The 72089-nt window shown below is 40.6% G+C and overlaps 1 protein-coding gene across 6 annotated transcripts; it reads left to right on the top strand.

Annotated features, from left to right (window-relative positions):
- Nucleotides 1-26848: 26848 nt before the first annotated feature.
- Nucleotides 26849-71887, top strand: LOC133349191 (uncharacterized protein C8orf34-like). Of its 6 annotated transcripts, XM_061562468.1 has the most exons (13): nt 26852-27099; nt 31518-31680; nt 33634-33765; nt 34336-34467; nt 38160-38188; nt 38670-38860; nt 49800-49975; nt 56499-56634; nt 61663-61733; nt 64025-64098; nt 66367-66412; nt 69825-70115; nt 70961-71887. In XM_061562468.1, exons 1-13 carry the CDS (start codon nt 27040-27042, stop codon nt 71158-71160), a joined length of 1701 nt encoding a protein of 566 aa, XP_061418452.1. In that variant the 5' UTR covers nt 26852-27039; the 3' UTR covers nt 71161-71887. The 6 variants fall into 6 exon arrangements, 4 of the variants coding, with proteins under 4 accessions (XP_061418455.1, XP_061418454.1, XP_061418452.1 ...); XR_009755901.1 differs by lacking the exon at nt 64025-64098 and having other exon boundaries at nt 26850-27099; nt 70961-71100; XM_061562470.1 differs by lacking the exon at nt 66367-66412 and having other exon boundaries at nt 26850-27099; nt 70961-71154.
- Nucleotides 71888-72089: the final 202 nt, after the last annotated feature.

Below are 72089 nucleotides of genomic sequence, written 5' to 3'. Positions count from 1 at the left end.
TTTACCGAAAGAACCAAGAAGACAGCTGGTAATGTACGGGAACAAGGATAGGTAGGCAGCTAGGAATGCATTTGGTGAGCAGAGATTTGAGGTTTAAAGAAAACGTGTATAGGTTGGAGATGATTTTAGTGATGTTATTTATGGTGACAGGCTGAGTGGGGAGATATGAGGACAGGCGACAGTGTTAAGAGAGTCAGATGCCAGAATGCCATTCCAGATTTTCTCAACCTTTTCAGATAAATAGGAGGTGTTTTTTTTCTTGGTTCTTTCGGTAAAGTCACGTAGAAGGGAAATAATAAAATAATAAAAATAAAACATAATAAAATAATATAATAAAATAAAATAATATATAATATAGAGGAGGTGTTTTATCTTGACATATTATTATTTGAGTCTTTCGGTAAAGACACGTAGATTTCACACCTGATGATGATTGCTTGTGTTGCAGTCGAAACGTCGTGAGAATTTTTATTGTTTTATATTTATATTATTTTATTATTTCCCTTCTACGTGACTTTACCGAAAGAACCAAGAATATGAATCACTGCAGTCACGAAAGCTTTAAATCAAAATTTGCACGTAGATAGGTTCAAAGAAAATAACAAAAAACTAAGACGTTTCGATCGCAACACAAGCGTTCGTCATCAGGAAGAGGGGGTTAGCTTCTAAAGTATAGGAGGTGTTTTTTTAGACTTGGCAACTTACAGTGCTATGGAGGAAGCCAGCAAGAGCAGAATACAAGTCTGTTTTGGACCTTGCAACAGCTAACTGATGTGATTCGATGTGAGTATTCCAGATCTTGCAGTGGATTTCAAGGCTGTATTTTTTTACATTTCATCTCAAGTCTACGATCAGTGATCATTGTGTTGGACGAAATCGATATTTTTACGTCAACAGATTATTCAAGTGCAATGGTCGTGTTTTCTTTTTTTGCAAGTGAATTACGTTCATTGACGTTGAAAGCGAAACTATGTCGTAACGAAGAGTATATATTTTTTGTCGTGCTTACACATGGATAGGGCAAAACGCAGTGATGTCAGTCCTAGAAAACAAAACCAATTTAACCTGGAAACCTGTCAAAGAGAATTACACATTCTGATACGTGTGCTAAGACGACTGATGTCAGATGAAAGATGTTGTGTTAACTCTGAAACAAGAATCTGTTGTCTCGAAGCTGCTTGATTACTGCTGGCCTGGCAGGTTTTTTTTGCAAATGAACCCTGTTAGTGCAAAGCACTTAACTACACATGTCAATGCCATTGTTTTGGAATAATATCTAATATATTTTTTAAGTGTGTTGTTATGTTTTATGTATGATGTAATATTCGTCAAATGGTTACAAGAAATATTGATTCTCCTTACTGTGTTATACATCGGCACGTGCTATTAATGATTGCAGCTCAATATAAATTACTTTTCAGCAAAGACATTTTTACAATGTGCTCAGTAAGCCCCCCAGTATTGACAATGTACCATGCTAATGTGTATCGAGACAAGTCGTTTTATGTGAACAATCTATTTCGTTCGAACTTTCTTTTGAGTCACATATCCTCCCCAGAGGGCCCTTTCTCCAACACACTGTGACTTTTTCGAATATCAGAATGCAAAAAAAAGTGCCTATCAATTTATTACGTTAGCTCCCTTTCTCATTACAATGGCGCAGAGGTAACGGTGATTATAACATCATGAAACTGTATCAGCCAGCAAAGATCCTCCAACAAAGCGATAATAAAATAAAATTAACAACCACCGAAGATCATTAAAAAAGAACGAGGCAATAACGTTGCAGCAGCACCCATCCTCACAAGCAGAGGCATCATTTGCCCTCACTGAATGGACATTATTACACAACAGCCTATCTGCCTTTAGAAAATGGCCAGTCGGTTTGAAAATTAAAGCCGGTGTTGTAACGAGCATATCGAACAGAGGAATTATTTTGCCAAGAGACTATTTTGTATTCCCCTTTTGCCATCGGGGTTTAATAATGCATAGAGGCAGAAATGCCGGGTGCACGGCCAAGGTGAGTTACTGCACTGTGGATAATGTCTTGGTGGTTTTTTTTTTCTTTCACAGCACACTGGGCCTTGGAATGCACACGAAATAAGAAAACACGGGCGCACGCACACAATCATATTTTTACATTTCGTGCAAAAAAAAAGTACGAGAACAAAGAAAGCCCCGTGCTCGACGACAGATTAGATTTCAACAATGCACGTCAACTTCTTGGTTCTTTCGGTAAAGTCACGTAGAAGGGAAGTAATAAAATAATAAAAATAAAACATAATAAAATAAAATATTTTATTATGTTTTATTTTTATTAATAAAATATTTTATTATCTTTTATTTTTATTATTTTATTACTTCCCTTCTACGTGACTTTACCGAAAGAACCAATAAGATGAATCCCTGCAGTCACGAAAGCTTTAAATCGAAAAATGCACGCCAATGTAGACATCACAATTCTTGAGCTCGGAGCAGATGTCCTCTTTGGTGGGGGTGGAAATGCGTCCACGATAAGTGCGCAAAATGAAGGACATATTTCACTTTAATTCGCAACGGTCCGTGCGCCGTTTAATCTCGAGGGCAGCGTTTGTGTTTCTGGCAGCGCGTGGCTCTTTCTGAGCTGGCAACTGGAAAGGGTGGGTGGGTGTGTGTGTGGGGGGTGTGTAGCAAGCGTGCGTGCGTATCATACAAAAATATCGCAAACTTGTCTCTGCAATGCAGTCAATTTCCGTTTTCTTTTCTAAGCCACGAGGCCGATGGGCCATAAAAAAACAAGTCAGGTGACCGTCAACTAACGGCGTGATTGAAGAGGGAAAAGAAAAGGATTAAAAGTACGTTTTCTTGAATGGAGAAAGGCCTCTATCTGCTTGTGTGTATGTCTATGTTGTCACCGTGTCTGTGTTTTGTCTCTCTCTCTCAAATTTAGCAATCTTTGGAAGCACGTAATCAACCAGGTGGGGTGTTGACTGTTGTGTTAGCCGACTCTCTGTGTTTGTATTGCATTCTATTACTAAGTTTACTAGGTTTGTTTTCTACCTGATGATGATTGCTTGTGTTGCAATCGAAACGTCGTATTCTATTATTACATTTATTTTCTTTCTACGTGACTTCACCGAAAGAACCAAAGAGTAATTCCTGCAGTCACGAAAGCTTCAAATCAAGTTTACTATGTTTGTTTTCTCATTAATTCTTACCTGACGACGGTTGCTTGTGTTGCAATCGAAACGTCGCATTCTATTACGATTTCATTTATTTTCTTTCTACGTGACATTACCGAAAAAAGCAAAGAGTGGTTCATAAGAAGTCTGGAAATGTTGACGGCGGGCAGAGCATTCCAAAGTCGAGCAGCGTGAAGAAAGTAGCAGCAAGAGAAGTTCTTGTAGCCTGCCGTGTGGTGGTTGAACACTGTGGACGAGACTAAATAGTCAACCCGGTAGAACAAACCTTCAAGTTGGGTGGAGGAACCAATAAGTGATGTTCATGGGGAGAAGTGACTATGATAGTAGCGATAAAATAGTGAGAATTGCTGGATGGAGGCCTTGCCACGCCAAGTTTTGTTGTGGGGGTTTGACCATATTTCACCAAAGCTGGTAAATGAGGGGCCCAGGAGCAATTAAGATTTCATTTGCCAGTGACGTGAATGAACTCAGGCTAACCACAATGCACTGCTCCTGCAGAAACAGTGGAAATGAGATAGATTTGAAGCTTTCGTGACTGCAAGGATTCATATTCTTAGGTTTTTTTTTCGGTAAAGTCACGTAGGTAAAACATTAAAATTAATAAAAATAAAAAATAAATATTATTATTTTTATTTTTATTAATTTTAATGTTTTACCAACGTGACTTTACCAGAAAAAAACCTAAGAATATGGAAATGAGATACCTTACGGTTCATATTCTTAGGTTTTTTCGGTTACGTCACGTAGGTAAAAAATTAAAATTAATTACCGAAAAAAAAAGAATATGAATCCTTGCAGTCACGAAAGCTTCAAATCTAGAATAAATACCTTACGGTATTACTTCCAAAACTAGGCAACTGTTTATCGATGGCTTTGCTCAATGTCCACATACAAAAACGAATTAACTCCTAGGAAAACCCTGGTCCGTATTAAAACGTACTTGATGAGATGAGCATTTTAACGAAAACAATTAATCTCAATGGGGGTCTTGCCTCATTCAATGGCACGTGTTCCTGATTCTTCTGTTCTAATCTCTCCGTGGATATTGCATTACAAATAGCTCATATTTACCCACAGGGCGCCACGGTGGCGAGATGTTAACTGCTTCTTCTGGTATACAGGAGGTTCGTGGGTTCGATCCCAACCCTGACGCCTCTGTGTTTGAAGCTTGCATGGTCTCCCCATGGTAGCTTGGATTGTTTTGCCTCCACATTTATAAACACGTGCTAGAGCATTTGACCGCTATACATTTCCACATGTTAAGTAACTTTGTTGAGCTATCATTTGAAGCCGGGTCGCTTCTGAAAAAGAGCTATATAGCTCAGTGGGCCTTACCTGGTCAAATAAAAATAGAATAGTTTTAGTTTAGTTCACATTTGATGTGAAATATTGACCTGCAGTAAGTATCTCCTTATAAATAATAATAATTATAATCAGCAAGCTGGCCTGCACACATGATAGTCCTTCAGAAACAAACCAAGCATTAAATTTGGATTTAAAGCTTTCGTGACTGCAGGGATTCATCTTCTTGGTTCTTTATTATATAAAAATAATAAAATATAATATAATAAAATAATATAATATAAAAATATTATAAATATTACTTTATTATATTATTTTATTATGTTTTATTTTATTATTTTTATTGTTTCCATTTGACGTGACTTTACCGAGAGAACCAAGAAGATGAAAACAAGCATTGTGCAACTTGTTCTCATTTCCTTATAGTGATGCCAAATTGGCACCGTGCGAAGTATGACAAACATACAGGATCACTGCCGGAGATGGTGCACCAATTAACCACCGCATGACTGGTTGTCTTGCAATAATTACATAAGCCTGCGCTGTCCAAATCAGCGATAATTAAACATTGTATCCTCGCGAAATCAACAGCAGCTGTGTGTACCAGAGCAACGAGCAGCGTACGTAAAGAGTTGTCTGTGTGCTCATGGTGTGACAAAAAATTAACCCGTAAAAACAAAGTTTTTCACTATAAATCCTTTATATGCGTGGCATCGGTTTTATTTTATTATTCATTTCTGTTTTTCTTGAGTAAGAGTTTCATTTTTATCACATTGGTATTTTAAATTAAATATGGAAAAAATTTTTCCTCAAAAGTGGAAAATTTTGGAAAATTTTTGTTCACGAAATTAAATTGTCACGCACAACGAATCTGTGTGCAAAATGTCAGCTCGATTGGATCACGGGAAGTGGGTTAAAAAACGACCGAAAGATTTGCACGGTCGTAAGCGCACAAGCAAGCAAGCAAGTGAACTTAATATAAAGGATTTAAAAATCTGGTGATGTTGTAGTTTAAATAATAATATTTGCAAACCTGTAGGCTAGACGAACCCACAGGGACGTGAGTTACATTAACAGTGCTGCAGTCCTTGATCTGAGGGTGCAGTGATGATGAAGAGGAACTGGAGCGCTATGAATCTCGTGGCCGGAGTTTTATTCCCCAATGACGGTGAACCGGTACTGTTCACCAGCCCCTTCTGTTCAACTTTCACCTGTGGTGCAGTATGGCCAAACAACCCCCAACACCCACGCAATGTGAGGAGGAGACATTCATCCAGAAGTGAACTGAATTAGGGCTCTATAAATGAGTCTGTTATTATTGTGATAGAGATTATGCTTTTCAACAACTATCGTTTAAATCAATACACGCTGTTGCAAAGGTGACATATTTATCTTCTTGGTTCTTTCGGTAAAGTCACGTAGAAGGGAAATAATAAAATAATAAAACCAAAACATAATAAGATACAATTCTCACGACGTTCCGGCCACAACGCAAGCAGCCGTCCTCCCCCCCCCTCCTCGTCACACGGCGTCACGTGACTTTACCGAAAGAACCAAGAAGATGAATCCCTGCAGTCACGACAGCTTTAAATTGAAAAGGTGACGTATTTGTTCACTACATTTGATGACAAAACGGAGAAAGAAAACATTAACCTGAATTGTCATTGGCCAAATGAATGTAATGGCAAGTGTAATTAGCATGTTATACAATCATTACGGCCATTAATGGACATTGGAGTCGTTTGGCCCAGATAGTCTATTATGGTCAAACCTATTATGGTCTAATCAATTACCGCGGAAGCTTAACCCGTACAGCAGGCAGTAATTCATATACTGTTATTTGTTTAAGGGGCCGTCCATAAATGACGTCACGCGATTTTGGACGATTTTTGACTCCCCCCCCCTCGTCACACGGCGTCACAAAAAGTCAGACCCCCCCCTCAAATATGACGTCACAAAGCTCTGCCCCCCCCCCCCAACCATAAACATGCTTCAAATCATCTTCTTGGTTCTTTAGGTAAAGTCACGTAGAATGGAAATAATAATATAATAAAAATAAAACATTATAAAATAATAAAAATTAAACATAATAATGTTTTATTTTTATTATTTTATTACTTCCCTTCTACGTGACTTTACCGAAAGAACCAAGAAGATGAATCCCTGCAGTCACGAAAGCTTTAAATCGAAATTTATGCTTCAAATCGCTTTAAACTATTGTCATTGTAGTGCGTATTTAATGTGGCGCTGCACTCTGATGTTGTAGGAGAAAACATTTATTAAAAAGTCTATTTAATTAAGTAGAACGTGTTGTCCATATTTATTTAAAGTTGCGCATTTTGATATGACGTCACATTTCTCACCCCCCCTCTCGTAACACATCGTCACAAATGTCTGACCCCCACCCCCAGACGCGTGACGTCATTTATGGACGGCCCCCTAGGCAGAAATCGAGATGTGGCTCATTGGATATTGCTGCGTGCTCTGAGTGCCGATGACTTCACCTTCACCGATGGTCCCCGCAGAATCATCTCAGTCGTGTTATTGTGCCTAGTGAATCTGGAAGAACAGACCGTCGATTTGGGTGGAGGAACCAATAAATGATGTTCATGGGGAGAAGTAGCTATGATAGTAGCGATAAAATAGTGAGAATTGCTGGATGGAGGCCTTGCCACGCCAAGTTTTGTTGTGGGGGTTTGACCATACTTCACCAAAGTTGGTAAATGGGGTGCCCAAGACCAATTAAGATTTGACTTTGTGCCGAGGAAGATGGTAACACTTGCCAACACGCGTTTGTCCTCGAAGTTTTACTTTTTTGTTAGAAGCTGTAACAAGGCCGTAGCCATGGAGTCAACATTGGGGGGGACCAAATCGAAATTTGAAAACTCCCCCAGAAAAAAAAAAAAATCTAAATTTTAAAACTCATTTCCTGCCATTTTCTGCCTAGAATATAAAAAAATTCGCTAAAACATGGATTTTTTTTACAATAATGTCTAATAGTGTATTGTATTATATTGCTGTTTTTTTCTTTTTTACATTTTCTTGTTTCATTGTATGTAATGTCAGAGATTAGGGATTCATAAAGTACAACCATAACCACAATCATATCAACAGCAATCTATGCATTGTTATATGAAGACAAGTCCAGATATTGTGGCCAAGGTTTAGCAAATTGTTATTTTTATTTACATAGCATCGCAATTTTTATTTAAAAAAATATTTTTACAGTAATATATTGGGGGGGGGGGGCATTTTGAGCATATTTTTGAGCATATTCGACATATTATATATATTATAATTACGACCTTGAGCTATAATATCGGCTTTGCTCACGCCAGCCCCAGGAAGCGGTACATAATTCGCGCGCCACTTCGCGACAATGGAGTTCGTTTACGCGATCTAACCCCCCAAAAAAACCTATATTATCGATGATATCGGTCGCGAACGCCTACTTGTTAAACCAATGGAGTTCGTGTGGTGGCTGCAAGGGAGAGCGTGGGGACAAAAACACCCTTTTGATTAACTTGCCAGTAAGTTCCTACTCGCAAACACAACCTCGCACTTATGTGTCCTTCCTATTGGGTCGTCTTCACGAGAAGATTTATGTTGGATTACCATTACAGACAGGCACAGGGATGGACGGACGGACGGATGCATTTCTGGGTTCAATCTTTTGTTATATGCATCAATGAGCACTTTATTTTCTTGGTTCTTTCGGTAAGGTCACGTAGAAGGGAAATAATAAAATAATAAATAAAAACACAAATATCTTATGTATTTCATTTCTTATTTTATTATTTCCCTTCTACGTGACTTTACCGAAAAAACCAAGAATATGAATCGATGCAGTCACGAAAGCTTTAAATAATAAAAAAAAATGGGCACTTTGTTTTCTCAGAGAGGAACTTAGCCAATGAATTAAAATGGTCAAATAAGCAACCATATTTCTTGTTTGTTTGCGATCATTATTGGCTACAAAGCTAATACGATGATTTGAATGAGGTACATCATGTGAAGCGATACAATAATAATACTCACATCTAAATAGCGATTTTCATCAAGGATCTCAAAGCGCTGTACGTAACACAGCAGCGGCGGACACTCAGCATCAACTGAATATTATAAATACATTTTCATTATCCTTTACTAATCTAACTAACAGTTTCATAAGCGCCAGCGTATTCATAGGTTTAATGGCGCATTTTAAACCCTCTGAGATCCTGATATCTCGTGGAAGAGATGTGGTTTACATCGTTTGCCTTGGCTGCAGTCACCAATACACAATTCTCATTGGGAAAATTGTCGCGTGAACTCTGCAGGGTGCAGCAACCAAAGATATTGATGGTTTACAATGATTAATTTATTGCAGGAACCTCTAATAATGAGATGTAGAGTGCGTAAAAATGTGGTATTTAAAGTTGAATGCCAACAACCCAAATGACTTGAGGGTTTTTTAAGTCCCATATTTAGATTCATAGGGTGGCCCAAAATATAGAACACATAGGGTTAGATATATATTTGGAAATCACACGTGGTTATTTCATTTACTTTAACACAGGTTCAAACTGACTGCCATTAACATTCATGCATGCGTGCTTGCGTGCGTGAATTCAATTTCAAAATTAATTTCGGACTTTTGAAAGATTGCGGGTGTAACCTTGAACATACATTCATCAATTATGTTTCGTCTCAATTCATTCACAGGGTTCTTGGCTCGAGTTTTGTCAACGATGGATTTGAGGTGACCCCAAAGAAAATTTAAACATAGACACTAATCACGATAAGAGATAAAATATTAACTTAAATAATAAATGAAAATATTTTTCTGTGTATGTATTAAAGTGAGTAAAAAAAAACCCCTATGTGTCCTGACTTTTGGGCCACTCGTGTTGTCAATAATTGTGGTTGTTTAACCATACTTCACCAATCTGGTCAGTGTAGGTTGGCGAGGGAGGGTGGGTGGGTGGGTCGGGTGGGGGTTGGGGAAACTAGGACCGACTCAGATATTACTCACCAATCCTGTTGCAGTGGCTGGAAATCGAACTCGGGTTCCTGAATTCATAGCAGAGTTGTGCATCTATTTTAAATCCTTTATATTAAGTTCGCTTGCTTGCTTGCGTGCTTGCTTGCTTGCATGCAAATTTTTCGGTCGTTTTTTAACCCACTTCCCGTGATCCAATCGAGCTGACATTTTGCACACAGACTCGTTGTGCGTGACAATTAATTTTCGTGAAATTTTTACCAATTGTTTAATGCTGGCAGACAATCATCTGACCCATAGGTGGCAGCCATTTCAAGCCAGAGGACGAGAGGACTCTAGCCGCCACACATATAAAGGATTTAGAGTGAAAAACTTTGTTTTTACGGGTTAATTTTTTCTGATTTCCCATGTACGGGCTATCAATAACAAAATTCTTAAGAAATAAAAGCTGATGATAATAATATATTTATACGTACTGCATTTGTTTGATGTCCTTATACAGTATAAAAAACGTGAGTAAACGCACTATGATAATAGTTTTCTAACCCTTTTATCTGGCAACAAAACTGACACCTTTTTTTACAAGGAGTTATGTTTGCATTGACCACAATATCTGTGGTCGGAATGCAAAAAAAGACAACTCTGATAATGTTGATTGGTCCACATTCTGAGACAGCTTTTCTTAGAGCCTAGTCTCCACTGGTGTTGGACCAGATGACGCCAAAAGCACCTTTTGGCGTCTTTTTGTTTGCATTCCGACCGCAGGTATTGTGGTCAATGGAAACATGACTCCTTGTAAATAAGGTGTCAGTTTTGTTGCCAGATAAAAGGGTAAAAAAACAATTATCATATTTTGCTACTGGCAAAGGAGATTCCAATGGTGTAAATGCACTATGTTTAATACAAATTTTTTATATATCTCATTCACTAAATATTTAATCACTCTCTGGCATGTGATTCTGTACTGGCAGACAGGAGTTGGAGCAGTAGCGCCTGGGTTAGTGCACTGCACTCGAAACCCGGTGGCCTGAGTTCAAATCTCAGAATCTCAGCCTTGGCGAACATGAGTGGAAAGTTCTAGATTTGAAGTTTTCGTGACTGCAGAGAGAGATATTTGTGACAAGCGATTATATAGGGTAAGAGGGGGGGGGGAGCCAGGAAGGAGGGATGCGGGGGGGCGTCACAAATAGCTCTCTCTACTCACTATAGTAATTTTGCTGTGGTTGTTCCACCTGATGACGGAAGCTTGTGTTGCCTCCGAAACGTCGTGATTTTTGATTTTTGATTTTAATTTTTAATTTTTAATTTTTAATTTTTAATTTTTAATTTTTTATTATTATTTTAATTTTTCATCTACGTGACTTTACCGAAAGAACCAAAGAGTATGAGTGGAAAGTGACATCTGAGCTGGTCGTGTCCCCACCTCCAACGCCGTTCACCAACTCACACCGACCAGCAAGCAATCCTCAAGACTTATATGCTGCGGGGAGGATTTCATCCAGCAGTGGATTGGCAAAGGGCTGTATCTTATTATTATGGTGAAGGTGTATGCTTATCTATATTTAATTGATTTCAAAATGAAATCTCTTTCTTTGACGCTCACTTTCACGAGGCCTTTGAATGTTTTTAAAAAAAGGCATATTCGTTGCAATGTGTTTAATATATTAATCAATGAACTTATAGTGTTCAATCAATAGTAATGATGCACTTGTGTTTATATTAAACGACTTCATAACTTATTCATAAACACAGCAGAATGTGAATGAATTCACATTGATCTCCACAAGGACGTCAACCGAGGCACTCCTTAAGGAGCATGAACCATCACACAAACTCCGGTCATCCTCGCAGCAGATGCGCTTCTGCGGCCGTCTGGAACGCTCTTGCTTCCGATATCAGGAAGCCACTGGAGCTATGCACTTTGAAATCAAAATTGAAAGCAACAACATTTTCATAATTGCTTTTGTGTTTAGTTCATTGCCCTTCCCCCGCACCTCTGATTTAGCACGGTTGGCTACATACGGTGCGAAAGAAGTTCAACATGCATAGATACATACAAGCATGCATACATTGCTTTGAAAAGACGTTCAAGAAAGAAGAGGAAATTCTAGCCATCTGCAAAGCGAACATAATCTGACGTCTTATGACCTAATTCTTTCGGCGTAATTGCTGTTTCTTCTTACATAAAGCAAAGGCTCAAGAATACATTTTAGAGGTGGGGAATCTGCAGATAAAGCAATATATTGAAAACAAATAATCGTACGTGCGCTCACTCGTAATTGTATGTGAGAGCAGAATGGAAATCCAAATCGAGCATGGGATGGAGGTCGCCAGGCAACATGCACTTATCAATAACGAAGTTGAATAATTTGTGAATCATAAATGACATCGTTGGATAAAAAAAAATATTATTCGATTTAAAGTTTTCGTGACTGCAGGGATTCATCTTCTTGGTTCTTTCGGTAAAGTCGCCACGTAGAAGGGAAATAATAAAATAACAGGGCTGTCGGAAAGACGGCGTCTGAATAAGGAGTCGAGGTGAATGTTTAGGATGCTGTCTTTCCGACAGCCCTGTTCTTCACCTGAGAACGGCTGCTTGCGTTGTGGCCGAAACGTCGTGAGAATTATTTTATTATGTTTTATTTTTATTATTTTTTTATTTCCCTTCTACGTGGTGACTTTACCGAAAGAACCAAGAAGAAGAATATTCTTCGATGTGCATTAATGTTATCTTTTTCAAAGTTATTTGCTTAGTATGTATGCACGTTGTCGGAAATGGATGGGATTTTATGATGTAGCAACATTGATAATAATGGTCATCGTGAATTGTGCGAAGATATTCTCATCGCAAACGCTGAATGATATCTTGTACTATAAAATTACAGGAAAACATTTTCTTAAATAAATATCACGGAGGTTATGACGGCAATAATTTCGACGGTAGTGCATGCTTTTTTTTATAACCCTGCAACATTTGCTCCCGTGAAGATTAAAAATACTTGGCGGGCAGCAATCTCTTATTGAAATAAACTTTGGACATAGCCGCACATTTGACATTCTGTACATGTTCTGCCAAGGCAAATGGCACAAAGGAAAGTCCCAGCTGGATAGCCAATGGGCATTAACCTCTCTTCACACAAACAATCCATAACAGTGTTATATTTTTTTATTTTATTGAAATACTCCAGTGTTTTTTCCCCACTTGAGCTGTGAAACGAGGTTACGGCTTCATTAAATATAATTTGAGTACCGTGCGGTTGTTACTTGTCCTTTGATTTTGTTTTACTTCAACATTTTTATATTTAGCACAGGGGTGAACAAGCCAATCTAATGCTTCATTAGAACTTAAAGCAATGTGCCAGCAAGCATCAATATATTGACTCGGGAGATGAATGTATCATTATAAGTGTTTTTTGCTGTTTTGTGTGTAAATGTACTATGTGATACCACTGATTAAAACATCAAGTTCCACCTACGTATAAAAGCACACATTTATACCAGAAACAATGACTGCTACTCTATGGTTCTTTATTATTATTTATTATTTTCACCAACATGACTTTACCGAAAGAACCAAAGATTGTGGATCCTTGCAGTCACGAAAACTTCAAATCTAGAACAATGACCCCTGTACAATTGTACACGCAGGAGACATTTGCAGATGTCTGTGGTAATAACAAAATACTTTCTTTCATATCAATGGCAATTTTCAAGATTGAAAGCTCGCCTGGATGTGCAAGTGTATGACAGTTTGAATGCCATCGGCTTGATCCCCTGCTTATTATGTTATTTTTTTAAAAGTGAGAACCACATTTTTGCAAGATAGCTTTGTAAGTATGTTGAACTTATTTTGCACCGTTCAAGTTCATTTCATTTCAAGTTCATTTATTAGGTATAGCCCTGTGAGCCATTCGGCTCTTGAATCGGGTGCAACCGCAACAAACAAAAAACAAAAACATGAACAAAGAAACATCTTAAACTGAATATGTGACTGAGTGCAAACAGCTAAATATTGCAGAAAAAAACACCGTACACCCACGCCGTCTGCAAAAATCCCAGTGGGATGCAAGTCAAACAACCAACAACAACCACAAGACAACCGTACGTAGCAATATCGCTAAAGGATGGTGCGGGAGAAGGACAACAAACTAAACTGAATGTGCATGTAAGCATTGCGACCATGCGTCGAATTGCTTTCAGGGCTTGAATACCCAGGCTTAAAAGGAGTCTCACTTCAACGCTCTACATTACCAGATTCGTTGATGCATCCATCTCTTCTGGCACTGCTCCTCCAGCCCTCAAGACTGCTGCCCATCCTGAAAAATGTATTCCTTAGAGAAATCCGATGGAAAATTATCATGTCCAAATTGTATAAATCCTTTTCCTGCACCCCCCGCCCCCCGCGCCCCCCCAATCCATGGTCTTAACAACTCGATCCATGCGGTTGTTTCCACAAATACCATCCCAAAGAGACTGCCATCCTCTCTGTGTGCGATCAATGAGCTCCGCCTTTATTCAGGTGAAACGCTGCTCTTGAAACTTCCATTCGACCTGCGCTGACGACAAATTTGAGGTCACTTCTTCCCTGCAGCTGCCCATGTTGTTTGAAGTGCCCCTTAGGTTGGCCATCAACACTGCAGAGACACTATGAGATCTCTTTTACCAGTGGCAAAATATAGTAGTAGGTTTTTACCCTTTTAAACTGGTACAAAACTGACACCTTTATTCAAGGCATCATGTTTGCAATAACCACAACACAAGTAGTCAAAAAAGCAAACAAAAAGAAGCAACTCTGATAATGATAATAATATGCACTGTCCTTGAAGTTGATTGGTCCACACCCGAAATGGCTTTCTTTAGAGCCTAGTCCCCATTGGTGTTGGACCAGATGACACCAGAAGGCGTATAACTTAAAGACAGCGCACTATCAGAGTATTGAGAGCTCGGGGTAAGCATTTACACTATGAGACATCTCCTTTACCAGTGGCAAAATATAGTAATAGGTTTTTACCCTTTAAACTGGTACAATCAACTTCAAGGAAAGTGCATATTATTATCATTATCAGAGTTGCTTCTTTTTGTTTGCTTTTTTGACTACTTGTGTTGTGGTCATTGCAAACATGATGCCTTGAATAAAGGTGTCAGTTTTGTACCAGTTTAAAAGGGTAAAACCCTACTACTGCAGAGACACTTCATCTATTCAAGAACGAGGTCAAGATCGTCGTCGTCTTCTTCTCTGCCAATGAGTGGCTCCCCCCTTCTTCATGAAGTATCTTCATGTGCACCGAATAGCACACTTGGCTACGTACGGCGGGAGAAAAAGTTCGGCATACATAATACCATTCCTCTCGTTTTACATCTCCATACTGAAGACCCCTACTACTTCACGTGCATTTCATCTTCAAAGTCCCCGTGATGTGCATGCCCTGGGAAGTGCCAGCTGAGATGTTGCAGTTGGGCACTGGATGTAGTGGTTGGTGGTGTATGACAAGACCATCTGTTGGACAGGGAGAGGGGAGTGGTGGGATGGGGTGGGTGGGGGTAATGGTGGGTCTGACTTTAGTAAGACAGGGCCACTGCTTTGTACTGATGGTTTGTGCATGAGAATCCGGTTAAAGCTACTGCCCAGGCTCGGGGCTAGGTGTGCTACTGCTCGAGGTGACATTCCACGAGCCCTCTGAATTTCAATATCTATACCCCACGCCCTGTCCACCGTCCCTAACCAGATATATATTTCACCATCGGCAACCGCCTATGCTGCCTACCACTAACATCGCTACTGGGTACCAACACAGTCACCATGTTGCTTGCTATTAAATCCATCCATCTAATTTCATCATCATCATCATTATGTTATTGGAAAATATTCCGTACATACTCAAGTAAACCAACTAGGAACGTTAATAAGTGGTACATTGTCTTTGAGTTGTGCGCCTTTTGGCATCATCTGGTCCAACACCAATGGAGATGAGGCTCTAAGAAAATCTGTCTCGGGTGTGGACCAATCAACTTCAAGGACAGTGCATATCATTATCATCATCAGAGTTGTTTCTATTTGTTTGCATTTTGACTGCTTGTGTTGTGGTAATTGCAAACATGATGCCTTGTATAAAGGTGTCAGTTTTTGTACCAGTTGAAAGGGTAAAAACCTATTACTATAAGTGGCACATTATCTGCATCGCGTTAAGAATAATGGCAAACCTTAAAAATACCATACTGTATTAGTTGCGGGTTTGTTTTATTTATACATTTGACAACATTTCTAGAAAACCAATAACAGCCAAAAGGCCTTGGTTTGGTGTTTTGTAGAGGCCAGAGTGTATGTGACTAAAGTCAGGTTAAGGTTAAATGGATTTCAGTGGGTCTCATCCTTGTGTGCAAAGGTGATGGAAAGGCTGCTTAAACGCTGGCCGATTCTTATGGGACTTTTGTGCTTTCAAGGGGTTTGCATTTGCATAGAGAATGCTGTGCGTCTCTGTGTAATACTTTCTTGCAATTGAGACGAGAGTATGAGACAATGGTATTCATTTGAACCATCCTCAACTCTCCATTGAGCAGAGCACCTCGATGCTAACTCTGCAACCACTTTACCAGCGCACTAATGCGTACCGTGACCACGATTTCAATTGACAATTACATTTGTGGTTGCAGGTGGAAGTGCGTCATTTTGTTTTTGTGCAATTGCTCATCATACTATCCCCGGGTATCGTGTGTTTTTTCTTTTTTTACCAAATGGTTAACACAGTGGAGTTGGCATTTTTGACGGTAAGAAAAATATACCAGACGGACACAGTATAATGAGAACTTAAACGTTGCACTGTTTGTTGTTGAAAATTGAAACTGCGGCATTTAAATAAAAAAGGGGAAATGTGATAATCACTTATCCAAATATTGAGCTTCGATAATTAAAGGACCCAGCATCCTGATTCAAGTCACGTCATTTTATGTGAAATAATTGCTCGCGTTTACCGAGTTAAAAGAAGAAAAAAATAAAGACTCGCGACTGCATTTACAGCCCGAGTGTGCCGCACGTATTTCACGTCCGACAGCCTCACCTGTAATTTACTCGCGCGCTCCGCAATAATTCAACTGGATGTGCTCAAGCTAGGCTCTCCAATCAATGGGTTACAACCTATATACGGCTCGCCAGCACTTTTGTACAGCACTCCAATGCCCGCTGCAATAAATCACACGGCTCGGTTGCGCGCGTGTGGTAGCAAGGGTAATATGGCTTTCCAGTAATATGATATGAATTGGAATGGGACGCCGGGAGTGAAAGGTTGAATACCTCTGCTCTGGAGTAATTAAGGCGAAGAAAAGCTGCACTCTGTATTACTGATGAAGTGAGATCGTAAATTCCACACTCAGTGATTTTTGGTGCAATCAATGCGACCGTGTAACGCCGATTCTAGGACCCGTTCGACAGCAGTCAATTGAGGACTCACGTGTGCACGGGAATCCGAATCAGAAAGGGTTTTATTCGCAATGAAAGTTCGCACAGACAAGGAATTTATTTTGGCCGGAAGGTGCATACATTCAACATTTAGGAATCTTAAATCTTAAATAAGTGGTTTACAAGTCTAACTATACTAAAGGTACAAGTCTATCTTCTTGGTTCTTTCGGTAAAGTCACGTAGAATGGAAATAATAAAATAATAAAAATAAAACATAATAACCAAGAAGATGAATCCCTGCAGTCACGAAAGCTTTAAATCGAAATAGGTACAAGTCTAACTAATACTAAGGAGCTAAAGTATGTAAAAATTGAATAAAATAAAATCTAAAATATACAATAGCTATAATATACAATATAAAATTATAAAAATGCAAATAGGGTAACACAGTGCAAATATGGCAGAGTGTCATTGTGCAGATATTGTGTTAAAGTCAGTTTGAGCCCCTGGCCTTTGTTGAAGAGGCCAGCAGTGGATGGGAAGAAACTGAATGTGTGTACAATATGCTAAAAATACTTTCAACAACATTTTTTTGCCAGTTCCTCGTCATTATGTGCCGAGTCATAACATCCGCCTTTTTGTCCTCTTACTCGACTGCCTGTTGCGGTGTGACGTGGCATTTTTGATGACTTTTGGAAACAACCTTTGGGAAACATCTCTCCGCGTGTTTTTTTTTACGTAAAATAATGCCAACAACACGTCAGATCAAATTAATTGAAATATTGGTTATACATTTCCCAAACTGACATGAATTCATAGATTTGGGGGGGGGAGGGTCAGTGGTTTTGAATGCAAATGAGTTAACGATCGTATGCCTTCAGTGTCATCGGCAGCTATGGTCACTCCACTGCTGCATGAAAGTCTACCCCGAGCCATTTCCATCTCTCAGTCATGTGAGGCAACAATCCACCTAGCACTGGCACACGAAGCGATTTCATTGCTCCATCTCCATGGTAGAACATCTCCTCGGCTGGATTCCCCTCATTTGGCTAGGACACCGTTACAGCAGCATATCGTGCCCAAAACCCACCGACTTTAAACAACACTCACTGTGACGTCTCAAACTTTGCATGTTCTGTAATCCACGTGTTCATTTTTTCCGTCTCTCAATTTATCAAGCATGCACCTCTCCATGCTTATTCGTCCTATTTTGAGCTGTTATTTTTGTTTCTCTATCTTTGTTAATGTCCTTGATTCTGATCCGGATGGTGTAGGAAGTAATGTGCATGAATAACACACTTTATTGTTCAATCATCATTACAAAAACCACGTTTTTGCATACATCTAATTTGCAGAAGTATGTAAGGAATTAAGGCAAAACAAGAACGCGAATAAATAAATGACAAAAATAATAATCCGACACCAAACGGTGGAAATGCTAAGCTTGCAAAGGGATACGTTTGTAATCCTGCGAATGAGCGGACTGCATATGACAAAAACACAACAACAACACACTGACAAAAAAACAACAACAACACACTGACAAAAACACAACAACAACACACTGACAAAAACACAAGAACAATACACTGACAAAAACACAACAACAACACACTGACAAAAACACAAGAACAATACACTGACAAAAACACAACAACAATACACTGACAAACACAACAACACACTGATAAACGTAACTGCGTGGTCGCCTGTCCTTTAAAATATATATAAAAATTAACCCGTAAAAACTAAGTTTTTCACTATAAATCCTTTATATGCGTGGCGGCTTGAGTCCTCTCGTCCTCTAGCTTGAGATGGCTGCCACCTATGGGTCAGATGATTGCCTGCCACCATTAAGCAATTGGTAATTAAATATAAAAAAAAATTACCTAAAAAGTGTAAAATTTTGGAAAAAAAATTTCACGAAAAGAAATTGTTACGCACAACGAGTCTGTGTGCAAAATGTCAGCTCGATTGGATCACGGGAAGTGGGTTAAAAAACGACCGAAAGATTTGCACCGTGCGCAAGCAAGCAAGCAAGTGAACTTAAAATTAAGGATTTAATTACTTCACTGCTGATTACAATGAGAGAATAATTAAACTGAAGAGTTGTACATTTAATAGGAATTGCTGGGTTCCAAAGGGGAAGCTGCAGTGGTATAGGACGAGGCTGAACGGACCACATTCGACAGATTTTAAAAAGCCAATTTCATCACAGCTGCCTGCGGTGACGATGTGAAATGTGGTGGATTGTGTTATGGTGGTAATGTGAAGCTGTATTTTAGTGTATGCCTAGTATCCCATAACACTACGCGATGTACAAGTAATTGCAAATCGTTGTCATGTCCTCATGAAAAAGATTGTTGATTTTAAAAATAAAATCTTACTATTTGATGTTCATCAACAGAGTAATGCAAATATACTGTGTACATAATTCTGAAAGCAATTAAATACGTGTTACACTTAACAATAGATTAATTAATCATTGCCATGGCTCTAGTGCTTTTATCTTCAACACAAAAGGTGGCTAAGCAATTACTATGATGGTATACAATACAATATACAGCACATGCATACCCAGGCCTGCACACATCAATGAAACAATAGCTGTGAATTGCTATTATTCGGTTCTGTGAGGTATGTTGTCAGAAGCCATGCTATATGCAGAATTTTAAATAATGTTGTTTAAATTGTGTAAATTTGGTTAAGGTTTCAAGAATGGGTGGCATTTTTTTAATGAGTGTTCAATGAAAGGGACAAGGTACTAATTCGGCCAGTTGTGTTGTCACTTAGATTGCCTTTCGATGTGTGATTTACACAGTCACCTAATACAATAAAAATGAAAATTGGTTTGCATATTTGAATGATGTCAAACAATTGAAATGGCTATTACGACGATTCTTTCTGGCATAGTCGTCAACGAGACGAAAACTAATTGAACAAAAGAAACCTCTAACAGCAAGGGACGTCCTTTATATTTTATTTGCGACATGAATCGTTTGAAATCTACATTCAAGCACGAGCTGAATAATTGTTGCGATCGTTTTATATATTTTTTTCGAAGCCCTCATCACAACAAACGAAACAGAGAGGCGATCTTCGGAGGGAAAGTAATTCATTGCACCTAAATATTTGTATCTCATTCGCTGCCAAGGACGAGGAGAAACAATAACACCATTTTCCAATGTTCCCGCGGCTCAATTCCTTTCTAACGATCAGCTTCAGAGTTTAACGCTTCCTCCCAGATTAAATAGACGCTCCAAGCATGGTGCTGTTTCATTCAGACGCTGTCTCCCCGACAGACCTGGTCTTCACCTGAGGACGGCTGCTTGCGTTGTGGCCGAAACGTCGTGAGAATTATTTGATTATGTTTTATTTGTATTATTTTATTATTTTCCTTCTATGTGACTTTACCGAAAGAACCAAGAAGATGCTTCCTCACTCGTACATCACGTTGACTAATAACAAGATGCAGCACGGGGCTTGAGAGGTGAGTGAACGCGGAACACGGTATAATTTCTAGAGAAAGTTCAGTTTTCTACGAGTGTTTGTTGCTAAATAACCAATTTAAGACAGCATATGGCTAATCGCAAGCGTACGTTTAAATTGCTGCATAATTGAATGTTGGTTCATCTTCTTGGTTTTTTCGGTAAAGTCACGTAGAAGGGAAGTAATAAAATAATAAAAATAAACATTAATAAAATAATTCTCACGACGTTTCGGCCGCAACACAAGCAGCCGTCCTCAGGTGAAGAAACAGAGCTGTCGGAAAGACAGCGTCCCAACAGATCCTCAAAGGACTCACGCTTATACATCACGCTGTCTTTCCGACAGTTCTGTTTCTTCACCTGAGGACGGCTGCTTGCGTTGTGGCCGAAACGTCGTGATAATTTTCATTTTATTATGTTTTATTTTTATTATTGTATTATTTCCCTTCTACGTGACTTTACCGAAAGAACCAAGAAGATGAATCCCTGCAGTCACGAAAGCTTTAAATCGAAATTTAACCGCCTCTACGGGGAGGGATTCCACATAACTTTGAGATCCTTCAACAAACTCCCAGATAAGAAGGCTCAGCTAATCGAGTAAGAAAAAAAGTAATAAAAAAGTGAGAATTTTATTTTATAATGTTTTATTTTTAATATTTTATTATCTCCCTTCTACGTGACTTTACCGAAAAAACCAAGAAGATGAATCCCTGCAGTCACGAAAGCTTTAAATCGAGTGCATAAATTGCTGAGACATCAAACAACCCCATTTTAATTGTCATCATCGGCCATTATCTATCCACTGCTTGGTGAAGGTCTCACCAGATGTCTGTGATCTTTCGCATTTCTGGATAGCCACGATCCATCTTGCTCCTGCACGTGAGTTGATCTCATCACTCCATCTCCATAGTGGTCGTCCTCTCAGGCATGTTATCTCCTGTATTGGTTTAGCCATGTTTGTTTGTTGTAGCACAGAGTTAGACTGATGGCCTTAATCTAAGTTGTCTTATGGTTGTTGTTGTTGTTGTTTGACTTGCATCCCACTGGGATTTTTGCACACAGCGTTGGTGTACGGTGATTTTTTTCTGCAACATTTTGCTGTCTTTTCTTGGATTTTCTGTTTGCACTTAGTCACATATTCACTTTAAGATGTTTTTTTTTTTCATGTTTTTGTTTTTTGTTTGTTGCGGTTGCACCCGATTCAAGAGCCGAATGGCTCACAGGGCTACACCTAATAAATGAAACTTGAACTTGTAGCTGCCACTCGTTCACCAGTCCCATCTTATAGGTATTTATCCTCTTTAACAATGTGTTCTGTCCGAAACCCTTTATTTTCTTAACAGTGAATATGATATCTCCAACTCATACTCTTAGTTCTTTCGGTAAAGTCACGTAGGTAAAAATTGAAATTAAAATTAATAAAAATAAAAAATAAAAACAATAAAATTACGACGTTTCGGAGGCAACACAAGCTTCCGTCTTCATGTGAAACTGTCACAGTTTCATTTTTTACCTACGTGACTTTACCGAAAGAACTAAGAGTATGAATCCTTGCAGTCACGAAAGCTTCAAATCTAGAATCTCCAACTCATGTTCTATGATCTGGTTGTTTCTTTATGTCTTTTATTGTACGTCCAAGCATGTACCTATCCATATTTTTTACTCCTTTAAACGTTTGTGCCAATATGTTTGTCAGCATACGTGTTTCTCATCCCTTCATCGTGGAGGGTAATGCACACTGATTGAAAATTTTCTTCATTATCTATAAAACATTTCCAAAAGTACCACATATTGACCTGGCCGTAGTTCATAATTACAACCTTTCCACCATAAATAATTGCCCTAAATAGAAGGTTACATTTTCTGACTCGATATTCTACAGAACATTGCTCGGCTGCCTTGTAGTAGAAGATTATCGGTGGAAGGCACTACCACCATTTCTAGATTTGAAGCTTTCGTGACTGCAAGGATTCATACTCTTAGGTTTTTTCGGTAAAGTCACGTAGGTAATAAGTATAACCCGTAAAAACAAAGTTTTTCACTATAAATCCTTTATATGCGTGGCAGCGAACTTAATATAAAGGATTTAAAAATATATTCGCCTGTGGAGGACGCGGGGATCGATCGTGCGACCTTTGGCATGGGAAGCGAGGGCGCTACCAACTGCGCTACTCCGCCACGGCCTGTGGAGGGGTTACGCTCTGGGCTCCTACACTGTGACGTTCAGCCAAAGCCAAGAATGAGTTCTTTTGAATATATGTAAAATATTTTTTTTTTGCCTAAAAAGTGTAAAATTTTGGGAATTTTTTTTCACGAATAATAATTGTCTGGCACAACGAGTCTGTGTGGAAAATGTCAGCTCGATTGGATCACGAGAAGTGGGTTAAAAAACGACCGAAAGATTTGCACGGTCGTAAGCAAGCACGCAAGCAAGCAAGCGAACTTAATATTAAGGATTTAAAAAGATGGAGACTTGTGTTGCCTCCGAAACGTCGTGATTTAATTGAGTAATTTTAATTTATTATTATTTTATTTTATTATAATTTTTTAAATTACCTACGTGACTTTACCGAAAAAAACCGAAGAGTACACTACCACTATAAAATAAGGTACGCGTATCCATTATCCTATAATATTCTACCATACATTCCTATAATCCCATGAACAGACTACAGACAACACGAGGCATGATGGATGTGGCGTGTCAAAATAATTCCTTGGAGCAGCATTCCGGAATGTTCCGGCTGAAATTAGGCACTGCCTAAGTACGTATACTCTTTTGTGGTTTTCCTATTCGTGTCCATCCATTTATTTATTTTGTTGTGTTCAGGGAACTTGTTGAACATCAGAATCGGAATATTTATTTATTCTGGAGGAATCCGATGAGCTTTAAATATTTCTTTATTCTCCCCACAAGCATCCTGTATCTTGAAGCAACATCTTGAAGCAGCGAAACCAGCGGAAGAAGCAAAGTCAAGCAGCGATTGCACTCGTGCTGGGAGGTTCTTTTAAGATTATCGCCCACAGCATCGCCAAGCTTAGCACGTTGACTCGCCTTTCAATTTAAACATCCATTCGTTTTAACGGGCACATTCCTTGACATGTGGTCAGAGTGTAACGTCACTGTCTGCAGATATTAGATGCTGGTATGATTAATTTGACGTTTAATGGTTGCAAGGGTTGGCTCCGTACGGTGCAAAAGAAGTTCTACACACAGTAGATAATCGATTATAATCGATAATCTACACACAGTAGATAATCGATTATCCGGCGGCTTCGGGGGGTAGGGAGCGTCGGATTTAAAAAAATCGTCAGATAATCACCAATCATCATTATTTTAAACATCTTATTTTTGCATATTCTTGCATGACATTATGTTTTTAGGTGTTGTTATATGTTTTTTTAGTGTTTTAAATGTGTTTACTATGTGCAATTGGCATAAATAAACATACTATAAGTAAATATCCTACTTTAAAAAGTTACTGTACCGTACTTGCAGCTCATATATCGAAGACTGCGTGGGGTGATATACGTATATGCGTGCAGTTTTTTTATGCTGTAAGTTGTATGTAGTGTATAATGTACTGTACATAAAATATTTAACACTGAAATCAAGCAGAGATACTTTTTTTCGTCGATCGCCAGACTGATTGCAGCATTTGGAGTGGCTTTGCCGAATCGAACCACTGGATAATTTTGGGAATCGAATAATCGCGTGCTGGATAATTATCGATGATCAACAGTACACACATGAATTATCACCGATGATTGCATACACACCTCGTGTTTGCACGATTTTTGGGGAGCTGCTTTCTGCGCTGTAGGCTAACATCCTCCACAGACGCATCCTCTTAATATCATTGGCAGGATTATTGATCAATTACTTGTCACATATTTCCAGTCCCGAGGACATCTTCTCAGCTTGCGGCCGATAGGTTTGGTTCAAGGACTTCAAGGGCTTGAGTCTCATGATTTCAAACTGGTCACGTGTCATTTGTCACAACGATAACCTTCATAAAATGTCTAAATAGTGATCGATTGCTAATTTTTATTGGTGAAAAAAAAATATGTTTTCCCAAAATATACATTTTTTTCTCCTCAAATTCAATTAGATGTAAGTTATCCATTTATTTCAGAGTGTTTCACACTTTTCATAATGCAATATGAGCTTTTATCACTGTAACTAATCAGCCAGCCAAGGTGACCCTGCATTGATTGGCTTTGGCACATGCCTCTATCCACACAAGCTTCCTCGCCTTGGCCTCATGACTCTTGGCATTGGCCTCTTGGGACCTGGTTTCGAATCCAAGACTGCGTATTCCAGAGCTCTGTACGTTTTACAACAATACACCGTACCTGCTACTGTGTAGCTTGTCACAGCCGTGCTGCATCCCTCTCTGATGTGTTTTCTGACTGTGACCACGTGCTGTTCAGCACAATGTCCGATATTGAGTATTTGCTTACTAGAGAATCTGCGAGCATGCGGAGTGAAACGTTGGACGTCGTGCCGATCAACACCGACAACACTTCAGATCACAATGTACCCTTGCGTGTGTTTGTTCTTAGGCATATCGCAATTCTGGGAGGGTTGCACATTTAATATGTTATGTTCTGCAGCCTCCAGACTTTCTTGTTTTCATTTGAATCTGCCTCGACATTGAATATAGTCCCCACATAAAATGTACATCAAAGCAGTAGTATTCTTGGTTCTTTCGGTAAAGTCACGTAGAAGGGAAATAATAAAATAATATAAATATTAAACAATAAAAATTCTCACGACGAAACGTCTCACGACGGAACGTCGTGAGAATTAGTATTGTTTTATTTTTATATTATTTTATTACTTCCCTTCTACGTGACTTTACCGAAAGAACCAAGAAGATGAATACCTGCAGTCACGAAAGCTTTAAATCAAAATTCAAAGCAGTAGTGTTACATATTTCGACATTCGTGTGAGACACTTGCAATTTCCATCCGTGTCTGAAATAGCTTCCTCGCCGTAGCACCGGTACCCTTTTGTCACTCCTTGAAATCCACTCCGGGTGTGATGTGATAGCCGTCTGTAAGGTCAGCTTCTCTTTTAAAACAGTGCTGTCCGTTGCTTTGATTCATGCAAATAATCTCAGAAGACTTGCCACTCGCCCACCCCACCCCCGTACCCCCTTAAAAAAAATGTAAGTCCTTCTCTCTCGTCTTGAATGTTCCATTTCATTTCAGTTTGGCACGTGGCCACAGAAGCGTCATCATCATCGGGTAAAGTGCACGCAGCGTCGGATGCGCAGTCGTATTGGCAAAACCACTGACGGTGGTTGTTTCAAGAGCTCCGGTGTCAGGAAGAAGGGGAAAAATATAAGGATCGAAGCCCCTATTTCCGTCCGTAATTACTATCCTTATGGGCTTGTGAGACCAAATTTGAAATAAATTGGGCCTCTGAGCAAAAACCATCACCCCATTACCAAGGTGCAATCTTGTTTTTATCATCCCAGGGCTATTGAGTAATGCCGAGTTTGCACCTCCTGCTGTTTCCTGTTTGTTAACTCTGTCACACCAGAACCCACACACAGTGGGAAATCAATGCATTTGTCAACAATACTTAGAATACTCACTGTGCTTATCTGCTATGTTTACAATTCCGTAGTTTTTTTTATAGATCAAGAGTTGCATCGAAAAAATCTCTGCAAAATGAATCGTTCATTATATATTTGACTTGTGTCATTACACATTCAATGTATATTCGCGCAGTGAAGCAGCGAGTGCCTGGGAATATGGGCTGTATCTCTAGCGGGCTGCAATACGTCAGGTTATTTATAGATTTGTATTCTTCCAGCAGCAAGCACGATCTACAGAAGTCGAAGGAAGTGCTTCATTTGTATGACACTTTTGTCTTATTATTTTGGCCCCAAAAAAATACACTTGTATATGTACAGATATATATATATACACATATATACGATGATAAAGACGTTTTTTTGGTCAAATATAATAATAGTGTGACAGCCAAGGAATGAAACGTGGGGATGCCCGCTGTGCAAGCTACAGAAATTAAATAGTTTTGTGTTCAGGCGCCATGTGGATTAGTGCATCGTAGGATCATGCAAGGCAGCGGTGTCTCGGGCAATTCTTCATACAGCAGTGCTTTGACCATCGCTAATATTATTGATAATAACAATGATGACGATGGCAACGACAAAATATGTCCACGTGCAACATCAATGTCAAAATCGCATACGCCCAACGGATGTCACATAGCCCTATGCACTCGTCTAATGAATAATAAATGAATAAAACATAAACATATTCTTGAGCAGTGGAACACATTGCTCATAGGAAATTGTATTGGCATCTGGATAAATGATGTTCTTCTAAGCGTAGCATGCTTGATGAGCAGATCACCTAAAGGTACCCCCCCCACCCCCTCCTCTCTCCTCTCCCTTCAATAGTCCAGCAGCTGCAATCTTCATTACCCGCTCTGCCCAAGCGGGGCGTCTGTGCGCGCGCGTGTGTGTGCGCGTGTGTGGGGCTGTGCACGCGGTCCTGTTTGCATCTCTTAGGATGAACGCGCAGGAGGAACGGCAGCAGCAGTAGCCGATGCTTTTGTGTGTTTGAGTCCCAGTGCTTCCGCACCCTCTACCCACCCACCACCCACCCACCCCCCTATCAAATGCAGGTGATCGCGAGAGTTGTCGGAAGAGATGTCACAGGAAAGGTTGCAGGCGTACTTGCAAAGGCACAGGATCGGATCGCTGTTTGAGGTATGTTCGCACAATCCGTCTGGTTTACCGGCGCAGCATCGCATCCTACTGTGACTGTGTGCGCGTGTCTGTTTCGTTATTATATTGAATTATTATTGTCAAATAATTAATGGGGTTTTTTTGGTGGCATATATTCTCTGTATTATTGCTGATCTGTACAAGACACACAGAGATGTACACTGTGTTGCTCGCAGGTATGATTGCAGAGTGTTTAACTATTCAAAGCAGTTTTTTTCTCTTTGTGATATTTTTTAAAAATTTGCGACTTATCAAATGCAACTTTTGCTTCTGTTTTAGTTTTAATTTGAATGTGTTGTGAGGCCTTATTTGAATTAAAGGAAAAACTGGCTACGTTTTAAATGCTTGCCTCCTTAAAAAGATGAATAAATTCGTCGTTTTTTCCTCCTAAAAACCACTATAAATAATGAACCATTGTTTGAAAGGCGCTTGCCTTATGCATAACATTAAGGCAACACGGTTGTGCCAAACGCCATTGCATTCGGTTTCGTGTACATTACGCATTAATTTAAGCGTGCGGTTTTGTGTTTTCAAGAGTCGAGGTGAATGTTTAGGACGCTGTCTTTCTGATAGCCCTGTTCTTCACCTGAGGACGGCTGCTTGCGTTGTGGCCGAAACGTCGTGAGAATTTAATCTTTTTATGTTTTATTTTTTATTATTTTATGATTTCCCTTCTACGTGACTTTACCGAAAGAACCAAGAATATAGTCGAGGTGAACATTACAAATACTGCGAAATTGAGATGATCGATGGGTGGCATGTCACGTTTCAAATGGCCATAACATCCTCCCATTCAGCAGCGCGGACTTGAGTTTTTCCACTGTCACTTTGGGTCGGCCGTCGCTTGCACATCGCGCACACTTTTTAACACGGGCATCTCGCGGTCAACAGCTGGGTACGATTTAAATTTCGATTTAAAGCTTTCGTGACTGCAGGGATTCATCTTCTTGGTTCTTTCGGTAAAGTCACGCAGAAGGGAAATAATAAAATAATGAAAATAAAACATAATAAAATAAATCTCACGACGTTTCGGCCACAACGCAAGCAGCCGTCCTCAGGTGAAGAACAGGTCTGTCGGAAAGACAGCGTCTGAATGAAACACCACCAGGCTTGGCAGCGTATATTTAAGCTGGGTTGGAGGGGGAAGAGCGCCTTGCGTTGTGGCCGAAACGTCGTGAGAATTATTTTATTATGTTTTATTTTTATTATTTTATTATTTCCCTTCTGCGTGACTTTACCGAAAGAACCAAGAAGATGAATCCCTGCAGTCACGAAAGCTTTAAATCGAAATTTAAATCGTACCCAGCTGTTGACCGCGAGATGCCCGTGCCACAAAGTGTGCGAGAGGGCGGTGTGCAAAAGAACTGGATACGAAGTGGCAGAAGGTGATGCTCCGGCAAGACGGACATTGTCCGAAGTGGCGAGGGCATTTTAATGCCACGTGCAACAGAATTGGGATGTGTCACTCACGTGGAGGTGCGATGAGTGTTTGTGTATTTTGTTGTAAAATGTTTCTGCGCGGCTATTGCCACAGTTGCGTTTCGAGGTGGCCGTGCAATTAGGAACGATATCAATTACACGGTCGTTTAAAGAGATTCTCAACGTGACAAGGTTCTCATTCGAGGTTAAAATCTGTCGATCTGTGTCATTGATTAACTATCCGTTTCACCAAATTACAACTTTACCAATAGATAATTACGCCGTTTTATGTATGAACCCCCCCCCCCCCCTCCGACAAACCCCCCCCCCCCATCATTATTCAAATGTATCTGGAAGCATTTTATGAGAAAGGTCAAATGTTGACCTTGGAAATTTTTTTTTGAAATAATTGAGCTTTCGTAATTTCGAAGAAAAACGTGCAGGGTGTGCTCATAGCACACATGAAACCAATGAAAGTTAAAATGTAACTAAATAAATCCACATACACTTATAATTCGTTCAAGTTATTTTGTTTGTGCATACTAATCATTTACGGCACTTTGTCAATTCACTGCTGGATGAAGGCCCTCGCCATGCCATATTGGGCATGGCGGTCCTTCAAGCAAACTTCACCCAGCTGGTCGGTACGATTTGGTGAAGGAAGGGGGTTCAGATGCCCAACCCCCCACGTGCGCCTCCCCCCCCCCCCCACGTGCGCCTCCCCCCCACCCCCCTACAAACTACCCTTCCACCGATCCACACCATTAAAAATATTTTAAAATGCCACATCCTTCATTGAGTTGCGTTGCATTACAATCCGATGTCAACTCGTGATGTCCACAAACGGCAAATAATGCTTTACTTTTCCAAAATATTTCATATCATATAATTGTGTATTACTTTGTAGAATTTATTGCAAAAGATGACTATAAAATACAAGCTTTGCTTTCGCAAGCGCTTTTCATCTTCGTCGCATTTTCCTAAATGCAATTACCCTCACCTAACGGTGAATTTATCAAGATAAATGTCTAAATTTTAAAATACTGCTCCACCAAATACCAAAGCAGCTTCATACCGAGCGAAGTCTAAATTGCAACGGCATGGGTTGTGTTTTTTTATTTCTGCTCGGGTTGACTCCGGGATTTGCGGAATTTTGAATGTTGAGCGAAACATCGGTGTATCGTTGCATGTCGAAGACCAGTGCCTGTCCACTGAAATGTAAAATTAATGCGGATTTTTCGACCAACGGTGTGTGAATGCTAATGTCCCACAAGGATACCGCAGATTTCACAACGATAAGCAGAATGTGAGACAGACTAAACACGTTTCAGCATTATTTAAAAGATGCCCTTTGTTGAAACTGAGATGGCAGCATTGAACTGGGCTACACGTCTTTGCCCAAGTGCAGCAAGACAAATGTTGACACTCAGTTCCGATGATTCCATTCTTCCTCTAGAGTCGTTGTCTATAGAAATATAAATGCATTGTGTGTGGTGTGTGTCCTAGCCAAAGGTAAACTTAAAAGTCTGCACAGCGCAACACTAATAATTCATCTGCGTGAATACTATGTATCTTTGGAGCTTTGAAGTTATCTGCATATTGGGTTTTCCTTTAAGCGTTAAATATTTTCTCAGAAAACGTATATGGCCATCCTTGATAATATAGTTGTAAAGTAGACTTAGATTTGTGCATTTCTTATTCATATAAATATTACGCATTATTCTAATACTGCACATTTGTGTGTGTGCAGGTGTGTTTATGTCTTGACAATATCATCACATGTACCATTTATTATATAGATACACATGTTTATCAACTATATATTTATATTCATAGGAAAATATCATATTTCCATTACTTCCTTGTATGTAAAGCACGTTTTAACAATATGGCTTAAATTTCGATTTCAAGCTTTCGTGACTGCAGGGATTCATCTTCTTGGTTCTTTCGGTAAAGTCACGTAGAAGGGAAATAATAAAATAATACAAATAAAACATAATAAAATAATTCTCACGACGTTTCGGCCACAACGCAAGCAGCCGTCTTCACGTGAAGAACAGGTCTGTCAGAAAGACAGTGTCTGACACTGTTCTTCACCTGAGGACGGCTGCTTGCGTTGTGGCCGAAACGTCGTGAGAATTATTTTATTATGTTTTATTTGTATTATTTTATTATTTCCCTTCTACGTGACTTTACCGAAAGAACCAAGAAAATGTGTGGCCTTTTTTGTGGTTCTGAACAATTTTTTTTTACCCAATGGTATTCGCCTAAAATGTTCTCACGTGTGAGAAAATCGGTGCAGTATATTTTATTGATTGCTTCAAAGCCATTCAAATAGAAATATACACTCGCTTATTACACACAATGGTCCGTTCCACAACGTGCCTTGTGACTTTTTCATCCCAAGGTGATGGCTCGTAACAGAAAGTGGAACGTCTATGAATAATTTGTACGATTGTCAAACTGCACATTTTCTCCCGGGAACGTATGCTTGTTGCGTTCAGGCTATTTCTGTGTGTCCGAAGAAGACTTGTGAAAACCATTCCCTGGCTTTATTTGGACATTGGCCAGAGCATGTATAATTTAGTTGTTAGCCAGTATATGGCATGCACACTGCCTGCGAAATCCGACTTAAGATGTAATAGAACCCTCTTTGGACATTTTACAACAGCTTCCTGGCGATGTTATTATTTTCGAAAGAAAAAAACCCACTTAAAATTATTTTGGCCAAATCATTTATAACAATATTACGTAAAAAAGTGGCTTTATTTTGAAACCAAAAATAGTCTTTAGTTTTTTCGGTAAAGTCACGTAGATGAAAAAATAAAAAATAATAATAAAACCAAAAATAGCTTGGGGTTTGTTTATGGATGGTTGGGGGGGCGGGGGGGCGTTAGAATTGGACCAGACAGATGTTCTGTATTGATGGAACAGCTGGCGAGAATAACTCCGACTGACTCCCAAAACATCTGCGCTTGCAGGACATGATGACGATGTTGATCACGGAGACTCCGGACGAGCCCATCCCGTTCCTGATCGAGCATTTGGAAGGCAGGCAACACAAGAGGACGTTCACAGAGGGGTCTCCACGCCGAGACCTGGCTGGATTTGCTGCTCTCTGGGCCGAAAGCAGCCACCTGCCAGGCAATCACTGCTTATCATATCACTTCTCTGTGCAGTAGCCGTACAGATGGATTCACGTAATTTACCACTTAGAGGTGAGCTCTTCAATGGCTTGCTCACACCATTGGCTGGTGGTATGGCCTCCGCTAGAAGGAACTCATAGTTTGGCCTACTCTTCCACCCTGTGGCCAGATGCCTCGGAAGATGTGATGCGAGATGTTAACTCCCTCGCCTGGCATGCAGGAGGTACGTGGGTTCATATTCTTAGGTTTTTTTCGGTAAAGTCACGTAGGTAAAAAATTAAAATTAATAAAAGTAAAATAAAAATAAAATAAAAATCACGACGTTTCGGAGGCAACACAAGCCTCCGTCTTCAGGTGGAACCGTCACAGCACGATAGCTGTATCAAGTGAAAGAAATTCCAAGAGACCCGTCCTTGTATATATACTGGTTGAGGGTGGGAGGAGTCAAGGCAGGCACCTGGATAGGAGTTTTGTATTATTATTATTGTGAGGTTGGTGCGGCTGAAGCCGCTGCTAGGAATGAGTCTTTGTTGTGTAGACCGGTTGAACTGGGAGGTACCAGAGTTATTAAGGTGCGGCTGCTGTAAAGGTGCGGCTGCTGTAAATGGGACTGGGTGTTTGATCCCGACCCTGACGCCTGCTGTATATTTGGAGTTTGCATGTCTCCCTCCCCGTGGTCACGTGGATTTTTCTCCTGGTCCTCGTGTTTTTTTCCCCCATCCACATTTAGAAATATTCGTTTCATGAAGAGTAATTTGGCTGCCATCAATTTGCACGTGATAAGCCACGTCGTTGAGCTATCGTTTGTGGCCAGGACTCTTCTGAGATGCAAACTTGTTAGTTAGTAACAAAAACATACTAATATTTAATTTCTCCCCTTCGTAAAGTCCTGCCGTGCCGAATTCAAGATGCTTTTGGCGGCGCTTCTCTCCCCCTCCGTTTGCGATTGGTACATTGTACCGGGCTCGCGTGCAAGACAAAAACACTTTAAAAAAAAACTGCCACGGCAAGAGATCAAAACAGCAACCTCTGCATTGCAGGTCCAGTGTTCTCACCGTTACACAATGGTAGTGCTAGCTATAATGCCCAAACATAATCGTGTATCACCACTTTATTGTGCTATAATGAATTGTCTGTATCCTTCTGCTTTCAAAAATAAGCAATTAAAGGTTCACAAAACCTCGCATGTTGCCCGGGTCAAGCTAACATTTAATTACTTTAAAAAAATGGAAAAAACGTTGCATAAGTCACGTGCGCGTTAATATTTCATCGGCACCGTTATTATTATGCAGACATCAAACACCCCATGGTGCTTGCTATGAACGAGCAGAGGGGCATGAACTCCAGAGGCAGTCATAAGCTCTCGTTTGCCTTGCAAAAGGTTCCTTCCTGTGTCTTCCTGCTTTTGGAGTGAATTTTTGAGAACCAAAAAAATATTTAAAAATAAGTAGCGTTGAGCCGTAATTTGTATTGAGGATGCCAAAATAATTCTAAAACGTAAAAATTTCATTGGCAAATCTGGTTAGTTGTCTTTTTGTATATTTTTCAAGAAAAAAAGCCACTGTTTTCTCTGCTCACACGAGCATGGGGGCAGAGATCATCTCTCGTTTACAGCCCTGAGCCAGTGGTGGAAATTCCACGTTACCCCAGCGCAATGTGGCTCCTAATGTTTTCGTATCAACACCTGCTGAATAATGTGCCGTGGTCGATCCCCAATCGCAAACCCCTCCCGTTACCGCTCAAACACGTGGCCTGGTGTGTTTGTCTGCCTGATAATGAATTAAACGTCTTGATGGAAAGACGAGAAACGAAAAACCGTTATCTTAGCCTGAATTCGCACACTGATTTGCAGCACGTAGTAAGAAATATTTGTTTTTAATCGGAGATAATTCAAGTGGACGTGATTGAAGGTGTTGAAATATTTACTCCAATTACTTTTTTTTTCTTTCAGAGAGCAGCCCGAAAGGAAATCCGTTCAGAACGTACGTGACGCTGTGTGTGGACCACACGAAGAAACCCAGGAAGTCCAAGAGCGAACTGGCCGTATCTTGCCTAAGTCCTGCCTCTTCAGAAGCCAGACCAAGTCAGCACATTCTGTTTCATATCTGATGGTTTTTGCTGTAATTTACCCTAATAAAGTACACGATCCTTGTATGCCAGATTTTCAAATCGCTGACAAATTGCGTAAATGGGTAAAAACACATGATAATACCACCCCCGTGCCGAAACTCTTGCCGAATATGCGCGCCGGTGAAATATAGTGGCTATTGATAGCCTTTTCCCGATAAGAATTGCACGATTACCAAATGTACTCATGTTATACTTATCTTTGATCTCTCGGCTGTAAAGCAGGCCATTACGTGAGACGTCATTTATTATGTCTTTTATTCCTCTTCATGGCAGAGTGTATAGTTGCATTCGTGCTGGTGCACGAATGGCCAACTGCAGTATCACAATAAGAAAAAAGAACCGGCCAAAAACATTGTCTCTTTTTGGTCTAATTCCCGTTCACACATTTAATGATGCGCGTGCTTGCGTGGGTATGTGTGCGTGTGTGTGTGCGTGTGTGTGTGCGTGTGTGCGTGTGTGCGTGTGTGTGTGTGCGCGTGTGTGTGTGTGCGTGTGTGCGTGTGCGTGTGCTCCTCATCCGTAGTGTCCCAGTCTCTGGAGCCTTCGTCCCGGGATTGCAGCGCTGCAAAGGAAGGGGACATGGCCTTCACTGAGCTGCAACGTCTTCTGAGAGAGTGCCAGTGGCTGGACAAGACCCTCCGAGAGCACACTTCAGGTCAGCGGCAGCATTGACCCTATTAAAAGGAGGCGGGGGGGGGTCCGTACACACACACTTGGGGGGGAGGGGTGGTCACGACACAGTCATTGTCAACAAACATACGAGAGCACACCTGTGATCAGCGTCAGCATGAACAACGAAATGTTACAGTGTCAAATCTACATTGTGCATCACACTATGTAGATAATGTGGAATCCTGATTATCCCTGGCACACTGCATCTGGACATGTACGCATGTATGTTGAATTTCGTTCGCACCGTATGTAGCCAAACGTGATAATCGGAGGTGCGGGGGAAAGACAACAAAATAAACATAAAAAAATCAGTTCTAAAGAAATGAGTTTTCAGTTTCGATTATTTGAAAGTGCGTAGCTCCAGTGGCTTCCTAATATGGAACGGAAGAGCGTTCCAGACGGCCGCAAACGAAGGGGGGTGAGGGGGAGGGTTGCTGCTTCTTGGATGCTGCTTTCCTGAGCTGGAACTCGTAATCACTTGAACGTCGTGCAGTTGACACTGTTGTGGTTTAGGTCCAGACTGAAGACGTACTTGCTCTATCAGGCCAGGGACACCGAGGAGTTGGCAAAAGGAGTCGTTAGCTCTGAATCTCACACAAAAGTAAGGTCCCACGCAAGCGGTATTCTTTCCCGGGCCTCCAACTCCACCAACCCTCTGGGCGGCCCTGTCGAATAACTATATCCACTGATTAATTTCACGCGCCGTGAGCACCGCGTTTGTGCACAATTGATTCGTCTTCTCAAATTTTCCTTGCATTGTAAAGCTTACGGATAATACGGAGATGCGGCTGCATATGGATGCTATATATATAAACAATAGAGATGAGTAACGATGTGGTCTGCTTTGGGCTATCGGGAATTCTGGTTTGCTGAACTGCTGAGCTTTGAAAACGAGCTAGCAAATGGTGTTAAATGTTATCCCGTATTTTTTGTTCACGTTCACAATTAGAAATTGTAAGGGGGTCCATCATGGGACCTCCTTTGCCAGTGCCAACATATACTAATAGGGGTTTTCCCCTCTTTTCTGGCAACAAAACTGACACCCTTTGCAAGGAATCATGCTTACATTAACCACAATACTTGCAGTCAAATGCAAACAAAAAACAATACTCTGATAATTCATGCATTGTCTTTGAAACGGATTGGTCCACACCAGAGACAGCTTTCTTTAGAGCCTAGTCTCATATGGTGTTCGACCAGATGACGCCATTTGACTGCAAGTATTGTGGTTAATGTAAGCATGATTCCTTGCAAAAGGTGTCAGTTTTGTTGCCAGAAAAAAGGGGAAAAACCCTATTAGTATTGTAAGGGGGTGTTGAGCCTTCGGAAGGGGTGGGGGGCTGGGGGGCAGGCAGTCAGAGTACCTTTCTGCATCATGAATAAATGCAAAACTCCATGGGGCAGGGGAGAGCAGGTTTATTAAATGAGAGCAGACCGGAGGCATGAGAGGACACGTGCTTTGAACGACCGTAGGTTGTACTTTTGCAGGGCTCGCATATACGCCATTAAATAATCAATACGTACACATTATTTATAAGCAGGTGAGCCTCTGTTGGTATGCATTATTTACTTGGCAATTTTGATTATGCATGCAATGAAGGGGCAATTACGTAATGCATGGAATGTGCCCACGATGCCAATATTTCGCTTTGACAATGTTTAGATTGCTCTTCACTTTATCGCTGACAGTACGTGTCGGTAATGCCTCAAAAGTGTAGCGCTCGGAAATGAGTATGACTTGAAATGCTATGAAGTATATCAATTTTAATTGGAATCTACAGTATTTTAAACATATTTCCAAGGTTTGCAATATTGTGCTTTGTGGCAATTTCAAACGTACTTTTTTCACACGTGATAGAAATTAATGCGCTCTAAATGTTCCTATTTTACCATTACCATGGGGCGCATTTATTTCTTGAATAACCACACACACACATATATAAAACGTACGACCTCCGTGTGGACAAGCTGTCCCCAGCGAGAATGATGTATGACTGCAAGAAATGTGGAGTATTATTTTGTGTGTGTGCTAGTATTGTTTAAATATGATGTAAAGCCCTTTGAAGTACAGCAACTGCCATGGAATATACCCCGAAGGAAAGCGTGTGTGCTTTATCTATAAACTCCTAGAAATATTGCATTATTTCAATCTTTATAGCTTACGGTGGCATCTGATTAATAAATCACGCTGCACACAACGACTCGCTTCACGTTTGCAAACAACACACACACACACACAAATTATGCGTGTCTCGCGAAACCCCCCCCCCCCCAAAAACGAGGGGACTTTTCTCCAAATACGTTGTTAATCATATTTGAGCATATATTTTCGGGGTGGATGGGGTTATTGGGCAAGAATACCTGGTGCTCTGTGTACATATTTCCCCGGCATCGGAACGCAAAACTCGAGTGTGGGAATGCAGTGTCGTGGTTATTACTTTAAAGTGTGAAATATTAGCGGTCGGAATTCGCACGGGGTTCACGATAAGTGAAGATGCCACGAATTTAAACAGCCCCTTGGCAGTTTAAATAGACCGCTTGCTTTTATTTTAAGTAAATTAATATTGCACACACTATGGTCTACCTCTTCCAGTCCCTGGGCATCATTTGCCATTAAACCATGACCATTGCCTTTACACCGGCACCTATTAAACTAAACTATCATGAACATGGGACCTCCTTTGCCAGTACCAAAATATGATAATAGGTTTTCGCCCTTTTTTCTAGCAACAAAACAGGTGTTAAGATGTTAAAACACCAAACTAAAACCTTTTTTTACAAGGAATCATGTCTGCATTAACCACAATGCTTGTGGTCAGAATGCAAACAAAAAACATACTCTGATAATACATGCATATGCGTTGTGTTTGAAACTGATTGGTCCACACCAGAGACAGCTTTCTCTTGAGCCTCGTCTCGGTGTTGGACCAAAGGAGGCCGTTTGAGACGAGGCTCTAAAGAAAGCTGTCTCTGGTGTGGACCAATCAGTTTCCAGGACAATGCATATATTTTTAGAGTACGTTTTTTTCCCATTTTGACCACAAGCATTGTGGTTAATGCAGACATGATTCCTCGTTAAATGTTTCAGTTTGGTGTTATAACATCTTCACACCTGTTTTGTTGCCTGAAAAAAGGGGGTAAACCTATTATAAACTATATTTATTTTTCTATTTAAAGCTTTCGTGACTGCAGGGATCCATCTTCTTGGTTCTTTCGGTAAAGTCACGTAGAAGGGAAATAATAAAATAATAAAAATAAAACATAATAAAATAATCTTTATTTTACCAGGTAAGGTCCACTGAGCTATGCAGTTCTTTTATCAGAAGCAACATGGCAAAATGATAGCTCAATAAAGTGCATTATTGTGTGGAAATTTATAGAAGCCAAATAATAGCATAGCAGTGCTCCGACCCATCTCCCTCTGTCTGACACTGTCTTCCAACCCGTGCAGTGTTTGACGTTTGACATCCAGTCACATTGTGGTCATCATCGTCATCATTTCAAAATAATTTGCATAACCTCATGCGACATACCCATGTTGTCATGTAACATTGGCACAATATGCATTCATATTATGGATACGTTTTACATGAAACTGTTTTTTTTTTCTCTCTCAGACATCGTGAAGATATCATAGCCTAGAAAATATAATTATGAAGTGTTTATATTTTACAGGAATTATTGCAGATGACACCCTTGGAAAGGTACGCGTTCCATATCAATTTCCTGCAATTATCTTAAAAGATTACAACTTGCACAAACTGGCTCTTATTCTAAAAAAAGAACAATTAACGAGATTGCTGATTTCGATTTAAAGCTTTCGTGACTGCAGGGATTCATCTTCTTGGTTCTTTCCGTAAAGTCACGTAGAAGGGAAGTAATAAACTAATAAAAATAAAACATAATAAAATAATTCTCACGACGTTTGGGCCACAACGTGACTTTACCGAAAGAACCAAGAAGAGATTGCTGATGTGCTGTTAAAGAAGCAAGCAAAGTGTTCGGGAAAAAAAAATTACTTGAAATACTCCGTCGCAATGTGCACACCGGATGCTGCTTGACTCCTGCAAGCGCGCGCGCCTCACAGCGTGGGCGATATTGATCGTAGCCTCGACTCTCATTCTGTCCCCATGCGCTCGCACCGCCCAGCCACTTAAAGATCTCTCTCTCTGTTCGGGGTGTCAGGTGTCTGATAATGGAGAGAGGATGACAGCCGAGCAGCGGCCGAGGGTGGCACGGGCTCGCCTACCCCACAGGCGAGGGCGAGTGCAGGACGAGGTTGGAGCAGACCTGCTCGCTGCTGAAGTGCTGCTCCTGCCGACGATCAAGCCGCAGCGAGGTCTCGGGGCGTCCGACGCGCAAGCCGCCAACACGGGGTGAGGTCCGGGTTGTTGCCCGTGAGTTAGGCTTTCGGCGCGAAGTTCGACGTTTCACAGCCTCTCAACCGCGTTGTTTGGGAGCTCCTCTCTGTGCGCTTTACTCTCTGTCTGAAGTGATTTTCCCGATGAGGCTCGCAGCACGTTCGGCGAAACGTCGGATGTCATGGCAAACAACAACAACAACACGTGGTATAACTTCTTTGGTTCTTTCGGTAAAGTCACGTATAAAGATAAAATAATAAATTAAATAATAGCATACTACGACGTTTCATGCTCTCTCTCTGTGTATCTTTGTGATATCTGTCTGCTTATATGTCTGTCTATAGTTTTCTGGTTAGATTTTTGTTGCTATTTCTTTTATACCTGATGATGATTGCTTGTGTTGCAATCGAAACGTCGTAGTATGCTATTATTTAATTTATTATTTTATCTTTATACGTGACTTTACCGAAAGAACCAAAGAATAATTCCTGCAGTCACGAAAGCTCCAAAATTAAGACGTGGTATAATACTTGGAATTGCATTTTATGTATATCCTCATCTGTTTATATTTGAGTACTAGTCAAACGATTGCCTTTAATTTTCGATTTAAAGCTTTTGTGACTGCAGGGATTCATCTTCTTGGTTCTTTCGGTAAAGTCACGTAGAAGGGAAATAACAAAATAATAAAAATAACACATTATTTTATTTTATTATGTTGTATTTTTATTATTTTATTATTTCCCTTCTACGTGACTTTACCGAAAGAACCAAGAAGATTAACCGATTGCCTGTTTAATATGTAATTGTTCCATAGTTTAGCTTTGTAGTTTGTGTGGTAGTTCATCTTGAGTTAATTTATCCATATAAATTGAATAATTCAAGAAAAATCTTAATTATTATAGTTGCTATTCGATGCACGTATCATGAGTCAATTCCGTTTTAGGGAAGTTGAGAAATAGGCTTGGCGAAGATAATATGCTACAGTGCTGATTTGTCTAAAATATTAAATTAAGGATAATTCTAGACATATTCCCACACAATGTACAAAGCTTCTTGAATACATTCTGCTAAAGTAAATGGAGAAAAGGGGATTTAATGCAAACAAAGATTTTAAAAAAATGCTAGGATACACACAAAGGAAAAAAGGAGATGCCTGTTTGACATGTTCAATGGCTATAAATGATAACAATGGACAAATGAAATCCTTGCAACTGCTGAGACCCAAGCCTTTGTGTCCCCACCAAGATATCTGCATCAAAAGAAATGCGGATTAGCTTTCCAGTATAATGGAAATATACATAGTAAAAATAAGGCTCAAGGTTCAGCCCTGCAAATTATTTCTCATCCCATTGCAAAGAGGTTATTTTGTCTACTGTTGCAAGCTGTGCAGACGTCTTAGAAGTGGGAGGCACCCACACTTTACCCCACCGTGTCCGATGTGCTGATTGACTAACTCTGGTTTACCCATTCGCACTGCGGCGTGAAAGACAGGTTGAAGGATTTGACCAAAAAACAAAAAAAGCCACCGTTTCAATTACTACACTCAGACGAAAACAATTCCCCTCCCTCCCCACACAAAAAATAAAAACAATTTCAACACTTTTGCTCAAGATAAGCTTCACATAGCGCATGAATTGGCTTGAGGGAAGCAATTACCACGTGGTCCCCACACCAAACCCCCCTTTGGGAGCCCTGACCATGATTGACAGCGCTGACTCCGTCGCTTGCGCTCACGAGTCTCTGAACGACGTAAAACCGCGCATGTGCAGAGCTGCTTCGCCGAAGCTGGCGACGAAGCAGGCGAAGCGTGCCGGCTAGCGCTTGATTGGATTGGTGTTGTTATTGGTGTTAGTTTAAGGATCTGGCCAAGAGGTCGCAAACGGGTTTTGATTCCTTACCCGTACCCGGCCGCACCAGGGTCGCAAACGGGTATCGGGTACCTGATTGCGACCTCTGGGATAAAGCCATGTTGCAGGCGCGGGTGGGTTGATTCTAGGAACTTGAATTGTGAGAAGAGACAAGACGTTGGGAAATGAGTGACAAACGGTTACTCACCAGTGATTCACGGTCTACCCGTACCCGGCCGCACCAGGGTCGCAAACGGGTATCGGGTACCTGATTGCGACCTCTGGGATAAAGCCATGTTGCAGGCGCGGGTGGGTTGATTCTAGGAACTTGAATTGTGAGAAGAGACAAGACGTTGGGAAATGAGTGACAAACAGTTACTCACCAGTGACTCACGGTCTACCCGTACCCGGCCGCACCGGGTACGGGTAGCCGGGTACGGGTAGCCGGGTATCGGGTAGGGTACGGGTATCGGGTACCCGGTTGCGACCTCTGATTCTGGCCCCCAACAACCAGCGATGGGCTGGGACTAAAATTCGGAGCAGGCATTTGTAAACACACAGGGCCCAAATTTGCTGTGCGATCTCATTGGTACCATTTGGGATGGTCCAAAAAAAAAAAAAATGGGCCGGTGAGGATGAATCTTTGGGGCTGCCGAAAGTGGGGACTTTAATGCCAACCGAGAGATTATATAAGCAATGAAGCGTGCACATCAGAGGTAATACAATATTTTTTATTTTTTACTTTAATCACATTTGGAATTGCCCGGACTGCTGCCCCAGAGCCAGTCTTGCCTGACCACAACCATTCCAAGCGACACGGATAGCGACACACCACGTACATAGTACATGCTTTGACATCGGCTGTCTACCAAGGGTGGCACAGTCGGGTTTTTTACAATCGGGTTTAATTGTCTTTTTATATTAAACCCGATCATCTGAGATTGGGATAAATCCGGTTTAATTGGTTCTAATTGCAGAACCGCACTTCTCAACGATGGGCTTCATCCATTCCAAGCTAAGGAACTCACTGGCGCCCACGATTGTGGAGGAGAAGCTCGTGTTCATCAAGACCAACCTGCCCGCCGCATTCTACGACTACTCCGTGCCCGACGGCCCCCCGAGTACGATAGCAGCACCGACGAGGAAGCAGCCTAAGCCTTGGATCAGAGTTTCGTATTCATTAAACCAGGTTTTAATTCCCCGAAATCGGGTTTAATTGTATTAAATAAAAAAACCCGATGCCTGTCGCTGGAAAAATTGAGTTTTTTCCACCCATGCTATCAACGTGGTTGGATATGTACGTCTCGATGGAAGTTCAGCACACAAACATACAAATGGGTATCCATCAAATTGAATACATTTATCAACTTCTGGTAGATTCATTTTTTTAAAGAGGGAGGGGGGGGTCGGTCTAACGTCGTTCGCTTCTCATTGCAGGAATAAAACATCTTTCGGTAAAGTCACGTAGAATGGAAAAGAAAATAAAGAACCAAGAAGATGAATCCCTGCAGTCACGAAAGCTTTAAATCGGAATAAAACATCGTTACTCTTTGGTTCTTTCGGCAAAGTCACATCAGGTGGGAAAGCACCTGATGACGGACGCTTGTGTTGCGCCCGAAACGTCGTGATTTATTTTATTTTCTACCTACGTGACTTGACCGAAAGAACCAAAAAGTATGGATTCCTGCAGTCACGAAAGCTTCTAATTAAGATGAAACATCGTTAGTTAGTCCGTCCGTCCGTCCGTCCATCTGTTTGTCCGTCCGCTTGTTGTCTGGAAGTCGTTATCGACCTTCAGTGATTCTTGTGGCAGATTGCATTCCCTGGTCTCATGCTCTTGGCTTTCCTCCTTCAATCTTGTCCCGTTTTCCCCAGGTAAGCTTCTCTACTCCATCATCCAGTCACTATCTAGCTTCAGAGTCACCTAAAGCTCATTTCCATTCAATTATTCCTCGCATGACCAATTTCTCCAGGTTCTCTGTGACTCTTCTAGTTACATGCAAAAACAGTTACTGAAATTGATTACATTTCATACGCACTCTGCGTTTTCTACTTGCCGCACCAGTTTGCGTTCAGGTTTCATCTCCTATCAGTCCAATAACTCCAAAGTAAATGCCTCCAGGAGCACAAATCAAATAATTCGTATTTTTACAATTCTCTTTTAATAAGTGACCAGGGTCTCACTAACCTGCGTATTCCGCGTGAAGCCTTTGACCAAATCACCCATGACGTTGCCCAATCTCACGAGATCTGGGAAGCTAAGCAGGTGTTAATCTGGATAGCGCCTGGGTAGTGCTTTGATGACCCATCTCCCTGCATGAAACAAGCGCTGTCGGCTGCTGTGAGGACTTATTGTCAACAGAGTATAGTGCAGCAAATTACATTGTTGTACTATACTATGCTCCGCCGTCGAAGATCCTGTGTTCGCCAAGCTAAAATGACCAGAGTGGTGAAGTATGGTCAAATCAATCCCCAAACAACAGGCCCTCATCCAGTAGTGGCCAGAGAAAGACCTGAATGTGATTCATTTCACGATCAGTAATAAGCACCTCGCGTATACATTCGCTGTATGTTAGCTTCTAGTGTTGCAGCAGTAGCAGCAATTCATATCAATGCTGTTTTATGTGCGTGTGTGTGTTGAAGGAGAAAGAACAGCGAGTTAAGTGCGTGTGTGGGAGCGGGATGAATTGTGGCATTGTAGGGCCATGAGAGATGATGACGGTGAACATTCCTTCATCCAGAAGTAGATAGACAATGGCTGACAATGACGACGATGCACATAAATTAAATTAATATATAAACGCACATCACGTTTATGCACAGGAAAAAACATTGCGTAAGTAATCGTGGGAAGAAATTCCTCTGAATCATGCATAAATCATTGTATGCTATTTAAAGAAGAAATGCACTTCATCGTTGTGGATACTTCTCATATCAAATTAATACATTTTAGAATTTCTGCTTTAATAATTACGTAACCTACTTTAAGCACATTTTACTGTACAGTATTTGCTAAATTATAGATTCAATAAGTATTTTTTTAGGTTGCATACATGCTGCTCTTAATATTTTGTCCCGTAACTATTTTATCTCTTTTTTATTCCTGATTTCTTAGGCCCGTCAGATTGATTCAAATTTGTACTGTATTTTGTGCTGCAAATGTCAATGTTACACAAACCCTTGTTTTAACTTTTGTATCATTATTATCAACGAACAGTGGTGCCTACAAAGCAGTGAAGTTCTTGCTGTCACGTAAGCGTGTTGGCAGCTTCTCAGAACATGTGTTTTGTAGGGGCAATTTGCTTTGCCACTGCATCACCCACCGAACAGACATTTTTTTTGCGCATTCTAGTGTAGCCTTGCAAACATTGTCTACGTAACACTTAACCAGATGCTACAATCGTTTGGAATATTAATGTACATCACTGGCATAGGCTGTCCACGAGTTTTTAGTCCGGCCATGTAAAACCCCCACCAAAGAAAAAATTAACACGTAAAAACAAAGTTTTTCACTATAAATCCTTTATATGCGTGGCGGCTAGAGTCCTCTCGTCCTCTGGCTTGAGATGGCTGCCACCTATGGGTCAGATGATTGCTTGCCACCATTAAGCAATTGGTAATTACATATAAAACATTTTCCCTAAAAAGTGTAACATTTTTGAAAAAAAAAAATTCACGAAAATTAATTGTCACGCACAACGAGTCTGTGTGCAAAATGTCAGCTCGATTGGATCACGGGAAGTGGGTTAAAAAACGACCGAAAGATTTGCACGGTCGTAAGCGCGCAAGCAAGCAAGCAAGTGAACTTAATATAAAGGATTTAAAAATAATGATGTACAACCCTTTGTTGAACTACTGCTGGATGAAGGCATCTCACTGCCGTGTCAGGCATGGGGGTTGCTTGACCATACAAGCTTGTCGGTGCGAGTTGTGGTGAGGCAGGGAGGGCACCAGTTCAGATATCACTAAAATTTGACGTGGTCAGGGGTTGAACTCATGTTATCAAGCTCGTGCTCATGTAATGCTGGGCAATGTCGCTCCAAAACAGGTGCTGGATGTGGGACTCTTCACCTTTTTCAATTCCTTTATATTAAGTTCACTCGCTTGCGTGCTTGCTTAGGACCGTGCAAATCTTTCGGTCGTTTCTTAACCCACTTCCCGTGATCCAATCGAGCTGACATTTTGCACACAGACTCGTTGTGCGTGACAATTGATTTTCGTGAAAATTTTTGTTGCAAAATTTTCCACTTTTTAAGGAAAAAAAATTTCACTAACACAATCATATATTTTTCCTAAACACAGAAAATTATTCAAGAAAACAACAAAAATGTACAATATAAACAATCATACAAAAACTGAAAACCTTATAATCCTTATATACGACTTTCCTTATATTTAATTAAAAATACCAATGTGATAAAAATAAAACTCTTACTCAAGAAAAACAGAAATGAATAATAAAATAAAACCGATGCCACGCATATAAAGGATTTATAGTGAAAAACTTTTACGGGTTAATTTTTAGTCGGCACGAAGCATTTACAACCTTGATCGCACAAAAGCAAAAAATAAATCCTCAACAACAAAAACATAACAGGAATCCCAGCATGCTTTGCATGCTAAGATTAGATCCTACGAAGTGTTTATTCAGTGGGTGGATTTACACTTCTTTCATTCCCAAAGGATGGATGAAAGCCTCTTTAATCTAACATAGTTTTTATTCCACACCCCACCTTTAACATTATCAGATGCTAAAACCTTCCCCCCCCCCCCCATTTAACTTTTATATCACACACACGATGTACCGAATTGAGTATCAGAGATGAACACTGACGGCAGTTGGTTTAAAAAAACAAAACATCGCATTTTCCATTTCAAACTGTACATTAATTACAGCCGTAAAAAGAAGCTCTCTGTTACTAATATGGGCTCTTAAAAATGTTAGGTTTCCATTACCCCAAAAAAGGCTCTAACACTGCCACATTGGCTGCAAAATGTTTGCCCTTAACATGGATCTCAAGGATCATTCATCAGGCTCCCGCTGTGCAGTGGACATGTGCTGATATCGGCATGATGAACGGCAAGGGATTGGTATACTCTTAGTTCTTTCGGTAAAGTCACGTAGGTAAAAAAATGATATTAAAATTAATAAAAAATAAAAACAATAAAACCACGACGTTTCGGAGGCAACACAAGCTTCCGTCTTCAGGTGAAACTGTCACAGCAAAAAAAATCTGTATCAAGTGGAGAGGAAGTCCCAATTGGTCAACAGAAGCGCTCATTCCCATGTATGGCGATGATTAACAGCAGCTAAGGCACGTGACCCAAATGATAATGCATACCGTTGTAAATTGAATCCAGTGCACTGAACTTGCATAATATATATACCCCACTCATCAGCGCATTATAAATGTGTACGGTTGTCCCTTGGAAACTGCTGTGAGGTGTGCAGAAAATGTCGAGTGGTTAACGCGTGAAGTTTCAACAACGCCCTCTTCATAATCAGCGTTTTTGGGTTTAGATCGCGTTATTTATAAATGTGTCGTAACCCTCCACCACCAGACATGGCCAATCAGTAAAAAAGTGTCACGTTGACAAAAGACAAATAGTGCACTGCTTTAGCCCACCGGTGTGTTGAAGCGTGAAACCACAACATTAATAAAATTTTGAGTACGACGTTTCGCTCGTAATTGCATCCAGCATCATCGGGCAATTCGCCAGAATGGTGAGGCTCTGCTCTGTCTCTCTATGAATAATATTGGTTGCGAAAGCCTACGTTTTGCAATGCCCTCTTGTTTAGGAGTGTAACGATTTGACCATGAATATCGATTCTCAAGATCAAGATGGTCAACATCTGAGTGAGTTCTTTCTCAAATAGGCAGCGAGGCGATGCTCATCATCTCCTCGTTACCACCCTGGGCTCGTTGTAGGACATTCCACATTTCTGTGTCGAGGACGGGTCTATTAATATGGACAATCCCGCACAATGCGGTACTTATTTAATTGACCCCAGAGGGATGGTGAGCCAAACTCTTAGTTTTTTCGGTAAAGTCACGTAGGTTAAAAAAAAGCTGATACAGCAAATCTAGCTGTGACGGTCCCACCTGATGACGGAGACTTGTGTTGCCTCCGAAACGTCGTGAATTTTATTTTATTATTTTATTTATATTATTACTTTTATTAATTTTAATTTCATTTTTTACCTACGTGACTTTACCGAAAAAACTAAGAGTATGAATCCTTGCAGTCACGAAAGCTTCAAATCTTGAATGTATTCTTAGGTTTTTTCGGTAAAGTCACGTAGGTAAAACATCAAAATTAATAAAAATAAAATAAAACAAAAATCACGACGTTTCGGAGGCAACACAAGTCTCCGAAACATCGTGATTTTTGTTTTATTTTATTTTTTATAAATTTTGATGTTTTACCTACGTGACTTTACCTAAAAAACCTAAGAATATGAATCATTGCAGTCACGAAAGCTTCAAATCTAGAATTAAATCTTGAATGGTTAGCCAAGTCAAGCCCCCCCCCCCCCTCCAAGTATTAGTTTGAACTCGCAACATTTTTACGAGCCAACTACACTTTACCGTATGCATCAAGCTGAAGGGCACGCATGTGTTCGCCAGTTAAAGAGCCGATGTTGTTAACTTCTCACGAGGTTGCACACCGTGCACATTCACCACAGTGCGAAACAAAATAATGAAATCGAAAGGCGACAGAATTTCGCACAGTCATCCCGCACCACTCGCGTTATTAAGCCTCCGTGTCAGGCCAAGGTTCGCGATGTGAATACAACTTGGAGGTGTTACTGCTGCACACGAAAGGATTATGGTAGTTGTGATGCCCGGTGCAGTATTTGCTTTTTAAGCCTTAAGTTCAAAACGACAACATTCGGTCGTATTCGCAGTCTGCTATAATCCCACAACAACATCAACATCTACTAATAGGGGTTTTCCCTTTTTTCTGGCAACAAAACTGATTCCTTTTGCAAGGAATCATGTTTACATTAACCACAATACTTGCAGTCAAATGCAAACAAGAAACAATACTCTGATAATTTATGCATTGTCTTTGAAACTGATTGGTCCACACCAGAGACATCTTTCTTTAGAGCCTAGTCTCATATGGTGTTCGACCAGATGACGCCAAAAGGCGCACAGTTCAAAGACAACGCACTACCAGAGTAATGAGAGCTTGGGGTGAGCAGCTACATCATGGGACCTCCTTTGCCAGTACCAAAATATACTAATAGGGTTTTTCCCTTTTTTTTCTGGCAACAAAACTTTGTTTGCATTTGACTGCAAGTATTGTGGTTAATGTAAGCATGATTCCTTGCAAAAGGTATCAGTTTTGTTGCCAGAAAAAAGGGAAAAAACCCTATTAGTTTATTTTGGTACTGGCAAAGGAGGTCCCATGATGAAACACCAACATCAGCAACAAAAATGAAGTCATTTACATGCAACGTTGTCGGGGGGTTTACGTAAATGTCTCTATTTAATCTTGACTTAAAGCTTTCGTGACTGCAGGAATTCATATTATGTGGGTGTTTCGGTAAAGTCACGTAGATAGGTTCAAAGAAAATAACAAAAAACGACGACGTTTCGATCGCAACACAAACGATCGTCATCAGGAGGAAAGACGCTCGCTTGTGTTGTGATCGAAACGTCGTAGTTTTTGGTTATTTTCTTTGAACTATCTACGTGACTTTAATGAAAGACTTCCGTGACTGCAGAAATTCATACTCGTTGGTTCTTTCGTTAAAGTGACAGAGACGACGTTTCGGGCGCAACACAAGCGTCTTTCATCAGCTGCTTTCCCACCTGATGTGACTTTACCGGAAGTATCGATGCTTTATTCCTGCAATGAAAAGGGAACGACGTTTCACCGACCCCCACTCCCTCCTTAAAACATGAATCTACCAGAAGTTGACAAATGTATTCAATTTGATGGATACCCATTTGTATGTATGTGTGCTGAACTTCCATCGAGCCGTACGTATCCAACCACGTAGATAGCATGGGTGGAAAAAACCCGATTTTTCCAGCGACAGGCATCGGGTTTTTTTATTTAATACAATTAAACTCGATTTCGGGGAATTAAAACCTGGTTTAATGAATACGAAACTCTGATCCAAGGCTTAGGCTGCTTCCTCGTCGGTGCTGCTATCGTACTCGGGGGGCCGTCGGGCACGGGGTAGTCGTAGAATGCGGTGGGCAGGTTGGTCGTGATGAACACGAGGAGCTTCTCCTCCACAATCGTGGGCGCCAGTGAGTTGCTTAGCTTGGAATGGACGAAGCCCATCGTTGAGAAGTGCGGTTCTGCAATTAGAACCAATTAAACCGGATTTCTCCCAATCTCAGATGATCGGGTTTAATATAAAAAGACAATTAAACCCGATTGTAAAAAACCCGACTGTGCCACCCTTGGTAGATCGTCGGCTATGTACGTGGTGTGTCGCTATCCGTGTCACTTGGAATGGTTGTGAGCAGGCCTGAACTGGCTCTAGGGCAGGAGTCTGGGCAATTGCAAATGTGATTAAAGTAAAAATGTAAATATTGTATTACCTCTGATGTGCACGCTTCATTGCTTATTTACTCTCTCGGTTGGCATTAAAGTAGTTTGTTTCTTGCTCTGGTTGTCCCACCTGATGACGATTGCTTTTTGTGTTGCGATCGAAACGGCGTGATCTATTGTTTTTCTACCTACGTGATTTTACCGAAAGAACCAAAAAATATCGATATCTATATTTAAATTTCGATTTAAAGCTTTCGTGACTGCAGAGATTGATCTTCTTGGTTCTTTCGGTAAAGTCACGTTGAATGGAAATAATAAAATAATGAAAATTAAACATAATAAAATACAATTCTCACGACGTTTCGGCCACAACGCAACCGTCCTCAGGTGAAGAACAGGTCTGTCGGGAAGACAGCGTCTGAATGAAACACCACCAGGCTTGGAAGCGTATATATTTCAGCTGGGTTGGAGGGGGGGGGAAGAGCGCCTTGACAAAGAAATTTGCACATCAAGAAGAATTTAGCATATTTATATTTAGTTAATTTTTCTCTCCCTCCTTTCTTTCCGCCACGTGCTTCCGATGCACACAGGCAGCGGAGAGCGAACACGTGGGCTCAGCGCGAACAACACAAACTGCGTCTGGCGGCCATGTTGACCCCTCCCCGCGGCCACCGCACGCGGCGAGACGGGGACCCTCACGACGACGACGACGATGAGGAGGTGGAGGAGGTGACCGAGCACCTGGACGAGGCTGTGGAGTTGCTCGGTACGAACATTTGAACCTCGTGGCGGGTAAGGGGCCGTCCGTAAAGGACGTCACGCGATTTTGGATGATTTTTGTCACAAAAAGTCAGACCCCCCCCCTCTCAAATATGACGTCACAAAGCTCTCCCCTCCATCCCAGCTTAAATAGACGCTCCAAGCCTGGGGTGTGTCATTCAGACTCTGTCTTCTCGACAGACCTGTTTTTCACCTGAGGACGGCTGCTTGCGTTGTGGCCGAAACGTCGTGAGAATTATTTTTTTTTTATTTCCCTTCTACGTGACTTTACTGAAAGAACCAAGAAGTTGCTTCAAATCGCTTTCAACTATTGTCACTGGAGTGCGTATTCAATGTGGCGCTGCACTCTGATGTTGTAGGAGAAAACATTTATTAAAAAGTCTATTTGATTAAGTAGAACGTGTTGTCTATATTAATTTAAAGTTGCGCATTTTGATGCGACGTCACATTTCTCAAACCCCCCCCCCCTCGTCACACATCATCACAAATGTCTGAATTCTTCCATTACTCGTACGGTACATTTCATTAAAGCGTGTTAAATATTCTTAAAATATTACTTATTAAATCCTTTATATTAAGTGCGCTTGCTTGCGTGCTTGCTTACGACCGTGCAAATCTTTCGGTCGTTTTTTAACCCAATTCCCGTGATCCGATCGAGCTGACATTTTGCACACAGACTCGTTGTGTGTGACAATTAATGTTTGTGAACATTTTTTTTCCAAAGTTTTACACTGTTTAGGGAAAACAAATTAAATATTTAATTACCAATTGCTTAATGGGGGCAGGCAATCATCTGACCCATAGGTGGCAGCCATCTCAAGCCAGAAGACGAGAGGACTCTAGCCGCCACGCATATAAAGGATTTATAGTAAAAAACTTTGTTTTTACGGGTTATACTTATTTTTAGTCTGTTGATGGTCGGCGATGCGGCAATCGACTCATCTCGACGAGCTGTGCATGATGCACCACCACGGTGCGTACGAGCGCTCAGGGTTTCAGCGCTATCGTCCTCACTGCGTTTCGTCATCGCGAAGTAGCACCACCGATTTCGGATTGATTGGTACCCCCAGTCGCGAAGAGTTAAGTACATCCCTGGCAAAAAATTTTGCCCCAGAAATGGTGTCCCAGAAATAAAATATTTCGTATTATTTGGTACCCCAGGGTACCGCCACAAAGAACATTTTAGCGAGCCACCCCAAACCAACCCAGTTTCCGTGCCGGGTGGGGGGAGTTGGGGGTGAGGGGGGTTATGCGAGACGTTAACTCACGAGTTTGGCAACCAAAGTCACGAGAAGAGACGTATTTTTTTCTAATTTGGTGATAAAATAAAGTCAAGAGCCGCGACGCACTGCGACTAACGGCGCGAAGCGGCTCGGTTTGCCGGCGGCGTGCTCAGAACAAGCAAATCGAGCAAAAGCATCACGAGGTGCAGGGCAGCACAGGGGTTGTGAAGAAGATCGGTACGCATCAAAGAACACGAATTGTAATGCGCAAGACAGCACAGGCCGCCTTTGCAAAGCCACTGGTGGAAGATCAAAAAAACTCCCTGGCCAACCCAGCCGCTGCCCCATGTTGTTTCAATCGTAAGGAGGGGGGTGTTTGACCATATTCTTAGGTTTTTTTTTCTTCCGGTAAAGTCACGTAGGTAAAAAATGTAAATTAATAAAAGGGAAAAAAGAAGCAAATAAATAAATAATAAACAATCCCGACGTTTCGGAGGCAACACAAGCTTCCGTCTTCAGGTGGAACTGTCACAGCACGATAGCTGTATTAAGTGAGATAAATTCAAAGAACACAGTATTTGTATATATACTGGTTTAGGGTGACCATACTTCACCAAAGCTGCTTCGTGCGGCCTGGTGTAAAGCTGCCTCCCTAGCACCCATTTATTTTACGTATCGTATGGAAGCGTTTGCAGTATATCAGACGTTGGCCAAGAATCAAACTTAGCCAGTTCGTAGCCACGACACGACGGCCGCTTCCAATTCCAAATATAGCTATTTTAAATCACAAATAAATCAGGAATAATACGAAGAAAGCAATTGATGGCATATCTATTTTCTTTGAATCTCGCTTTCATATCACACTACTACATCTCTGCTTTTTTATACGTTTCTTTAATCTTACTATCTATTGTCTATATTTTTTTCATATCATCTCACTATTGAAGTAGGTCCCACATTTTTTTTGCTGAGAGCTTCCATACGGGCCCAACACCACCACCGGACATAACTCAACCAAAGCAATGCAGAAAACGTGTTCTGGCTAGGTGGGGTGAGATCTGAGGGCTTTATAAATAATTGATTAAGCCAGTGCTGACTGTATAGTTGTGAGTAATTCGGCATAGAGAAAACGTTTGGGAAAAATAATTTAAAAAAATATCCATGTTTTTGCCGGAGGAAACCACCTGTCAAATTCTTCAGCGGTAAATATATTGGCATTGAGATTTGTGTTTCGGGGCACTTCAGTGACTTATATCAGCAAGCCCCTGCAAGTAAAGCGGTGGTGGGTGTGTGCCATCCAACGTACCGCAGTGTAGGGTGACAGTTAACATGATTGATTTGCGATCTTATCCCTCAAGCAACCATAAACGCTTCTCTACATCAGAGTCATCATTGGCCACGGTCAATCCTCTGCTGGATGAAGGCTTCCCTAAGGTGCCACCACCTCTCATCATCACCTCGCAATGCTACAATGCATCCCGCAAGTTAACTGATTTAATCAGTCGCTCTCCTCGGTGGACGTCTTGTCCGATACAATTCGTTCCTTAGCTGCTACTCTTATTATTTGTGACCACCGTTTATTGTTCCTTCCACCGACGTGTCCTGCCAAAGACCACTGCATTTGGTGAATAGTTTTAATTATGTTGTTACCTTGCATACGCTCTCGAATCCATGTGTTCCTCTTTTTAAATCCTTTATATTAAGTGCACTTGCTTGCTTGCTTGCGCGCTTACGACCGTGCAAATCTTTCGGTCGTTTTTTAACTCACTTCCCGTGATCCAATCGAGCTGACATTTTGCACACAGACTCGTTGTGCGTGACAATTTATTTTCGTGAATTTTTTTTCCCATAACTTTACACTTTTGAGGAAAATAATAATAATATTTAATTACCAATTGCTTAATGGTGGCAGACAATCATCTGACGCATAGGTGGCAGCCATCTCAAGCCAGAGGACGAGAGGACTCTAGCCGCCACGCATATTAAGGATTTATAGTGAAACACTTTGTTTTTACGGGTTAATTTTTTCTAAATGTGGGGTGCCAACATAGAGTGATGTTAACTACCTCGCTTGGTATACAGGAGGTTGTAGGTTCGATCCCGACTCCTGACGCCTGATGCTGTATATTTGAAGTTTGCATGTTCTCCCCGTGGTCACGTGGATATCTTTCTCTGGGTCCTCCGGTTTTTCCCTTCACATTTAGAAACATGCGTTTTAGAGTATTTACATTTCTACGTGACGATAAGCCTTTTTGTTGAGCTATCATTTGTGCAGATCGCTTCGGAAAAAGAACCATAGGGCTCAGTGGGCCTTACCTGCTAAATTAAACTATAGAGTTCAAGCATTAATCGCTCTGTGTTTTTTTGTGAAATTTTCAGTTTTGTTAAATATGTTTCGTTCATGATCATGTCGCTCAACCATATGTCCTAGCAGGTAGTTTGCCCTGATTTAAAATTGTTCTTAAAGCACATTGCTGTGATTGTATTATCAAGTTCAGCTGTTCAAAAATAACCCCAACATGCTCTTATCCACCGTTCCAGGTACACAAACTGTTTTTCCGTTTTGTCTCTTGATACATATCCCCAATCCGTGTAGGCACGTGCTTGTATGTGACCTTTATTTTGCTGTTTTTTATGCTTCCCTGTAACACCTAAAAAAGAAAAAAGATAATGCTCCCAGACCATATGAAATATTTCTAAAGATCGTCAAAGAAGTGGCACCTGCTGTTGGAACAAGATACAGTGAGCCTATTCACTGAATGTTTTGCTTGGAAATGCATTGAGAGGCAGAACGAGTTGGAGAAATATTTTGACTGTTGGGAAAAGTAAAGTTGATTTAGGCCGGACACTGCTAGAAGGAAAGATGGCCGGTGGTCAAGACTGAGAATGGAGTTGCAGCCAATAGGAGGATACGATGATGATGATGATGAAGAATGTTTCAAACGCCTTTTAAAAATGTACGATTAACAAAAATGCTATTATATCCATTGTCAATGAATGGCATAATTTCAAACTACATATCCTTCTTGCAACTATCGTCTGTAAGCCACGTGGCGTTTATTTTGTATCTGGAGAGTTACATGTGCCCGTGTGTTTATGTTGCTTTTTATGGTACGTCTTAAAACGTGAAATACAAGCGTCTAACCTCGTTTTATTCCCACACCAGACAACGAGAGTATTTCGTCAGCTTTTGCCCACGTTTTTCTGCCCGTCATTGTCAAGCCCCTTAAGTGTTAAAAGTTGCACGACCTTTAAGAAACGTAACCGCAAGAAAATAAATTTTCACACGAAAAATGTCCAACAGTTTTACGGCAAATGATGCCAGAAATACACCACACTCACAGTTTCAATGTTAAGGATTTCAATTTACTTCTTTTAAGATGTATCCATTGTGCACTCGTGTGTATGTGTGTGTAGCAGTAGTGTGCCGCGCGATGAACCCATCGACCTGACTTCACAACCCCTAGGTCGACTCAGCCTCAAATGAGTCCGGTGTGTTAACAAACATAATCCCTAGGAAGACAAAGGCGGCCGGGCATGGTTGCTATCCACCTACTCCATCGTGCCGTGTTTTCCTAAGTGATCACGTGCCCAAACCGCCTGTTGGAGTGGTGGCGCAGTGGTTGACTCACTGTGCCACGAACTCAGTCAACTGAGTTTCATTCCTGGCCCACAGCGAATATCGGTGGCGAGTGATCTTAGAATCGATTCTGGGGGGCGGGGAGGGGGCACCCATCCCTAAGTCCACTCAGCCTCAATAAACGTGCGGAGCAGTAATGTAAACGTCAGCACTGGGGAGACAAAGGTGGTCGAGTGTTGCATGAGTCACACCCCAACCCCTCGTGTGTGCTGTCTCTTACCCCTGCTCTGGTATACCAAAGCCCTGAGCCATTTGAAGATTTTCAACAAGTGTCCCTCACCAACAACAATAACAGATCATCTTCTTGGTTCGTTCGGTAAAGTCACGTAGAATGGAAATAATAAAATAATAAAAATATGTTGTATTTTTCTTATTTTATTATTTCACTTCTTCGTGACTTTACCGAAAGAACCAAGAAGATGAATCCCTGCAGTCACGAAAGCTTCAAATCGAAAAATAACAGATAATTTTAGGGTGGAGGATGCACAGCTGCTACTACGCGCACAAAGTGTAAAACACATCCGTGGAGCATTTCATAGCTTTGACAATAACACATTGTAAAATGCTGTATTTGAAGATTCAGTTTTCATGCAAAATCCATTTGCAGTATAAAGCATTACAACGTTGAATTCACGGTTGCTTATACATAAACACATACAATATATATATCCACACCATTGCACACATTATGTATTTCCCAAGCAGCCATTATTAATATAGACGGCGGAAGACGCACATAAGTACAGCCTTTGAGAGTAATGTTAGGAGGTGTGCTTATATGCGACATGCGCTTGTTTCAGAAATTGACCTTTGCATTCTCCCCACCAGTGCACTATAAGCATGTGTTGCTTATATCAGAACTGAGCTTAAAAAGCTATGCTTATATCTGGCGTCTACAGTATATTATGTATGTAAAAGTGTCCATCGACGTTCATAAGATAAGTAGGCGTTACACTGGACGAGCAATTCTAAAGGTCCGAAATCACGCTGGGCCCTGTCCAGTCGTGAATATAAATCGGTGCATCACACTAAGTGGGTTGCCAGGCCGCATGTGGTGTGATAAAGTTCTGGTGTTCCCACTGTCTTCCAAGATGTCTGGCGAGCGTGGAAGAGTAGGCCAAAAACACCACCTGGAGTGGCTCTCTAGAGCTTCCTCTGGCGGAGGCCCTGCCAGGTGTGGCATAGCAAGAAATTGCAGCGCTGCGCCTTGACCTTTGCTACCTACACGATGCTACTTATTTGACTCGTATACACATTTGAGGGCCTTTCTGTTACGATTGATATCCTGCATTATCGTGGTGTGGCCTTGGATTCTTGTTGTTGTTGTTTTGCTGCATTGCCCAAGCTTGCATTTGTTGTTGACAGATCGGCAGAAATTCACGTACGAGTGAAATGTGTACTTGTATACTTCAAATCAAGATTCTATGCTTTATATTTGTTTAGTGATATGGTTGACTTGCTTAAAATGTCTCTCTCTCTCTCTTGCCCCTTACTGAACGTCTGTGAAAAAGAGTTTTGAAGCCCATCGGATTCGTCCAGTCTGAATAAAGACTGTGATTCTGACAAGAAAGCGTTCACTGGCACGCATTTACAGTCTACAATCAGATTTTGTGAAATCTCTCCTCTGCAATTCATCTCTTTGACAGAGGATGAGGAGGATCTGAGAAGGGAAGGAGTGTTTGCTCCACGGAGATCAGGCTTCAGAATCAGCAGGGGTCGCATGCCTTGCTCAGCGGAACCACAAGCCAAGGTCAGACTCAACATCTGCTCGCATTGTGCCAGGTATAGTATGCATCTGTGCGTGTGCAAACTCACTCGGCGTTTACACCATTGGAACCTCATTTGCCAGTAAAAAATATGAGAATTGTTTTTTTTTACCCTTCTATCTGGCAACAAAACTGACACCTTTTTTTTACAAGGAGTCATGTTTGCATAGACCACAATACCTGCAGTCATAATGCAAAAAAAACACAACTCTGATAATGTATGCACTGTCCTTGAAGTTGATGGTGCATTGTCTTTGAGTTGTGCGCCTTTTGGCGTCATATGGTCCAACCCATGTGAGACTAGGCTCTAAGGAAAGCTGTCTCGGGTGTGGACCAATCAACTTCAAGTACAGTGCATATCATTGTCACCAGTTTAAAGGGTGAAAACCTACTACTAAATAAATGTCTGTTTATATGTTTGTGGTTATGGTTGTACTTTATTAATCCCTAATATCTGCAATTACATACAATGAAACAAGAAAAGGTAAAAAAGAAAAAAACAGAGGAATGTAATACAATACACTATTAGACATTATTGCTAAAAAAATAAATAAAAAGTCCATCCTATGTGTTAGTGAATTTTTTTAATATTTTAGGAAGGAAATGGCAGGAAATTCGTTTTCAAATTTAGATTTTTTTTCTGGGGGGCTGGAAGATTTGGTCCCCCCCAATGTTGACTCCATGGCTGCGGCCTTGCTCCCTACATATACTTGTTTACAGCTAACAAAAACATCACAACCCTACAGCCTTCATTCTCAGGAAGTGCTCTCTTTAATAACCAGGCTACAGTCTACATTATACACTGCCAGTACACTCACCCAGCTTAATAACCAGGCTACAGTCTACATTATAGACTGCCAGTACACTCACCCAGCTTAATAACCATTGCTACAGTCTACATTATAGACTGCCAGTACACTCACCCAGCTTAATAACCAGGCTACAGTCTACATTATAGACTGCCAGTACACTCACGCAACTTAATAACCATTGCTACAGTCTACATTATAGACTGCCAGTACACTCACCCAGCTTAATAACCATTGCTACAGTCTACATTATAGACTGCCAGTACACTCACCCAGCTTAATAACCAGGCTACAGTCTACATTATAGACTGCCAGTACACTCACCCAGCTTAATAACCAGGCTACAGTCTACATTCTAGACTGCCAGTACACCCATTCAGATTAATAACCAGGCTACAGCCTACATTAGTGTTTTTGTTTTATTATTATTTTATTTTTATTATTTTTATTTTTTATTAACTTTTTTTTAAATGAATCTACGTGACTTTACCGAAAGAACCAAAGAATATAAATTCCTGCAGTCGCGAAAGTTTTAATTCAAAATTTAATCATGAGCGGGTCATTATTTTCGATTGAATATTTAAGATTAACTGCTATCTTGTACTATTTGGTATTGTTTGTGTGTGTGTGTATGTGTGTGTATGTGTTTGTGTATGTGTGTGTGTATGTATGTGTGTATGTGTGTGTATATGTGTGTGTATGTGTGTGTATGTGTGTATGTGTGTGTGTGTATGTGTGTGTGTATGTATGTGTGTATGTGTGTGTATGTGTGTGTGTGTATGTGTGTGTATGTATGTGTGACGGGCGTGGTGCTGGCCACCCACCCCCTCGTGTACCGTTCCGGCCTTCATAGGTGCTCGCTAACAGCACTTGCCCCTACAGTCTGTTAAGGCTAAACGGGGGATCTTTATTATGTATGTGTGTATGTGTGTGTAGTGGGGAGCGGTGGTGTAGCGGTTAGCGCGCTGCGCTATGAACCTGGCGACCCGGGTTCGATTCCTGCTCACGGCTAACACCAGTGACGATTATCTGAACCGGTCCTGGGCCTCCCCTAGGTCGACTCAGCCTTAAATGAGTACCTGGTGCGGTGTGTAAACATCGTCACTAGGGAGACAAAGGCGGTCGGGCGTGGTGCTGGCCACCCACCCCCTTGTGTACCGTTCCGGCCTTCATAGGTGCTCGCTAACAGCACTTGCCCCTACAGTATGTTAAGGCTATACGGGGGATCTTTTTTTGTATGTGTGTGCGGTGATTTTTTTTTCTGACTTCTTGCCAGGCCCCCCTAGCAAAATAGGCTTTTAAACCTCAAGATAGTTTTTTTTTACCTAGTTAAATAAAGGTGAAATAAAATTGTTTTTTTTACGTTTAATTTTGAAGCCAACTTGTTTAAATGTTTACATGGTTGGCAGGATGTGCATTACTTGAATGTGTTGCTTTTCGCGTGTTTTAATTAAAATGGTAATATAATACGAGATCACCATTTTAAAAATACGTTGCATTTTCTTAACGTCAAAAAAAATTACGGCTAAAAATCAATATCCTCTCCTTTTGACACGCTAAATATCAAAATGCTACAATAAAAGCCTCCGAAGAAGCTTTTTTATTATAAAAGTACCCACGCTCGGATGCATGTTTTGCATCTATTTTCAGTCAACATTGTCATTTTGGGGCAAATAAAATAACTTTAAGAAGATTACTCGAAACACCAAAATTGCATTAGAGTCCTTTGATGAAGGCTTAACCGTGTAACCTCACAGCGCTCGCGTGAATTTGCAGGTAGCGAAATGTAATGCGGAATGTCATGAATCCAATTGCATTTCTGGGTCAATTCCCACATGGATTCACGGATATGTTTGCTTGCTTCTTTGACGTTATTCTCCATCGATAATTCAGCAACGTTTATAAATTAGTGATTGTGTCCAGGTCACATTGGTAATTCCTTACTTTATTTTTTTTCACTAAACCGCTGTGTTAAAATCACTGGGAATTCTATTTGCATAGGTTAGACAATGTTTGGAATTCTTACATTTTTGGCTATTTTCACATCTTGATGTGACGAGCTGCATTCGAGTTGTGTAAACACGTTACGCATACAGAGTCGACAACAAAACTAAATGTACATTTATATTCTTGGTTCTTTCGATAAAGTCACGTATTTTATTATTTCCCTTCTACGTGACTTTACCGAAAGAACCAAGAATATGAATCCCTGCAGTCACGAAAGCTTTAAATCGAAATTTAAATATAGATATCGATATTTTTTGGTTCTTTCGGTAAAGTCAAGGCGCTCTTCCCCCTCCAACCCAGCTTTAATATACGCTTCAAAGCCTGGTGGTGTTCATTCAGACACTGTCTTTCCGACAGAACTGTTCTTCACCTGAGGACGGCTGCTTGCGTTGTGGCCGAAACGTCGTGAGAATTGTATTTTATAATGTTTGATTTTTATTATTTTATTATTTCCCTTCTACGTGACTGTACCGAAAGAACCAAGAAGATGAATCCATGCAGTCACGAAAGCTTTAAATCGAAATTTTAATGTAAATTTGTTTTCGTAAATTTTAATCAAGCAAAGGCGCAAACCTGCAATTGCTTGCTCACGCCACTGTTGTTAGAAGGGCCTCCACTCGACTGAGCTCTAGACAGCTCCCTATAGAGGGTATTTCGCCTCCTCTCACACACTGGCCAGACTTCTTGCAAGAGGCGGGAGTAACCCACCCTTGACCCCACTACACGCAACCTTACGATGGACTAACTGGTGTATCCATTTCGATTTAAAGCTTTCGTGACTACAGGGATTCATATTCTTGGTTCTTTCGGTAAAGTCACGTAGAAGGGAAATAATAAAATAAAAAAATTCTCATGACGTTTCGATTGCAACACAAGCAATCATCATCAGGTGTGAAAACCACAGCAATAAATTTTTGTTCAAATTTTTCATTTTTTTTCACATTTTCTTGCTGAAAGAACCAAGAATATGGTGTATCCATCTTCATGGTATATCCATTTTTACTGCTGGATGGACGGAGGCAGTGGGGCTGGGGGGTTTAAGAAACCTGCCGCATTATGTTAACTGCCTCACCGGGTGATCAAATCGAGTTTAGTGTACTAACCATGACACCATGGCAGCATCCCTCATCTCACCGCATGGGTAACCTGAAAGTTATCTTCATGGCAGAGTTTAGCAGAGATTAAAATGGATACACGTTACACAATGGGGCTTGGTAAGAGCTGATGAGGCCTACATTAACAAATATCGTGTGGCTGAGTGAACACTTGAGGGGTAAATGGAAACTATGTTGGTAAAGGACATGCATGGAAAATAAAATGTAGAGTGAATTGTTTAGAATGATTACCCATAAATACCATGCACTGTCATGAAACTAGGAAGACATTTAATCTTGAAGAGATTCATGCGTATTTATCTTCCTACCATCCGGTTTAAACCAAACGTGTTTTCAACCAACCAGTTTATTTCAATTTGCAGTCAAATTGTGGACGTTTATTCTCGGTTATTTTTAAAGTAATGTGGCCATTTATCTTAGTGGACTCCTGATGTATCAAACGATTGCGGTTTATTTTGTTTACAAAAGAGCTGGCAACCATAGATATAACATGCATGGGCATCTTAGTCCATTAATAGTGAAAAAGAGTTTACACTCTACACTGAGAATGGCAGCAATAAATAAAGCCCATAAAAACCCAGCATTGCTCTACCTTATATAGAGCTGAGATTCATAATGACGATAAGAATGCCATGATGAAAAATAAAAGCAATGGATGGAACATCTTCATAAATTTTAAGACAAATTGTGGATAACGTTTATTAATAACATTTCAGTGTTGTTATTTTAATATGTATCTCAACCTAATAGCATGAGTAAAGCAACACTGATCAATTTCGTTATCTGTAAAACGTTTCCATTCTAAAATGCTTTTATACAATTTGGATGGCCCTACTACAGCGATTGGTATATACAGGTAGTCGATATTCATTTAAAATATTACTGTGCACTCAATACTCATGTACAAAAGCACTATAAAATTTCAAATTTGGTTTTCACGGATTACGGCTGCAAAAACTGACGTGTTACATTACCATACTTGCTTGCGAGTTTAAAGAGTGCAGTGATACGTTGCAGCAATTGTATGGATGTGCATATTTGAAAATCATAGCTTGGATATGTATTTTACATTATGGTCCTGTTCTGTCTTCGGAATATATATTTTGCGGTCAGGCTACAGGGAGTGGATGACCTAAGAGAAGACGCAGAAACCTCTATTCCAGGTCCTGCTTCGTTCATAGAAAGTAAGTTGCATCATACACAGAATTACAAGACCGTTGATTGTCAGAGACAGGAAACAAAGTTGCTTAACCAAATGTCACACAACATCAATAATAGAGTTGTTTTGGGTTAGATCGCGTAAGTATATAAATGTGTCGTAAAACCCGCCACCACCCGACACAGCCAACTAGTAAGGGTTGTCACGTAAAGAGAACGTGGCCAATTCGGCACTAGTACAGCACACCTGTGTGTTGGTGAGTAAATCCAAAATATTTACAATTTGAGTTCGACGTTTCACCAGTGATTACAACTATCATCAGGCGACAGCCAGGTTTGTGGAGAAATCTCCCTGTTTTGTTCTTAAATAGAGGTATAAATGTGATGTCGTCACCTGTGAACGAAACGAATCGATACTACTGGTATTGGACCGTCTTCATAGCACGTAAAATGTATGTGCTGTGAAGATGGGCCCGGAATGTCGCCTATTATTATATTTTTCTTTTGACGCAGTCTTATTAACAAAAGTGTAGATATTTTTTTGCGTGCTAATTGTGCTTGTTGTACCCTGCAAGTGCAGCATCAACAAAAACGTTGTATTATCTATAAAAAAAAATTAGGATTTTATGAAACGACAACTTAGACCCATAACAACGCCTTAGGTGATAGAATAACCAGAGGCGGACAGTCTATATAAGATGGGGGGGGGGGGGGGGTATTATAGTATAGTATTTAAAAAACAAAATATGTGTGAGTCTGTGCATATTTAGATTTATCTAGTGAAAGCGTTTATCACCAACTGCTCATATTGTAGTGCGTTAGTGTGGGTGATAAACACCGTTAAATAAACACTGTAATATTGTTCCCTGCCAAACCACACAATGGAAAGTGTTGTACGTAACAATTGTGCATTACAATCATCTGAGATGTATAGTGTAGTGTTGATAGGACATGTGCCCCCCCCCCCCATATCACACAATATTTGCTCTTTCCAAGTAAAAAAAATAGTCAGCAATCAGCCTTGGCACAGATTTCACATCCAGCTTCCATAATATATTCAGATTATCTAGGCCCCTGAGAGATGTGTGGATGAAACTATATGGACAATGATGTTTTTAAACCGTTATACCCTATACTCTTTGGTTATTTCGGTAAAGTCACGTAGGTAGAAATAATGAACCCGTAAAAACAAAGTTTTTCACGATAAATCCTTTATATGCGTGGTGGCTAGAGTCCTCTCGTCCTCTGGCTTGAGATTACTGCCACCTATGGGTCAGATGATTGCTTGCCACCATTAAGCAATTGGTAATTATATATAATTTTTTTTTCCTAAAAAGTGTAAAATTTTTGAAATATTTTTCACGAAAATAAATTGTCACGCACAACGAGTCTGTGTGCAAAATGTCAGCTCGATTGCATCACGGGAAGTGGGTTAAAAAACGACCGAAAGATTTGCACGGTCGTAAGCGCGCAAGCAAGTGAACTTAATATAAAGGATTTAAAAAGAATAGCTCACGACGTTTCGATCACAACAACAAGCGACGGACTTCAGATGAGAGAATCAGACTGCTGTGGACCAGATGCATTATATACCCTATTTATTCCAATGCCTCTATTTCGCGGTGGTTTATTTTATTTTATTGAGGACTTGAAGCAATATGGCATCCTCCGCTGAACAGATGCAAGTTGTGTGAAATAGCCTCATTTGCATTTGAAGTCTCAGCAAGATTTACATTCATACTCTTTGAATCCTTGCAGTCACGAAAGCTTCAAATCTAAAATTAAGATTTAAATTGGCATAAAAAAACTGTCACGGGCAAGTGAGCTGTCACCGGGCTCCAGATGCTTTGAGTTAAAAAAAAATCCCCGATTTTAATGGGTACCATTGCATGAGTGGGGTGGAATGAATGTTTGAATAAGTATAACCAGTAAAAACAAAGTTTTTCACTATAAATCCTTTATATGCGTGGCGGCTAGAGTCCTCTCGTCCTCTGGCTTGAGATGGCTGCCACCTATGGGTCAGATGATTGTCTGCAGTATTAAACAATTGGTAATTAAATATTTAATTTGTTTTCCCTAAACAGTGTAAAATTTTTGAAATTTTTTTTCACGAACATTAATTGTCTCGCACAACGAGTCTGTGTGCAAAATGTCAGCTCGATTGGATCACGGGAAGTGGGTTAAAAAACGACCGAAAGGTTTGCACGGTCGTAAGCAAGCAAGCAAGCACGCAAGCGAACTTAATATAAAGGATTTAAAAAGTGAGATATTCTGGTGAGGGCACCATTCTGGAAAACTTTTAACTGCTTTGTTACAGAATCCGTCTCACTTGAGCTTGTGAAGGGCACTCTTAAAGATACAGAAACACGGCATCCAACGAGCAGCACACAGGTACTTGATGACAATTTATTTCAGAATGTTTGTTCTTACATTATAGACGTTTTTTTTTATGTTACCCAACATCTGTTTTGCAATAATTAAAATCCAAAACGTTGTTTATCACCTAGTCTGCCTGCTGGAAATTACACAGTTTTATTGATTACCTATTTTCCCAGCTGTTCATCACAGCATTTCAACTGCGAAATGCCATCGGTGTGCGATTAAAGTATTTTTTTACTCCTGTCTGCCTTAAAATAAACATTGTTTTTACATCCTACAGTTAATCTCATGTTTCCATTTGCCATGATTTCACTGGTGGCAGAGAACCGGACTTGTTTGCTTTCTTTATTATTTGATTGACTACATTTGATATATATATAGATGTCCCATATAATCCCATGGTGTGGCCGTGCATGACTAATTATCATCAGGCTGTTTGACCACAGGCGTATGAGTGTTGCAGTACAGTACAGACAGATAATCTTTCACAGCCACGTTTAAAGTTGCCTGACTGGATGTACTGAATTAATTGGCAACCAGATTTTAACATGAACATTTTCATCATTTTAGGTGTGTCATTTCGGCTTTACAACTGACACTTGTAAATGCTACAATAGCTATGACAAGTCAATTCGAATTGGAAATGTAAATATAATAACGTTGAAACATGAAATACGGATGACTGTAACATTTAATCGTAATAAATAATGAAGCTACTTGGAGTGATCTTTACAGAACCAACAGTTGCTCTAATAGTATAATTATAAAAGCTCATGTTTACATTAAATGCATCCAGGGATTGCAGGCGGACTTCCGCTTGGCGAGATGTTAACTACCTCGCCTGGTATACAGGAGGTCGTGGGTTCGATCCCAACTCCTGACGCCTGCTGTATATTTGGAGTTTGCATGTTCTCCCTGTGTTCGCATGGATTTTTCTCCGGGTCCTCCGGTTTGTCCGTCCACATTTAGAAATATGTGTTTAGAATATTTGGCTGCTATACATTTCCACATGATAAGCCACTTAATCGGGTTATCATTTGTGGCCAATTCGCTTCTGAAAAAGAGCGATAGAACCCTGGTAAAATAAAAATAATAGTTTATAGATTAGCTTAAGGAGATGTAAAAAAGAAGCTGGTTCACATATGCTGGGTGGATTGTTCTGTCGCAGATGCATGAGAGGTGGTGATGGCTTCTGGAGGCCTTAATTCAGGAATGGGTTGAGTACGGCTGATGATGCTATAGCTACTGTTATATTTCGATTTAAAACTTTCGTGACTGCAGGGATTCATCTTCTTGGTTCTTTCGGTAAAGTCACGTAGAAGTAAAATAATAAAAATAAAACATAATAAAATACAATTCTCACGACGTTTCGGCCACAACACAAGCAGCCGTCCTCAGGTGAAGAACAGGTCTGTCGGAAAGACTGCCACAACGTAAGCAACCGTCCTCAGGTGAAGAACATGGCTGTCGGAAAGACAGTCGGAAAGGCAGTCTTTTCGACAGACCTGTTCTTCACCTGAGGACGGCTGCTTGCGTTGTGGCCGAAACGTCGTGAGAATTGTATTTTATTATGTTTCATTTTTATTATTTTATTATTTCCCTTCTACGTGACTTTACCGAAAGAACCAAGAAGATGAATCTCTGCAGTCACAAAAGCTTTAAATAGCAATTACATTAGTTTTCGTCTGGTTCATTTTAATTTGGAAGCTTACAGATTCGGAAAAGTGTATTTGTTAAAAAAAAAATATCCTGTTACAAAACCACCCTAAATACGTTAGATCTCATCTAATATGAGAGACTTGGATGGGTGACCACCAAGGTGGAGCAGGTATGGTCAATGTGGGACTGCAGAAAGGTGTAAGTGTCAGTGGTGCCCCCTCTTAGGCATGGGGAGGTTTCTCCGGTTCTCTGCGGCGGTTTTGAGCCACATTCCAAATCTTAATTCGTGGTGTATTGGGTAAAGACCATGAGGCAGAGCTCTCCTGAAAAAAGAGTTCAGATTTATTAAGGTAAATTCCTTTGCCTTTATGTGTTTAAAAACTTAACCAAAAGACATGTAGCAAATAGCACGTCATATATGTGTCTGCAAGCAACTCATCGGGCGTGAATTTGGTGAATGATGGATACAATGTTATCATTTGAATCACTGTCCGAATGTATATTCAGAATCTATACATTTAAAACGTGGGTCTGTAAAATATTTATACCGATATTGTGTGGCATATAATTACGAGGAGGCAATGGGGCTTTTAAGACAACATAAAAACCATTGAATTGCAGTTATGCCCAGCCAGACCTGTTCCCGTTTCCAAAAGTCATCTAACCGGTAAGCGGTTTGCACATTTCATTTTCTTTTTGACACTGCATTCATTCAAAATCCAAATTCATGCTTTTTTTCAAATGTCTGATGAGGCAATGCATTAGTGACGAATAGCATCGACTTACTTAATTGGGGAAAGTTACAACTGTGTAATTATCCAACCATTACTTGGTCATATTGAATGATAAAGGCGTTAAGACGTTCACCAATTACTAACCATCGTATATGCATAAGCACGCATAATTGTGGTAAATGCAAATATATATTTTTTATATATTATCATTCTGGTGAAAAGATTCCATAGTTATCATCAGTCATATCCGCTTATTCTGCCATGTAATGTCTATCGATTTTAACCGTGGTAATATTTTTAGGAAATATACACACTTGCAATATACATAGACCACTTATTGTATAACCACTTATTTGCGATCAATTTGTTACCCAAATCATCTGCAACAATTGCAATGCATAAACATTTAATTTAAGCACACGCTTCAATTATTTAATTTGAAAAGTTAAGAACGCTAATCAATCAATTGGCACGTAGTGATATTTATATCTTTATAAACTTGATAATTTTTAGGAGGGCGGAGGGATAACAACAATTGTACATATGTGAAAAGAGCTTCATAGCTCATCGGATTACATCGGTATAAATAAATATTCTGATTCAATAATAAACTAGCACGGTATCACTACCTGCCAATTGATTGATTAGCGTTCTGACCAATGAACCTACTCTTCACCAGTGGCTTAAGGAGTTTCACGACGACATTCATCATCAACTATTAACATGAGCTTCCTCAAAGCATGAAAGTCTTACGCCACTGGTGACGAGGAGGTCGAAGGTCAGACATCAATCAGTACATTGGCCACGTATTTAAATAATATCTTGTTAAATGTGACGTACGTAGCCAACCGTGCTAATCGTAGGTGCTTATGGGTAATTACATAAAATGACATAGAATGAGAGAGCCGGTTGAGCGATGTCGATAAAATTATACAAACATATGCTTGGTCTCGATTTAAAGCTTTCGTGACTGCAGGGATTCATTTTTTTGGTTCTTTCGGTAAAGTCACGTAGAAGGGAAGTATTATGTTTTATTTTTATTATTTTATTACTTCCCTTCTACGTGACTTTACCGAAAGAACCAAGAAGATATGCTTGGTCGTGTGCAGACTTTATTGCATGAGCCTCATCCCTGGAAAGACTGATGTCTGCCATGGCATTGGCGATGCACATCAAATTGAGATTTGACAGATGACCTTGGTGTTTGCAAACATCTCGAGTGTGATCATTTCAAAAGCTTCTGTTATAAAAAAAAATCTGTCAAAATGTACAGATCTAAACGCATATGCGAGGAACATGTTGCCACGTTTTCAACAGCTTATCCGATCAGGTGGCTCATGGGCAGGTCGAACGGCTCGCAAATCAGAAGGTTGCAAGTTTCCATTTTGGGGTGGATAAAATTGCTACCACTTTGTGAGAAAGTCAACGGTCGTTTTTTTGGTTCTTTCGGTAAAGTCAGACGCTGTCTCCCCGACAGACCTGGTCTTCACCTGAGGACGGCTGCTTGCGTTGTGGCCGAAACGTCGTGAGAATTATTTTATCATGTTTTCTTTTTATTATTTTATTATTTCCCTTCTACGTGACTTTACCGAAAGAACCAAGAAGATGAATCCCTGCAGTCACGAAAGCTGTAAATCGAAATTCAACGGTCGTTGTTCTTTGTGTAAACTCGCTCCAACTATATTTAGGCAGAATTTACATCACAGGCTCAGTACTATAAGCAGAAACTGAGTGTCATTCATGCTCATTTGAGCAGAAAATCACTTTGATTTTGACTTTCACCACGCAGTTCAAACTGCTGTCTAATTACAATAATTTTATAATGAATGATACCACTACAGACACCCTATATTACAAATTAACAATTTGATTTCATTACAGATATTACATATTGGCGTGATTTTAACTAAATATTTAAATATTACAAAATAACTAAAACGTTCTCTGGACACAATTTGTATTTCGTTCAGTGGCAATGTCAAGGGATAATGATTAAATAAGAAAAACACAAAACGGCGTTGTAATTTTAGGTTCATGGAGCTTGTGGGACTATGATCAGACTAAGTCTGTGTGGCACAAGACAGACACGTGCATCCTCTTCTAATTGTCTAATAGCTAGGCTCGCTCTGTGTGCTCTGCATACAACATAGGCAATGCTGTTATGCAAGCCAATGGAGCTGTTATCGCAATGTCAAAAATAAATTTCGAATAAATTTCTCAATGATCACAATACAGAGAAATTGTCTGCAGATGATTATAGATTCATATGTTTAGTGTGCAAGGGAGGCTATAAGGCATAAATAAGGCAGCCTGTAAGTTAACATCTTCTATAATTCTACCAAAACATGCACAAAATACATTATGATCACGTTGTTTATGAAAGTTCATGACCTTATATATGAAAGCCTAAATCATTGCAATTAAACGCAATAATGAGTTCATTAAATAAATGAATAGGTGGAGGAATGCAATTGCTGGCAGGAAAGCCTCATCTCATGGGAGCTCTGAAAGAGCCCCTTAGGATAAATACTTAAATAACAAAGCAGCTAAATTCAGACATTTGTCGTGTTCAATGTCGAACTCAATTTCACTTTCTTGTATCGAAGATGTTTGCATTTCGCCCGGTGGAGTGTCTATTCATAGTGTCTCGTAAGCGTCGCTTACCATCACGTGCATGGCGCTTTTGCGCCTTGCAGAGAGTTGCGATCTATATACACCGTGAATATATAATACATGCTCAAGGGCTGTGTTATCCAACGTTATTCTTTGGTTCTTTCGGTTAAGTCACGTCTAAAGATAAAATAATAAATTAAATAATAGCATATTACGACGTTTCGATTGCAACACAAGCAATCATCATCAGGCATAAAAGAAATAGCAACACAAATCTAACTAGAAAACTATAGACAGACATACAAGCAGACAGACATCACAAGGACACACAGAGAGAGGACACATATCGGCACAAAGAGAGGGGTCGTTTCTGTGACGGTGCCGCCCCTCTCTATATTTAAGGCACCGTCACAGAAACGACCTCTCTCTTTGTGCCGATATGTGTTCTCTCTCTGTGTGTCCTTGTGATGTCTGTCTGCTTGTATGTCTGTCTATAGTTTTCTAGTTAGATTTTTGTTGCTATTTCTTTTATGCCTGATGATGATTGCTTGTGTTGCAATCGAAACGTCGTAATATTCTATTATTCAATTTATTATTTTATCTTTAGACGTGACTTAACCGAAAGAACCAAAGAATAATTCTTGCAGTCACGAAAGCTCCAAAATTAAGATTATCCAACGTTCACATCTCGACGGTTAAGAAGGGATCGAGCTCTCCTTCTCTGCCGAGCAGGCCAAGCCAGCTTCGTCCGCTTTGCCCGAGGAGGAGGAGAAGGAGAGGGGGAGAAAATCCCAACGGGAATCGCTGCCCGGCCAAAACCCCGAGCCGCAACTTCCACGCAGCAGCAGCAGCAGCTGCGGTGGCGGCAAATCGCAAGGGGCGAGCAGACAGCAGGCCAAGTCGACCCCTTTCCCACACTCGCCAGGAGCGCCAGCGAGCCGAGCCGCTTCGTCGCGTATTCCTGTCGTGAGCCAGTCGCCGCGGACGCTGCCGGAAACTTCGAGCGCAAAGTCTCGAGCGAAGGTGCGCGCGCCGTGCGTCGGTGTCAAATGTTGCAGCGAGTTTCAAAGTGAACGCGCCGGAGAGAAGTGTGGGGTTTAAAACAAAATTTAAAAAAGTGGCACAGCCCTTTGTGAGTTGTGCAAACAATAAAAAAAACTGCCGGCGGTTTATCTTCTTGGTTCTTTCGGTAAAGTCTCGTAGAAGGAAAATAATAAAATAATAAAAATTAAACATAATATAAATAATTCTCACGACGTTTCGGCCACAACGCAAGCAGCCGTCCTCAGGTGGAGAACAGGTCTGTCCACCTGAAGACGTTTCGGCCACAACGCAAGCAGCCGTTTTCAGGTGGAGAACAGGTCTGTCCACCTGAAGACTTTACCGAAAGAACCAAGAAGATGAATCCCTGCAGTCACGAAAGCTTCATGCCGGCGGTTTCTGAAGGAGTGCATTGTCTAAGGTTTCCCATTAAAAAAAATATTAATTCAGGCAGCAGTGATACAGAGCACGGCAATTGGTCCATGGTTTGCTGATGGTTTTTGAAAATTGCTCATCATTTACAGATTTCAATGCTCACAAAATAAATTGTCAACAAGGATGTTTTTGTTGTTGTTATTACTTTAGTCCGCGATGACTACGAGTGGATGAAAATTAATCAAGACCAAAGCACGTGCTTAGATTTTTCGCTATGCACTCAGATTTAATTACCTACTACCAAATATATATTTTCAGGCTGTAATTGCAATATTTAAATAGCCATTTCTCGCATCTCTGCTTTAAATGTGCATGTGCCAGCTGTTTTTTTTCTGTTTATCTCTGATTGCGATGGTGACAACTGTAATTCTTTGTCGTTCTTATGTCATCAGATGCTCACAGGACAGCAGCAAAGGTAGCAGCAGTGGATTGCGCCCAGATCCACAAAAACGCTCATGGGAAGCCTTCTCGACCCAGGCTTCCATCAATACTGGATAAGAACCACGTGCTCATTGTATCGACATCTTGGCAGCAGACGCGTGGCGCAACTGTGCCTTTTTATTTTGGCGCTTCCTTTGAGAAATGGCTGTAGAACCTTTTATCTCGTTCCAGTTTTGTTTTTGATATACAATAGCGAAAGGTAATGTGTATTATCTAATATTAACAAATGGCGAAAATCTCGAATGAAATGAGACAAAATACTCGGTATGCAATAAGAACAAATTTGTTTCTGTTAAAAAAAAGTTAGATAAAATTGTAGTCTGACAAAATATAATCTGCATGATGGATTATAAATGGTACGAACAATGTCTGACCCATGTGCATCATTGTGTGGGTGTATGAAGCTTACTCTTTCTACGTAATGATTATTTTTGGTTTTATTGTTGTATACATGGAAATAAAATAAATACTTGTACTGACACGTATTATTAAGAATGCAATAACATTACTAATTATGCAAAGCCACTTTGTTAAAAAAATATTCGGCTGAATATAGTTGATCAAATCCACTGATTTGAAAAGAATTTGCTTCTGAATTTCTATTACGTTTTGCAATATATTACATTGTGTGCTGATGCTGATTTTCGTGCACGGCAGTTGTTCAATTCTAACAATAATCTGACCACAAAACTATTATCCCAGCATAGAATAAACAGTACAGTGGAACCTCGGTATACGACCGCTTTGGAATACGTAGAATTCGGTATACGTCGTGTTTTTTCGAGAAAAAAATGTCTTGGGATACGACGTCTTGCTTGGGATACGATGCGTTTGCTAGAACTTGTATGGGTCGGGATGAGTCACCGCGTACCCGCGTATGCCCCGTTCACGAATGAAACAAAGCGAGAGGGGTGGGGGATGTGGGTGAGAGGGGCGGGGGGCGTGGGGGAGAGGGGCGGGGGGCGTGGGGGAGAGGGGCGGGGGGCGGGGGGCGTGGGGGAGAGGGGCGGGGGACGTGGGGGAGAGGGGCGGGGGGCGTGGGGGAGAGGGGCGGGGGGAGAGGGGCGGGGGGCGTGGGGG

This window comes from Lethenteron reissneri, chromosome 29, assembly GCF_015708825.2.
Source record: "Lethenteron reissneri isolate LAM-NWPU_2019-01 chromosome 29, ASM1570882v1, whole genome shotgun sequence".
NCBI lineage: Eukaryota > Metazoa > Chordata > Hyperoartia > Petromyzontiformes > Petromyzontidae > Lethenteron > Lethenteron reissneri.
Note: the sequence above shows the minus strand (reverse complement) of the source record. Positions and strands in the feature narration are given on the sequence as shown.

Excerpts from the sequence above, each read along its gene's own strand:
- LOC133349191 (XM_061562468.1), top strand. The coding sequence starts at position 27,040 with ATGTCACAGGAAAGGTTGCAGGCGTACTTGCAAAGGCACAGGATCGGA. Across the intron at positions 38,189-38,669 it reads CAGATGACACCCTTGGAAAG|GTGTCTGATAATGGAGAGAG; the intron begins GTACGCGTTCCA and ends TCGGGGTGTCAG. Across the intron at positions 61,734-64,024 it reads TCCTGCTTCGTTCATAGAAA|AATCCGTCTCACTTGAGCTT; the intron begins GTAAGTTGCATC and ends GCTTTGTTACAG.